The sequence below is a fragment of the Salarias fasciatus genome, chromosome 19, assembly GCF_902148845.1.
Source record: "Salarias fasciatus chromosome 19, fSalaFa1.1, whole genome shotgun sequence".
NCBI lineage: Eukaryota > Metazoa > Chordata > Actinopteri > Blenniiformes > Blenniidae > Salarias > Salarias fasciatus.
In genome coordinates, this window is record NC_043763.1 from 5936891 (window position 1) to 6000877 (window position 63987).

The 63987-nt window shown below is 44.0% G+C and overlaps 3 protein-coding genes across 3 annotated transcripts; 2 read left to right on the top strand and 1 right to left on the bottom strand.

The window, feature by feature from the left end:
• The first annotated feature begins 15826 nt into the window (after nucleotides 1-15826).
• gchfr (GTP cyclohydrolase I feedback regulator) lies at nucleotides 15827-18308 on the top strand. The gene is made up of 3 exons (XM_030117029.1): nucleotides 15827-15992; nucleotides 16477-16571; nucleotides 17225-18308. The coding sequence occupies exons 1-3, from the start codon at nucleotides 15957-15959 to the stop codon at nucleotides 17352-17354; spliced, it is 261 nt and encodes an 86-aa protein (XP_029972889.1). The 5' UTR covers nucleotides 15827-15956; the 3' UTR covers nucleotides 17355-18308.
• Nucleotides 18309-25377: 7069 nt separating this feature from the next.
• On the bottom strand, nucleotides 25378-59496 carry dnajc17 (DnaJ (Hsp40) homolog, subfamily C, member 17). Its single transcript, XM_030117280.1, has 11 exons — nucleotides 59323-59496; nucleotides 51533-51602; nucleotides 49639-49697; nucleotides 49229-49316; nucleotides 48038-48114; nucleotides 47392-47509; nucleotides 46657-46706; nucleotides 44515-44592; nucleotides 42396-42476; nucleotides 41707-41826; nucleotides 25378-25605 (listed from the first exon to the last, which is right to left on the bottom strand). The coding sequence occupies exons 1-11, from the start codon at nucleotides 59401-59403 to the stop codon at nucleotides 25480-25482; spliced, it is 948 nt and encodes a 315-aa protein (XP_029973140.1). The 5' UTR covers nucleotides 59404-59496; the 3' UTR covers nucleotides 25378-25479.
• On the top strand, nucleotides 32327-38329 carry LOC115406978 (cdc42 effector protein 3). Its single transcript, XM_030117281.1, has 3 exons — nucleotides 32327-32766; nucleotides 32884-33025; nucleotides 34316-38329. The coding sequence occupies exon 3, from the start codon at nucleotides 34429-34431 to the stop codon at nucleotides 35041-35043; it is 615 nt and encodes a 204-aa protein (XP_029973141.1). The 5' UTR covers nucleotides 32327-32766; nucleotides 32884-33025; nucleotides 34316-34428; the 3' UTR covers nucleotides 35044-38329.
• Nucleotides 59497-63987: the final 4491 nt, after the last annotated feature.

The window sequence follows — 63987 nt, forward strand, 5'->3', positions numbered from 1 at the left end:
ACCGTTGTGGAGAGTTTTGCGTTTTCACTTGAAAATGTTTTTGGTGTAAACGGGGTCTGAAACCGACGTGAGGCCGGAGTTCCAGTCAGGGGTGACTGGATTCTAGACTCATCCAGCAGGTATTTACTGACTGACCAGCCGATGGATTTCTTTGATTTTATTCTATTTATTTTCAATAAAACAGACGTGTGTCTTCATAGTGGAGAATGTGGATCTTGATCAGCTGATCGGTGGTTCCTTCAGGTCTGGGGTCAGAACCGGGACTCCACTGGATCAGAAGAACCGTCACAGCTGTAGACTGAATTGGTTTTTAATCCACTCCAAGTTCCCCAGCTCTTCTCCAATTAGTAAAAATCCTCTCATTATGGACTTTGTGCGAATTTACTTGTGACAGCCAGAGGCTGAGCACCTGAACACACCGCCATATCTCACAACAGTCAGGCCAGCCCACCCCGCCCCCCGCCCACACAGTCAGTGGATCACCTTGGAAGCACAGACGAGTGAAACTACAAACCAGTGTGCCACTGGAAGAAAATCTGCAGGCTTGTTAATTAAGGTGGAGTCTTATCTAAAAATCCTCAAATCCCACGGAGCGCATGTAGAAAAAAAATCTCATTTTCTCCTGCTTCCCCTACCCAACACCTCGAGTGAGAAACTGCCGTCCTCCGTAGTGAACAGTACTGCACCTAAAGGTAAAAAAGTTGAGGCGAGGCTGTCGATTGGATGCTATGAAATGCCGATAGGAAAGTGCCGTTTAGATATTCCTTAAAGGAAAAACAGAAACAGATCGAGCCTGACAGAAACTACAGCTGCTCCCAGAAGTCCGCCAATCCACCAGCAGGTCGACGGAATCGGCGTTTTAAAGGCTGAGGTGTGTTTTTGGGGAGAAGTGGAAGGAGTTGGACAAAACACATTCAGGAGTGTATTTGGGGCTCCTCATCCTTGCTGGGGTCTGTCGGTCGAAGGATGAATCGACATCCAGTCTGTGGGGTGCAGAGACAGGCAGGGCCAGATTTTGAGCCACAATGTCTCTGGAGACTTTCCACATTTTCTCCAGGGTAATTTTCGATTTGATAATCCAAAGACAAGGGCTGGTAGACAGGAGAGACAACCTGGGAGCTCTGAGGACAGTGTGGGACAAGTGGGTAGAACCACCTCCACTTCTCTATAACCCAGACCCTCATATCACAGAGGAGGAAAGGCTGGAGGCATTCAGAGGTCACAGCCCATTTAGGCAATACATGCCTTCCAAAACAGCTAAATATGGGATAAAAAACTGGGCAGCATGTGATGCAAACACCATTGAACATGCAGGTTTATACTGGAAATCCAGCTGAAGGAGCCCCAGAGAAGAATCAGGGAAAAATTTAAATGTTATGTTTCAATGTCATCTAAAACTATTGTTTATTTGTTGGTCTTTCGAAAGCAGTGAAGTGGTGAAACAATTAAAAAAAGGTTTGAATATGTACTTTTTCAGAAAAAAACGAGTGAATTATCCTAATTGAACCACTACCTGTGAAAGGTAAAGAACACCACTGCACTAAATATTGAGAGAATAGTTAGTAATTGAGTTAATAATGACAGACTATCAATGATTTTTAGGATTTTTTTGGTTTTGGACATCTTTTGGATAGATAAACATGCACCGGGTCAAATTGACTGTTCTTTTCTTTTTTTAATGATTTTTTGGAAGCCCCCTTTATTGACAAATCATATTTATTTTTAGATTTAAAATTAATTAGTTTATGTTATGAAGTCCAGGATGAAACTAATACTTCAGAAAACATGGAGGAATTGAAACGTGTGCTCCGTATCTATGAGGCTTACTGAAGGTTTACTCTGTTTCGCAACTGAATCCATGCTGATCTCCCTCCATGAATTCATGGTGCTGGGAAATTCACTTTGGTAAAACAAGAAATATGAGTCAATATGTTGACCCTTCAACTTTAACTCTGGAGGAACTCAGGCCTTGGCGCTTTAGAGTAATAAAAATATAATACCAGGAATAATAATCGAAGAGGGGACTGTGACACACTCACAAATTCATCTGTAATTGAACGTAGCAGTTCATGCAGTAATCCTGGGCATAAATCATGACTAACTCAGAAATGATCGAGAATAATTCTCACCATGACTTCAGCTAAAGTCTATTTATAACGCTGTTCTAAACCTCCAAATCCAAGAGAGGCCTCTTTCTCAAAATGATGACCAGCATGCCTAAATCTAGAAAATGCTTATTGTAGTTTTATAGGACATTTAATGATTAGAAGGACTTAAAAAGAACAAAAAAACACATAAATGTTATTATAGGTTGTGGGGATTTGCTGTCAGTGAAGCGCTGGCCTTGCTTCAACTCCCATTGCTTCAGCCTTTGAATGATCTTAACAACCAGGACAAACCTACAATTAGTTCAGCATCATGTCTTTCAGCGTCTACACATTTTCTATAAAAACATCTTAAAGCGCTTTGATATGTGACAGCTTCCGCCCGGCCGGCACGAACCGCAAAGCCCCTCGGTCCTGACGGAGACGCGCGCACGAGGAGCTGACATCTGTCTTTGTGCTTGCGGTGGGTCACTGATATTCGGACGGACCGGCTTGAATGTGCCGAAGCGTGAATGTTCGCTGACGTAATGGATACATCTGCATTTTCGGTCCGGGACCGGCTGAGAAAACACTCGTCGCTACACACTCCGCGACAAGAAAAAAAAAAAAAAAAACACACATCCCTCGCTGTCTTCCCATGGCAGCCGTTTGGTCCGGCTCAGAGCTAATATCACACCTACAGCTCGGTTCATAATATATTGCTGTGTGTTCTGGGAACAGTGGAACACGCAGTGCATCGTGGGATGATTTATGAAAAGTCAGGAGAGAACAAAATGCACTGATTGCACTAGAATGTAACGATAAGCAGACATTAAACTCAGGTGTTTGTATGAATGTGAAAGGAGTCATTTGCAGTGTGTTACTTTTCCAGTCCCTCTCAGCGTCACACACTCATTCTTTCTCCTCGGTAGTTTAGTCTCGTTGCGATCGTCGGGCCTCCTATTTCAGAGGATTGTATATATAAAGCCACTGGGGAATGTACAGGAGTGAAATAGTGCTCGCTAAAACCTACGCTCCTCCGCGTGAGCGCCTGGTGGGATTAAATGAAAACTCCAGAGCTCTCATTTAAAGTTACTGCCAGGATTAAAGCTCTTAAGCCGGTCAAATTTATCTACGTGATCAATGTTATTTCACCTGCAGAACAAACAAAACACATAAAATTTATGTATTTTAAAGTGTGTGTAAAGCTGCACTGTCACTTTGAACAAATCTACTCTAAATACACTGAATCACATCTGGATTTGGAGATCTAGCTGGCTTTATTTTTACATTTAGAGATATGGCGGAGATCAACACTAATTAAAAGGCATGATCGATATTAGTTGAAGGCTTTTCATTAAAAAATAGATTGATTCTTCATCCACCCTGCAGTCCTCATCTGCTGTACTTTTTCACTTTAAATTTTTTTTTCCTTTTTTTTCACAAGTCACAATATCCATGAAACAGAATCTCCAGATTGAAACAAAGCCTCAATTTTATTCCCCTCTAATATAATAATAACATTGCAGTGAAGCTTAAGAGAGCTGCCGCTGTAAATAAGTGAAGAAAAGAAGTCCCCTGCTCTCCTGCAGCTCTGGATTGTGGTGACTTGCGGACGACCAGGCCTCCACTCATAAAGCCTGTGTGGTCAAAAAGCGGTTCAAATAGCACGACAGTGATGCTGATCATTATACAGTGGCCTTATTAAAACCAGCCTTTATTTTGATGGCGATTTAACTTTTATGAAACACTCTATCATCTCTCAAGGTTTAGCATGTAAAGGCTAATTAATAACAAAGATGAGTCATTCACTTCCAGATTTGAGGAGAACTAAAAAAAAAAGAGGTGGCGCAATTATGAGGAACTGAGGATTCATTGAGATGGTGGTCGGAGTGGGAGCGTTCCCCTGTGGAGGTGGGAGGTTTGGGAGAACTCACAGAGATACGTCTGTGATCACTCAAAGTCAAAAATAAGTATGTATAAGAATCTTATTCTTAATTTGGCTTGTACTAATAGACATAAATTAGCATACTCCCCGCACCTGTTTTAGACAATGCAATTGTAAAACAAATAATGAATCACAGAATCTTAATTTTTACATTTTGGTAGGATTCTTGAAAATTAAAGGCGACTATAGTTAAAGGCTTTCATATCTATGCTAGTCTGTGTAACCAGCTCACCTGAAACTTGCTGCTTCTTATTCTATCTCCACTTTTCAGGACATCTCTCCTATCCTGCCTTCATCACAAATGGCTCTCGGGCTTCATCCGTTAAGTCTTTCGCGAGTTTTGCTTGTTTTCTCAAGAACCGCAGATAAACAGAGTCTTCGGCAATGCAAAACAAATTAAAAGATAGAACTGAGAGACGCTTTGAAAAGGGAGCCAGCAGCATCCTGAGCACATTGGGTTTTTCGGGGAAGTGCACGCTTTCATGCTGTGACTGGAAATAAAGCAGACATTTGTTTAGCACAAGGAGTGTTAATTTGTCAGAGTGATAATTGGATGTAAGCAGACCTTGTTGTAAAGTGCGCCAACTACAACACACACGAGGAACTGTACACTCAGCATGAATCGATGGAGCGCCGCCGGGGCCAAGGACATCCATCACCGGACGGCTAAACACAGCAGCTTGATGCCAGCGCGGAAATCTGCACAGCTGTTTGAGTAGCAGGAAGCAATGGAGCAGGATCAGGACGCTCCTCGCTGGAGAGGGCGAACAATCAAATATACTTCATTTTTGTAATAAAAACTAAAGATTTCATTTCCATTTTCTCTGCATTTGGATTGAAATGAAACGAGCCGCTCACTCCGGGCCATGCAATGTGGGGAAAACGCTCACAGTGGAAATGTGCATGTGATTATCCAACATTATTGTTCTAAAAGGGAAACTTCCATCCATCTTCTTTCCCGCTTCATGTAATTCAGATTAGCAGCGCTCTGGAGCCGATCCCAACCCAAAATAAACAAACAGAGACAGGAAATCACTTTCACACCTCAAAAAAACGAGAAAATGCACGCGTGCATAGAACATGCAAACTCTGCACAGAAAGGGAAACTTGGACAAAACAAAGCAGAACCGAGCCGAGGCTATCTGACTGTGAGTGATGTGGGAAGGAAAGCAGCGGCTCTCAGCCGGTCTCTCTGGACGCCTTTGTGACATGTCTTCCAGATAAGTGTGAGGAGGAAACTGATAAAGCTTTCCATGTGGCAGGCTTCCTTTTCTGGCTCCTTCTTTTTTTTTTTTTGCCCGATTGCCAGCGACCTCTGTTTAATGGAGTGGTACGAAGAGGACAAGGGGGAGGGAAGGGTGAAACTGTGCAGGAGGGGACGGGGGGAGGGGGGAGAACACTGAACACGCATGAAGGGAAAATAGTCCTCCCGAACGGCCGCGATGGCCGGGGGACAGAATGTGTGGTGATCTGGGCAAGCGGCCAAGCCAAACAGCCCCAAGGGGGCAAAGGGGAGGCTGTGGCTGGGAGGAGGAGGAGGGGGGGGGGGGGGGGGGGGGGGGGGGGGGGGGTCATACAAAGTATATAGAGGGGACAAATGCCATCGCAGTGTTTAAATGAAAATCTGAGAAGTCAGGAGGAAGCATTGGTAGTTGTAGGACTGTTTCCTCTGAGGAGGGCAGGGGGGGTGGGGTGGGGGGGGTGCGTCTGGATATGGAGCCACCTGTTTAATGGTGCTTAACATGCAGGAGGGGGGTGAAACAAAAAAAAAAAAAAAAGCACTTTGAAAACAATCACCCTCATGTGAAAACATGGAGCGCGCTGCAGAGCGCACACGGTGTCTGCGGTGCTGCCTTCTCTTATGTAGACACACACTGGATAACCTCTGGGGTGCTGTTCTCCGTGCGGCGGTTTGTACTGCCAAGTCACACAGCCTGAGCAGCAGGGAGGTCCGGAGACCCGGAGGGAGATGGTACGTGACAGAGAGCAGACTGCGCTCGTGTGTGTGTGTGTGTGTGCGTCAGGTTGTGGATATTCCGTGCACGCTCTTGTGAAAAAGCCCGTCGAGCTTGCGTGAAGGTATACATGCGCGCAGTGAGTGGCAGCTTGTTTCGACAATTAAACATGTGAATGAGTTTGTTTTTGTGGAGAGGAAACGACAGAGAAGACGGCCGAGCGAGACAAAGGGCACCACATCTGATTTCCATATGTTCATTTAGCTAAAAAAAACCATTTTAATCAAGTTTGTGGCTTCGCGGAGCCGAAGTAGCTGCCTGTAAAATCGAGGAGGCAAGACGCGCACAGCCTCGGCACACAAACTGCGCCCGACTCCACCGCGGAGCCAGGAGACGCGAAGGTGAAGGGCGTGCCGGAGCATCGATCGATGACTTTCTCACCGGGAAGTGATTCGTTAGGGCCGTGGCCCAGTTGGGATGACTCTGAATCAGAAACAGCTCCTCACCCCGGGCTGGCGACGGAGGGGAAGATGGGAAGCAAGCAATGAAAGAGGGAGGGCAGGAGACAGAGGGACACGGGGGTGGGGGTGAAGCAGGGGGGTTTCTGTGGCTTCGAGTCAAGGCTGCAACAGCTCCCAGACAAGCTCGTCTTTCCTGGAAGAACACAGCGCAACTCAGCACGAAGGAGAGTAACGCGATGTACTAATTCCTCTCAGGTCATCTTGAACACATCTCTGTCGACTGTCGGAGCTTCCTGTCTGAGCGCCGCCGCAACAGAGCTGAGCTCCAGCCTCCTTTAAAGAGGAAAGGGAAGCACAGGTGTGCATTTTGCTTTACTTCAAGGGGTTTCCAGCTCGATTCGGCCAATCAGCAGCAGGGATGACATGTGGAAACAAAACTCCGCCGTGCAGAGTCTGGACGCCACATTACAATCCGTTAACAGGGAGTTCGATGTTCAGATTTTTGACCTCTTTCCCTCTGTGATCCCTCGTGTTAGGGCGGACCAGAAACACCCATGTGATGCTACGCAGCTGCGCTCGCTAACAAAGTTAGCGTCTGAGTTTGATGGATAACCCACTGACAATTCTGGACATATTTTATAAAAATTATTATTATACCATAAATCTACCAAACCGATACAGTTTAAGGGTTTGATGCAACCGCTTGCAATCGAATGTACAACCTGCCAGTAACTCCCCCTAATGTATTGTCACACACAGTTTCTGCCTTGTTTGCTTTATCACTATTCCACAAACACAAACTTGTTCTGCTATATCTGATATATCCCACCTGCCAGCCAGAGATGGAAAGAGTATCTTGTTTGACTGTTTTCAGGGCGACTTTTTGACTTTCACTCCCTACATTTGAAGAAAAGCGAGGGAAAGCCGGCCTTGAGGAGAAAGGCGCCGGGTTCAGCGAGCGTTCAGTTTGACTTACAGAGAAAAACTGCAGCAGTGACATGAACCAACTTCCTGTGTCCCACCGATATGAGAAGACACAGAGGGGAAATTTCGAGGTGTTTAACCTTTTATCGGACGGCGGACCATATTTGGCGACTCCCACGCTTCTTGTTTCTTTGCGAAGCCACAGTGATGAGTTCATGACACTTCCAGGATACGGGAGGGAGCGACGCTTCACACTGACGTGGCAGCTCATGGGAAATTTCTTGAACAATCAACACCCGAGACGCAAATGTTGAATATCGAAGCGTGTCCTATGAGGGGTTAATGCAGGGCGTCTGAAGATGTGGGAGCATGAGCTCACGTCACACCCAGCCTCTCCTGCAGCATGTTTTCTCTCACACCAAGTGGTAATTTATGGTCGAATGCAGGATTTCCTAATATTTTCACATGATAAGATGATATTGTTAACGGCTGTTGGGACCCAGAGGCAATAAACACCAAACGCTTCTCATGCTGGTTGGAGGTTTTACTGTAAATCTAGCGAGTCTTCATTCATAGTCTGCAACTGAGGCTTAATTAAAGGGATTGCTTCTCAAGAATGATAATGAGAAGGCATTCTGGGAAAAATTGAATGGTCATCACAATCATTTCTTCTTTCTTCAAAACAACAGAAAAGGTTTTCGATCTCTTGGTTGAAAATAAATCAGATTTTTGTCAGTTAGCTTGAAGGTTAAAATTCAAAACTTTGCTGTGTAAACACAAAAACCTTCTTAAATGAAAAAGCACATATGTCTGTTATGTTGGCACTGATTTTTGAATAACTCACAACACACAGACATTTCTGTGAATTTTAATGTGATATCAAACAAATATTTGCACCAGGACTCAATCATGTGGACGTCCCAGCGTCCTGAAGTGACCCTGCCGGCTTGAATACTGCGATGAGATAAGGAAAATGAGATTTAGGTGGAATGCGGTGAGGTTTAAACAGAACGGAGGAGTGCCGAAGACAAACCAGACTTTGTCCTTGAAGCAGTTAGAGGTGGGTTGACGCAGTGAGAGTGTGCACGAAGAAAAAAAAAACCCACCAAAGATAAGAGAAGTCTGGATTATATGTTAAGCCTCATTACTCAACCTCCCACTCAGTTTAATCAAGTGAGAGATGGACACACACACACACACACACACACACACACACACAATGAGAAATAAAGGGCATATAGGAGTGTGTGTGATCATGTGTGTGTTTATGTGCGGCGGTGTGGGTGTCCATGCCTCCACCGTGACCTTCTGCCTCAGATGAAACTTGTAATAAAGCAGCAAATTAGGAATTAGATGAGTGTGAGTGAGCGACTGGTCTGGGAACACAGCAATCATCTCGACCGCACTGCAGTGAAGAATGTGACTCTCTGCCCTCGGCTTCATCTATCATCTTGTAAAACTACAACAGCCTCTGTGTGCGAGTGCGCACGTATATGTGCACGTCCAAGAATTTCCGCTGAGTTCCTCACGATAGCCGCCTGGGTTTTATGCACCCCAAAAACCCAGAGATCGTGTTAAATGGTCGGATTCCGGACGCTTCCTCTTGACGGACTCAGACCCGGGATGGTAATTTTCTTGTTATCTGTCACAACAAGACAATAAAATCAAACTGCCAGATTTTAATTTGTTCCCATCCAGCTCTGTATTATGCAATCGTTGTGTTGATAGCTTGTTTTTTGCATTATTTTAATGATATGACAAGCCCTTGTTTTGAAATACCTGTACGCCCCATTGCTGACGATCCAAGGTACTGGGTGGAAAAATTGCATGAATTCCTTGATTTGTTAGTAGCATGCCATATGCAGGATCTTAGTAAATCAGCTGACAGTGGTAAGACGAGTAGTAGTCATCAGTAAAGCTGGAAACCTGACCCCAGTGACATTCTGTGTCGAAGCACCTGCTTCCAAATGTTTCATTCAGGTGTTAGAAGTCATTTCAGTCTACAGTGGAGAGCTTCCTGTGCAGTGATGAGCAGCCGCCAGGACGGCCATTGCACCGTGTTCTTCTTCTTGTTTTTGTTGTTCTGGATTAAACCAAGTCAAGCTGTCCCTCCACTCCTGCCAGGCTTATTGTCATCACTGTTTTTCTAAGAGAAACCATCTCCTGTGCGGCAGGCAGCGCCGCAGCGATACACTGAGCAGATTATCTCTGCCGGACTCATTCATAAACAACAACCACATGCTTCCACGTATAATAAAAAACATGACAATAACCGCAGGCCTGAAGAGAATCACGATTTGACTCAGTCTTGGCGGTATGCGTCCATGCTGTCACTTCCTTCTGTTCACTTTCCCCTCTTCTTTGACTTTTGATTCCGATTGTCCAAACCTGCTACTTTCCCCAGAAAACATGGTGGACAACATCGCTTTTAGCAATAACCCCCGAGTAACTGAATCCCAAGTTTAAACTATTTAAAACAACACAGTATTCTAGTTTTGTGTCTCACTCACTTCTTGTATTAGTTTTTAGTTTTACAAAATGCTGTGACATGAAAACATCCACCAAAATAAGTTCACTGCTATTCCAAGACAAGCAGTTCAGCCCCGATGAAAAAACACAGTCGGTAAAGTAATCCAACTAGTTCCAGAAAGAAAGAATTGACTCAGTGGACCTCGGATCAGCACGTCAGGAACCGAGGCTGTGCTTTCAAAAAGTTCAAAACAAGATTTAAATAATTACGTTGTTGGGAAATTAAATGATGCATGGCCATTTGCTAATAAATTCCAAAGGATTTGGGTTTCAAACAGCTGTTCCTGGAACTCTCTGGATAAACTGAGATCTGCACAACTCACATTCAACAGAATGAATAATTGATCTTTCTTTTTAGAGTTGACAGGCTGTGTGATGAAGACTTGATAATTAGTCCGAATGATGCTGCTTGCTGCAGTCAAACTATTGAAACAGACTAAACGTTTAATCATTCCCCTGTAATGTGCAAGGGTCACGGCGGCACACTGCACACACATGGCCTCATCTCCACTCCGCTCCCGGTGGGGTCATGCTGGGTCAATGGCAGCATGACAAATGCAGGTTTTAAATACTTATTGCAAAAGTGCTTTCTGATTTCTTCAGCGTTGAGCAGGCGTGTTTCTAGACTCTCACCTTCATGACGGGCCTGACGATGACGCTGTTTTGTGAGCAGTAATGTAGCTTTCTTCCTCTGCTGCTTTGTTGATCTCTGTGGCATGAGTCTTATTACCGTTTGCCCTTTAGTTTTTGGTCTGTGTTGCATTATGGCCTCAACTCGTGCTTATTTTTGAACCGCTAATGCGTTGCAACTACTGCGGATACAGGCTAGCTGCAGGCCATGACTGCTTGAAGCGAAAGTTTGCTCATGCGGACAATCATATTTCTGTGATTTATGAATTTACTGTTGAAAAAAGCATGTTGGGTTAAACGTTTGCACCCCCACCGCAGGGTTCTGCCCCCGCTGGCACAAAGTCAGGGTTTAAATAGATGCGACGAGAGAAAAGACACAGTGTGTAAGGAAACGCCATCCCAGATATCTGACGACATTACTCTTAATCACCGAGAGAAAGTCTCCCTAAACAAAGCTCCGCTCCAGCAGGCTGAACCGCCGAAACCACATCCTGGAGTTTCTCAACCCAACGTTAACCTGGTGACAGCGCTCCAAATGTTTCACAGCGGTAGGAACACGGCTCCGACGCCGTTGTGTAATTCCCGAAGCCGGCGGAATCATCCATCAGCGACAACGTGGGACGCAAGGTGAGGTGAGGTGAAACGGGAGGCGGCGGGGGGGGAGCGAGCAGAGGGCCGCGCCGAGGCTGCAGTATCTCTGCGGTGAGGAGACGCTTTATATGAGCCGCAGGGTGTAATCTGGAAACCGGCGGAGGGAAGGAGGTCAGTGATGTATCTCCTCGCCGATGAGACTGCACAGGCGAGCGCCGGACACAGACAAGCATAAACTCACAAGTACGAGAGTCTGACGGAGGAATACGCCGCTTCACAAAACAGCGATTCGTCACAATTAAGCGCATGTAAACCTATATGGTGTGTAACCCCAACACCCCATCCATCACGGAGCTGCCAGTTGCCTGCACTCTCCCACAGTTTAAATCTCTCCGCTGAATAATGGAAGATCACTCCAGCATACACCTACAGTAAATCACGGGGAAACGCGCCGCGCCGGCTGTACAGGTCATTTCCATGCGTTTCCCACTCGGTGATTTAGAGCGATAGCTTTAGCAGCGCAGCCGCTCGCTCCCACGCATATTCGCAGCAACTAAATCTGCCATTCATCACAGGGAGCCTGCGATTGCGTGTGGGATGTCCGGCACACCTGGAAACAGACGTATTTAAGGATGGTTGTCTGGAGAGCAGATAGCACATGTTGAATAGGCAAAAACTTGAATGGATTTTTTTTTTTTTTTGGGGGGGTGGGGGTTTCTTTTGTTCTCTCTTGAGTGTTCTGTGCGTGTTAGTGTGACCATCACCAGCCCTCCCTGGATACTAGTCTGTCAAATTTTATGAGGTGATGTCTCCCATTGTCAGCCGGAGAGGGAAGTGCTGCACCGCAGCGGCTGGAAGCGACAGACGGGGCTCGGAAAGAAGAGACGGGGGAAGCAGGAACGAGCAGTTTCATGTCGACTGAATGGTCATGTAGTAATGAAGACCAACCTGTGTTCATTCATCCACCTTCTGGAGCCAAACTAGAGGAGATGTTCACACACACACACAGTCGCACAGTCCGACTTCACGGAGCTCAACTCACGCTCTGATTTACTGTGCGTGATGAATTGCACGCTCACGCAATTTGACTGTGCTTCCAGCTGCTTGCACGGACCTTGGAGGTGATCAATGAAGGAGAGTGACTTCATGTGCAAGCAGGAGTATTTGACTGAGGGTTTTGCGTGCATTACACCCTGTTTACACAAAAAAACAATCTGCTGGAACCGGTGTTGTTTGTTGTTGGAGTTCTCCATGGAGGGACTGGAGGGAGCGCGGAGCTCCCACAAGCACAACATGAAATGTGATATCGTGGATGTTGGAAGTGTTGGCGAGCAAATAAATGTGAATTTTGGGAAAGGAAAAAAAAAAAAACCACAATACGGGAGATGGTGTGTCAAAAAATCCAAGCTGTGGAGAAAATAAGAGCAGCAGTGTGTGTGTGTCGTGTGTGTCAGTGCAATAAGGTTTTTTATGCTCAGATCCTCAGTAGATCAGGCCTGCAGTGGGCTAAAACCTCACTAATTAGTTTCTCTGAAATTGAAATCCATTAATTCATGCATTCATCTCCTAGACATATTTTCATTTCAGGGGCCACATGAGTATGTCTGACCAGTAAAATCGGGCCATGATAGCCTTTAGATTTAAATGTAAAAGTTTTTTCTGTTGTGGCACAGGGTGTATGTGTTGAAGATGTCTATATTTTCCCGAAACCAAACAATTACTAATTGAAATGTCCACAATATAAACAGAAAGCCAATTTTATCGACACTTTCTGATGCAAAATGCAGTGAAATATATACATAAAAAAAAACCTGATACAACTGCTGCATTATGCATGTTTTTACAAACTACAAACTCCCCCTGACAGCACGTCTAGTTTGATCGCAGTGAAGTAGCATTTCCAATATCATCTGTGTTGAGTTGTGTTTGCTACTCTTAAGAAATTCCGTCCTGTGGGCCTTATGTTTGACACCCCTGCTCTATACTGAGTACAAACTGCTCAAAGGAACGATAGAGAGACAAATTTTTGGATGATTTTATTCACCAATCAACCTCAAATGCATGTTTTGCACTGTGCTGGGAACCATGGGACTTTTAGAACAGCTGTCAACATTAAACACTGGATTCTGCTCAGATGAACCTTAATAAAGCATTAGCACTGCATTGTATTTTTCAGGCTATTATTATTTCTGACTTTGAATTTATTTCTTTTTAATGTTGTGAATGCTTCTGCTCAGTGTTTCTCCAACAAGCAGTCGCACGTCTGCTGCTGGGGTGAAATCCAGAGCCTCATCAAAGGCCCGGCCTCTTCCTGCGGACCCGCCGGGGATGCGCCGGCTGTCACCACAGGTCACGGGAGAGGTGACCTCAGACTGCGGTAACCAGCAGCAGATGAGCCGGCGCGGGACGACACACCGGGTGGATGTGGTAGGACCACACCGGCAGAGCCGAGTCTTTATTTTTAAAAGCAGGGGGGTCCGCGCTTTGTTTTTTGAGGCCTCGATGACAGCCCCGCCGCCTTCCTGTTTGCTTTAAGTCCCGGGTTTACAAGGACAGATAAAACATGAGTGAAGACACATTCCAGAAGAGGACCTGGGCCTTTCTTCTCTCCACTAATCATTTGGATCAGTGGTTGTCAAAGGCTGCGGCGGGATTTCCCTGTGGTGGGGAGCGGTAAAAAAAAAAAAAAAAGCATTTTATTGTTTTGAAGTGAATTGCTTGTTGTTTGGGTCATGTGATGCTTTAACCTGAGCGGTTTGAAATGAAAGGCCTTTTCTTTACAACCCGGAGCAGTGACCGACTGGCAGCCGGATCGGAGCCATTGACTCTGTGATGACAAGCTTCAGCCCCTCTTGTAAATAATATACAGACAAATTAAGACTCTAAAATCTGTTTCAGAGCAAAAGCTGTAACGTGTAAAGACTTTTTATTGCCCATTGCAACGGGGTATCTCATAATTAAACTGGCATAACTGGAGCCACTCATCTGAGTACTGAAGCCAAGAGTACACGCTATTCAAAGTCTTATTGTGTAATTTCACATCAGGTAGCAAACATGTAGGATTAAAGTTTGTGAAGAGAAGTAGAGGCTGTGCTGTATTCAGGCAGGCAACACAGAGAAAATGATAGTGATCCCTCAAACCGCTGTAGGTGACAATCATCTGAGAAAAGCTCACCAACCTGTGCTCCTCTGGATGATTACAGGCTGTGAGTAACGTCACCAGCACAAACAACACCGTCATGGCAGTAAAAAACACTGAAATCTCCAGATTTATCATGATGAAAAGAAAAATATAGAAAGATAAAGGAAAAAAAAAAGAGATTTTATTTCAAACATTTAATTCTTATTGGTATTATTTTCAGCTCAACAGTGATTGAAAGCAGTTGGACTCATGTCTGCCGAATGTGACAGGTGAATACTGATAAAGCTTGAAATGTGTTTTTCCACTGAGCAGCACAAAGACGAACTGAATGTCCGGCGGACACCTCTGGCATCCACAGGACATTACAACCATATTGCCGATTTTATCAATATCCTCACCATTGTGGTTCGCCTTCAGCCTGTCTTTCATTTCCCCTTCTGCCACAAGACTGATCCGAAATCGTTATTACTGCACCGGGGAGGAAATGACTGTATCTCTGGGAGAGGCAAAGCTCCAGACGCTGCAGCTTTAATATATGCACTGCTCCTCTATTAGACATATGAATCAATTCAAATACGTGCAAAGCTTCATATGTGCAGGGTGAGAATTGTTGGGGGAATTAAAGCTCCGAGAGAAAAAAAACACAATCCTGACCAAATGTCTTCTGAAATACAAGTAAATCAGGATCACCACCTCTCATTTAGAGGCTGCCTGGCAGGGCTGTGGCTCAGTAGACTCAGTGTGAGTGGCCCAATTGCATTTCTCTCTTTATGTCAAAGTGTGACATGATTGGCGACCATCAATGTTGCTACATGAATAAGTTAATCCCCTTCTTGTACTTACTTCTGTTCAAAAGTACATTAATAGCAACCCAAAGTGCTCCTCTTATTTCCTTTTTTGGAATATACTGTACACCAAATTAGTCTTGAAACCCACTTGAGCTGCTTAAACACTTTTTCATTAATCATATTACATTATTAGCTTCTGTTTTGATCTAAAAAGAGCAAAAATAATTGTATTTAGCCTGAAATTTTACAAGTAAAAGTCAGAGACATCTTTAAATAAGGCTTTTGCAGCTAATTAACCTGATTTGAACAAGAGCTTAGAAATATGTATAAATCTAAAATTGCTGTGATGCTGTGATGCACTTCCACCACATGGAGAGAAGGTTGTGGGTTTAAGTCCAGGTTACTCTATTTTAGTGTGAACTTTGTTGGGTTTTACTTATGGCCCAAAAACATTCATGTGCAGTTATTTGTGACCCCAGATTCCCCTTAGATGTGCCCTCTGATGACCTGGTGAGTGTCCAGTGTGTGTTCTGCCTTCACCACTTCACTCAGAAGGATGCAATTTTACAATTTCATAAAAAGTCATGAAAAAAAAACGCAGTGTTGCTTAAATAGATGATTAATCGCGCCTATAAAGTCAATAAAATAATTCCCTCTCGTCCACGCACGTGGACCTTTATTTATCATGTAAACAAAGATGCGGTCGATGCCGGGCACGCGGCGGACAGATGCTGCGGGGCGCGCTGTGATTGGCTCGCCTCGGTGGGTGTTTCCGCATTCCGCGCCGAGCCGCCAGCACGGAGCGCAACTTTGGAGACGAGGACGCGCCGCCAGCACGCCGGAGAGACGGAGACACCTCTTCGGTCCTCCCGGGGGGATCACGGACCCGAGCCCAGGCGCAGGGATGCCTTACATGCTGATCAGCACGCAGATCCGACTGGTGTGTATCCGGGGGAGGCGCGCGCTCCGGCCGCGCGCTCACGCGAGGGGGGTTTATTTATATAGGCGCACCACATTAAGCATATAACTAATCAATCAGGGTTGTCTCTAGAAAATTATAACTGTGCAGTGACCTGTAATGTTCTGCATGCTGGATAGAATAACAAACAGGATCGGAGCGAGCGGCGTGTGTGTTTTTTTTTCCCCTCCCCTACTTTTTCTCTGTCACTAAATGAAAAACACATGTTGCCCAGTTTTCAGCCCCCTTGTTGCGCATGTTCATTCTCTGCAGCCTAATTCTATAACCCCTGAGTATTGGATCATCTATTTTTAGTCCGTGCAGATATGAGAGACTATGATCCGCACCTGCCAGGCGGCTGCAGGTGCAGCAGGAGATCTGCAGCCGGAGCCTCCAACAAACAGCAGGGAGGAGGGGAAATCATTTCTCACTAACTGTACTGTTAATGTGCATTGCTGTCTTTCAGGAAAATGGCCCAACAAATGTGGGGGATGAATTCTCTGATCCAGCAGTCATGAATTACCTGGGAGCGAGGAAAACAACCATGCTGGGAAACAATTTGTAAGTACTGGACCCATAGATGGACTTGCTGACATGAAGGAAGTGTTGCAGAAAGCAGCTTCAGGGACTGCATGTAAATTATAGTTTAGTTTGCATGCATAAACTGCATCATTAATTAAAGCTTTCAGTTGAGTAGTTTCGGTGTCAGTACCTTTTTCCGTCTTGTGAAGGACATATAACTACAGAGGTAGACGTTCTCCTCCATCATCTGGCAAACAGAGGATTCCTGAATTGTACTTGTAAATGTAGTTGTACGTGTGCGGGATCTGCTCCCAGGTGTACCGTAAATATGCTGACGCCGAGGCCACATCTCCATATTTTGGTACTTAGCACCGGTGTTTCTTTCATTCTGGCAGTTAACGTGTGCATATTGATGACAGAGCCGGGACGGAGTCACGTGTAGAGGAAGGGGAGGCTGCTGCTCTGCAGATTTAGAATAAACCGTTCAAAGTGATGGAATACAGATCAGGGGAGTGTTGTCATTGGCAATCTGATTCAAATGCTGCTGGGAAATGAACCAAGGTGTGGAAGGAAGTGAACAAGCACCAGAACAATTAACAGCGTTCTCCTCTGCGAGCGAAGTTTACCGAAAAGGGAGAGATCCCACATCTGTGCAAAACAAAAAAATCACTTTGTGTTTATGCTCATTTCAGCTCCGAGTACCATGTGGACGACCCGCCCCGCCTGGTCCTGGACAAGCTGGAGAAGCTGGGCTTCCGCGTGCTGTCGATGACGGGCGTGGGTCAGACGCTGGTGTGGTGCCTCCACAAGGAAACCGAGTGACGGCGCACAAAACGGACTGCTGGCCGTGTTACAAGACGCGACAAGTTTGAATGAATGAAGCCGAATACCTCCGTCGCCCATTTAAACATATTTTTGATTCACATTTCCCTGATATACATTCCACTACAAATCAGTCGTTTTGTCAAGTTTAAATATTCAGATTATCCCTCACACGAGGCTTCAGATTACCACACCACATTCCTGAGAGAGTAAAAAGATATTCCTGGTTTTTAGAAACCCCCTCACCAATAATCCTGTATTTTACTTCTGGTAGCTGGACGTCTCTCTGTATCAGCAGATAAACAGTCAGGTCAATTAATATTTTGAGATTGACGCAGTTGTCATTATCTCGACTCTGTCTTATGGATTTGTAACAAAACAATCAAACACGGGGATTAAGTGCAGATTTTCAGCTTTAACTGGGACGTAAGCCTGTTACTGTCTTCTCCTCCTGCTTGCTTTCAGACATGAGTTTGAGTCCTTTAAGAGGTGATGGACCTGCTGACCTCATGCATGTGTTGAATTTACACCCACGAACGAGTTAAACTGGAGACTAAAACTTCCTCTGTGTGTGTGTGCATGTGTGTGTGATAGACTGCCAGCCTGTACGCTGCTTTTACATACTCAACCTTGAACGCAGTATAGAAGAAGGATGCATGTAATTCTTACACCCTTCACCTGTTTATGTGTCAGTACCGTTATTTTGCTTCAAACAAACGCATAATTTCATTATACAGAGTCGAAATGCTGAACACTGTGCCAGTGCCTGAATATTTATGGCCATGACTGAATTAAATACGGTCTGTGACAGTCTCAGCCACATCTTTTGTCAGTACAAATCCTGCCATAAATTTTTGTACTTTCATATTGTGTAGAGATTTTTTTTTTTTGTGGAGAGTTGAATGATGTAATCTTATTGTGTCATTGTCAATAAAACAAACCAGATAAAACTGATCACACGCACACAGCCATCTGTTGAAAAGCCCCCCCCCCCCTCCAAAACATGAGATTTACAGCGTAATAAACAAGGCTGCGGTGGAGCGTCCTCGGAGCCGGACGGCACCTTTCGGGGATGCTGCACGCTCCGGGATGACGCACTCGCGCTGCGGGAGCGCCAGGAAGCGCTGGGTGGTTTTCGGGATAGCCTCGGGTCCGCCAGCGCACGTCTGGGGCCAGCCCGGATCACTGACCCGCAAACTGGAAACTCACAACCAGACTCTCCCCGGGCCTGCTGCCTCACTCAGGACCGTGATCCCACATGAAGATCAGACGGGTTTTCCGTGTTTTCACACACACCTGCGTGACAGTTTCCGTCCAGTGTGAGGAGAACAAGGTGGAAGAAGAGTCCGCTCATGAGAGGGTGCACACGAGAGTTCATCCTCCCATCACGGTTCGCATGCAGCACAAGCCGCTGTGGGCTCAGGGCAGGGTTGGTGGTGAATGTGTTTCCTGTAATTGTATTTCCTCTGTTGTCATTTGGACTGAGTTTGTGTGTTTCTGGGCTTTTTTAGTTTTTTTTTTTTTTTTTTTTTCAACATTACTGGGATATTGAAAAAAGACTACACATAAACAAAACCATGTGACGGGGGGATTTTGCAGGAGGAGAGGAGCAGATGTCTCCCGCCACACCGCTCTGCTCCACAGCTGGACATTGAGTAACCCAGCCTCACGGCCAGGCGCTGCAGAAGTGGCAGGGAGATGGATGAGCGGCCTGGATGCTGCGGAGCCGCCATGCGGGGGAAAAACACGATGCACGGATGTTCCAACGGGCTGAGGAGCTCGTGGCAAAACTCACGGTGACCGCAGCAGTCTGGCGCTCAGAGATTCGAGTTAATGTGGGTCACAGAGCGGCAGCGTGTCACTTCAGAGAACATCAACAAGCAACACAGAGTCAACAGAATCTTCCAGATAGCGGTTACATAAGACTGTTGTGAAACAGCTTAGAACAACAACAGCTTAAAAACTCCTGAGGTAAGCTTCAGGAGATAGAAGACAGATTTGCAAAGTGGCGTGTTCTTCGCTTCATGTTTTGGGACATGCACTGCAGGAGCAACAGCAAACAACGTTTTCTGCAACTGCTTTTGCTTGCTGGAATAATAAATGTATGCTAACAGACAAGTTTCCATTTCTATAATTTGGATATTATGGTGGGAAAAAAAAGGAGTGTAGAGAAACAGGATGAGTAAATGAAGAAAAGGGATTTTATCCAGAGGGTTTTAAGAAGTATAATTAGTTTAATATTTCTAAACTAGATCTTAACAACCATCTAGATTACACACAGCAAAATAGGACACACAGACCAGAAAGCTGTGTATACATACCCCCATTCTCCCTCTGCAACTTGCATCCTGTTAACATAGATCAGGGGTGCCAAACATAAGACCCGTGAGCCAAAACCGGCCGACGAAACCACCAAATACATAGTTAGAATTAAGAAAAGAACGAAAGAAAGAAGCACTGGCACTCAAGCTGAGACATTGGTGTTGCTGACATAAAGCAATAGAACTCGCACTGGCTTCAGCTTGTAAAAGCATTTGTAATGCAACAGCTATAGGAGAAGTTTTTGAAAAATTTCTCTGTATTTAAAAGGTATTATTGTGTGAATGCTGAGGCACTCACACCCTTAGATTCCTTTTCTTTATTTTTCTGCCTTCTTCCCTCATTTTAGTCACGCTTCTCCTCCTACGAATTTAGTCCAATTTGAACAGTTTGAATATTAAAATGTGCAGCTTTTTAAGGACTTTCCTATGTTTTAGCTTTTTAATATATATATATTTTTAACTTTTTCGAAATATTTCAACTTTTGTGCAACGTTTTGCTCCATGTTAATGGATGGAGAAACTTCAAGACTAATTTGGGCTGTTCTATGTTTACTTGTTCTCATTATATTTACCAAATTAATTTTGACCTTAAACACTAAACATAAATTTGACCTTCCTGTCATTAATGATATAACAGATTTATTCTGAAAATGTCAAGCTGAGGACATGCAGTGGCGTCCTGTAACCTGCCCCAGATGTTCTCTGCATTCAGCTGATAAATGACGTTTAGCTAATATTTTCATAGTGTGTTAAAGTTGTTAGATTATGTTAAAGAAGATATTTATTTCATGAAACATCAAACGTGAGAGGATGCTTAACTGGCTAAACCAGTTTAAAAGTTATCAAAGGTTGAGCACAGTAAACTCTGCGCCAAAAAAGTTACAACTTACTGCCGACCAAGCCTGAAAAAGAAACTGTGGCAGTTTCTCTGTCTAAATATTGAGTTATGAAAGACTTTGTTTACAACCTCATTCTTCAGTAGTTTGAATTATTGTTGAACTCCTCTTTAAAGGTTTGGCTTCACGGTTCACAACAGAGTGAATTCCTGGTATATGGAGTTATTTCTGGTGGTCTCCCTTTCAGCTTTCTTCTGCCCGGCAGTTCTGGACCAGCTGGTGGAGGTTGGAGGACTGTTGGTTTGGTCCTCAATGTCTGGTTTGACCCTCGTTTTTTGTTTCTGACAGTTCTCCTTCTCTCCTGCATCTATCTGCTCCTCGCTCTCTCCCTGATAAGATAAGATATACAGTACTTTCACTGTCCCTATTGAGACATTTTTTTTTGGACTCCATTCAGCTGCAGTTTACAGGTATGGAAACAGTAGAAGAAGAAGACGAACCTGCTCTCCTCTTCAGCATCCCAGGACCGTTTGCGAATCTCATGACTCCTCACTACACTCTTGATTCTCCCTGATAAGATATTCTTTCATCTTTTTTTCTGGACTCCGTCCAGCTGCAGTTTACAGGTATGGAAACAGTAGAAGAAGACGAACCTGATCTTCTCTTTCTGCTGTTCATCCAGAGCTTTACATGTTCTGTGCAACTCAGCCTCCTTCAGTGTTTTTATCGATGTCTCTGCCTTTGACTTTCCGTCTTCCTTTTGCTCATTTAGAGTTTTATTCAGGCTGCCGATGGTCACCACTGACTGCTGGCTTTGGCGGAGGGCCTTGTTCTCAGCTTTGAAACCTTTCACACCCGCTGATCGGAGTCTGCCAACATTTTTTCTGCAGGAACTTCATGTGGCTGACCTTCTTGGTACATTTTGCCTGAAGGTCTTTACACTCAGCTTCTCTGAGGCTGCTGAGCTCCTCCTCATTCTGCTGGAGCTTGGAGGCCATAAGGTCTTTTTCAGCCTCCACAGCTCTCAGCTGACTCTCCTTTTCTTGCTCTTTCCTGAAGCTATTGGAGCGCTGCTCCAGGTCACAGTATTCAGCGTTCTGCTGCAGGCAGAGGTTGCGGTAATAACTGAGAGCTTTCCTCAGGGAGACAATCCAGGAGGAGTCACTCTCAGAGAAGTGCACTAGTGTGGGCTGAATGAATTGATGACACTGGTTAACGTGTTGCTCCAACAAGCGCTCATTTAATTCTGACAATCACACCATTTAACATGATCAAAACAGTGCAATCAAATTTCGTATTTGCATTAATATCAAAACAGATCAGCACAAGTATAACATACTCATAACCAAACTCAACAACGTGGCACGGCTACACGCTGTTAGTTAACGGAAGCCACAAAATGCTCATTGACAATGAACCTGAAGATAAACATTCTACCAGTTACCTGGGACTGTTATCCAACATCACCATCTGCTATGATACATTTAAAACAATGTAAAGGAAGTAACTTAACAAACTTAACCTTTAAAATGGCAGATAACACATGTAAAGCTGACTTCCGTGAGCTTTAAACATATTTGAAAGTCATCACAGCTTTACCAACTGATTCCCAAAGATCTTACACTCTCACAAAACAAAGCTGGTGACGGATAATGTCAATGTTACCTGTGGACTGAAGTACAGTTTGAACAGTTTTTACGTTGTTTACAGAATGAAATACAACATTATACTTACCCAGAAAGCTTTTCTGATCCAAACTGTGCTTCGGCAGAAATTTAGATCCAAAATCAAGCGGTGCACATCCGAATGCGTCTAGCGGACGGGGCATCGGTAACGCCTCTCCTAAAACAGCTTTAATCGTCCAAAAACTCATTAGTTTCCAATATTTCATCATGGTCCGCTCACGCCTCTCCTCCACGGCAGACCGGTGTCGAGATTGTCAGATATGGTTAGATATATGTTCAATTTGAATGTCCTACTTGGCGCAGTTAAGAAGTGAACGCGTATCTAGACACCTACATCTCGATATCTATATCTATATGTCTAGGCGGTAGTGTGACGTAAGCGGGAGCTACAGAAGCCACAGTGTTGTTGTGTGTGTTTTTTCAAAAATTTTCATAATAGATCATGTGACTTTATGGCTTGGATCATGGCTATGAACCTCCATCCATCCATCTTCTACCGCTTATCTGGGACCGGGTCGCAGGGGCTGCAGGGGCTGCAGTCTAAGTACAGAAGACCACTCTTCCCTGTCCCCAGACACTTCCTCCAGCTCTTTCAGTAGAATCCTGAGGCGTTCCCAGGCCAGCTGAGAGACATAGTCTCTCCAGCGTGTCCCCGGGGTCTCCTCCCGGTGCGACATGCCCGGAACGCCTCCCCAGGGAGGCGTCCAGGAGGCATCCTAAACAGATGCCCGAGCCACCTCAGCTGGCTCCTCTCGATGTGGAGGAGAAGCGGCTCTACCCTGGTGACTGAGCTCCTCACCCTATCTCTACGGAGGAAGCTCATTTCAGTCGCTTGTATCCAGGATCTTGTCCTTTCGGTCATGACCCCAAAGCTCATGACCATAGGTGAGGGTGGAGACGTAGACTGATCGGTAAATCGAGAGCTTCGCTTTTCGGCTCAGCTCCTTCTTCACCACAACGGACCGATACAACGACCGCATCACTGCGGCCACTGCACCGATCCATCTGTCAATCTCACGCTCCATCCGTCCCTCACTTGTGAACAAGACCCCAAGATACTTAAACTCCTCCCCCTGGGCCAGAGTCTCTCCACTGACCTGGAGGGGGCAGACTACCTTTTTATGGTCGAGGACCATGGCCTTGGATTTGAAGGTTCTGATTCTCATCCCTGCCGCTTCACACTCGGCTGCAAACTGCCCCAGTGCATGCTGTAGGTCCAGGTTCGATGGAGCCAACATGACAACATCATGAAGTCCTGTGGTCCCCGAACCGGACCCCCTCCGGCCCCAGTCTGCACCTACAAATTCTGCCCATAAAGATTATGAACAGAACCGGTGACAAAGGGCAGCCCTGCCGGAGTCCAACATGCACCGGGAACAAGTCTGACTGTTCACACGCCAGTCGACTGGCTCCTCTGGGAGCGGTCTGAGGTTGAGTGTCTTGCTCAAACACACTTCGACATGGGGCCAGATGGGAGGATTGAACTTCCAACCTTCCGAAGAACGCCTGATCCACAGTTGTGAAGATCTCAGTGACAGCTGCAGGTGTGATCTGCTCCTGTTGACCCTCTGTGGTTTGTACAGTTCAGAGTCAATGCAGACATCAAACTAGAGACCTTTGAAGTCTTCATGCTTCTGTGTGCTCAACAGCTTCGGGTCAGGGAGATGTTTATTTCCTTTTCCAGCTGGAACCACAGCCATCCCATTTAAATGTAACCCTATCTTAACATCAGGTCAAATCACTTGATGAATACCAACAAATATTTATCCCAAATGTACTATCAGGAAAAAAATAAAAATATATCAGTGACATTCAGTGAGTAGCCAACAAATACACCTCAGTCTGAAGAAAAGCTTTGCATATATGTATTCAAAACAGAGAGAACAATCATCTGAACCAGCAAATCTGTGATGGAGGGTCTCCAGAGTACGTTCACTTTTCATCACATGAGGCCACAGGAATGTTCATGCAGATCTACCTAGTGGTCCGATGGCGGACTGATTATTGGCTCAGCATGAGGAGAGAAATGATTTCCATGTCGTCTCATCACAGAGCCTGCGGTTTGGATCACTGCGGGCTCTCCACTCCTTTCCCACAGTTCCTCATGGTTTTCACAGCACACTTGTTTGGCTACCATGAGGTAATGCGCTGTCAGATATAACCAGATCGTTTGACTGATGCAAATTGCATTATTACACTACTATAACGACTCACTGTGGTGTTTCAGGACCAGTGCCTCGTTTTCAGCGAATCTGGACTGAATGTTGAGAAAATTTGGAAATGCCTTGTGATTATTTCCCTGGAACCGTACCAGAGACCAAACACAAACATTGCTGTAAATAAACAGTATATTTAGGTACTTTCATGAGAATTGTGAAGGTCTTTGTAGATTGTCCACTTTTCTCGTCTGTTTTCACATACTGTTTGTTGGAGTTGAAGGACATGAGTGAGTCTCTCTAAAACTCAATCTCCTGCCAGTTCCTCTTCTGATGGACTTTTTCTTCTTCTTTTAAGCTGCCAGTAAAATCTTGATGGGTTGTTGGTCTTTGTCTTGGATGTTTTCTGAAGCTACATCTCTTAAATACAGTAAAGGTTTTCGATAAATTAGTCCAACATCTTCATCTCTTTCCACATATCAGCCCAGTGTTCTGCGATTAGGGCCAGAAAAACATGTGCAGGGTTATTGAACAGGTGATCTGTTACACCCCATATCTGCACAATATGAAAAAAAAAACTGCTGTATTTGGGAACAAATATTTTGTACGTGTCTGTGTGATACCTTCAGTTTTAAAAATATTTTGACATTTGAGAAACAAACTGGATGGTGTTTAAGGTTTTTCTTTTCACTGTTGCTTTCCTCATGAGAAATTGTTGGATTTCTCAAACTCCTCTGGGGAATTAGGAGCCAAATAAAGGAAATGTATCTGTTGTTATATCATATTGGAACTGACAGGGTTGTGTGAAACCAATTTGTATAAACAGAAACCCAAAATACAACAAAAGTTTTGTATTTTCACTTTAAGAGGCTGTAAATGGAACCTGATACGCTCATCACAGTTAACACCTTATTGCATGAATAAAATTGGTGCAAAAAAGATGATGTACAATCTCAATTTTCAGTGAAGGAAATAACGTCATGGTTTCATTATTAAAAATGTTTATTGTGCTGGCATGTCACGCACAAAAAAAAAAAACAAAACAAAAAAAAAGAACAACAAAAAACACGTGGACTTTATGAAACTAAAGCCAGGAGTATTTTTCAGCGGCGGGGAGTCGAGCTGCGCTACGAGCCGTCGGCTTCCTCCTCGTCTTCTCTCTGCATCTGCTGGATGAGTTTCTGACGCTCGGCGGCCTGCCTCATCTTCATCATCACGATGCTCTCGTAGTCCCGCTCGGTGGAGAGGGAGCCCTGCAGGGGGGACAGGTACAGAATGCCGAGTCACATTTACACAATACATATTAAAAAAAGAACCAATTGATGTAGCGGCTGGTATTTCGCGGAGCATTATTGTAGAAAATATCTTCTAATCAGCAAATCTTCTGTTTCTGACAGTGGGAGCAAACTGGTGACATTTTCTCGTTTTAAAAACTTTGCTCCAGACCGGGGTGCCGCACTGCGAACAGCGCCTTGGTTTTTTCTGCAGAACCCAAGTAGATGCCGGTGTAATATTTCCCAAAAGTAAAACACATCATGGTGTGGAACCCTGCTGCGGTGGTCTTGTTCTCTCAGTGTTTAGCGAGGACGTCAACTGATCCATAACACTGGCAGAATCACACAAAGGCCAAACTTCCCTGCGTTCCATGACACGCCAAAAGCAACTCATGGCAGACACAGCAAAAATAACCACTGTCAATGTCCAATGTCTGTTTGCTTTCACAACCGGGCCTGTGGGAGCGGAGCGGAGCGCAGCGGGCCGTTCACACAGAGGCTAACATTAGCATGTATATGACTGCAGCCCACAGAGAAGCTGTGACGGGGTAATTCCACCGCCTGAGGTCATTGCGTCCCCAAAATGTGTCCTGGAACGAGGCCTGGTCTCCGCTGACGGAGCTCTGGCTTGGACGACGAGGGCTCTGAGGGGGACAGGAGAGGGCAGCCAATGGCTAATCAGGCAGCGCAACACGTATTCCCCACCGTTAGGACGGGACGAAGATGAGGTACAGAACAAGCAAAGATCAGGATGACAACACGAAACACTGTCGACTCCGGGAGGAACAGGCAGCAACAAGCCAAGCAAACCAGAGACATGTGCTTCTGTGAGCTTCACATTGTTCTGGCGAGCCCTGGAGAGCCTCCTGACAGACTCTCCAGCTGAACCCTGGGAGCAGGAGCGACCCTCGGCAGGTGTTCAGGGCGGCATCACGAACAGACGGCCTCCAATCACAGAATCCACTCTGACCCGCAGGACTTCACAGGATCCTGAACACTCTGGACGTCTCCCGTTCTCGAAGCAGGACATATCGACCTTTTAAAACCTCGACAAAAGTTATTCTTTTTAACAGCCTCTATCGAACTTTTGTCATTGGACAGCGAGAAAGACGCTCATGATACTGAGAAAGAGTTTGTGCTCATGTTCTGCTGTTTTCTTCATGATTATTTCATTCGTGCAGCCTTAAATTTAAAAAAAAATGGATTTAATATATTCAAATGCTATTGAATGGCACAGCATACCTGACACAAACACTGAGCGCTCACACCTTCTTTGGGGAAAGGAAGAGCCTTCGGGCCCCAGAGCAAACTATTGTTTTAAAGGATTACATTGCGGAAGTCCACTAGGCCAAGGAAGTGTCTCTTTAACAGGACAGTAAGCTGCAGGAGAGAGCCAGAGTGTGCCTTCAGCACCGAGAGCGGGCGGGCGAGCGAGCGAGAGCAATCTGAGGAGGAGAGGGAGGTTTTTCTCAATGCGCTCGCTGAGCTGAGGCATCTGGAAAACATCACGGGGACTCCAGCATCCATGTGTTGAGAGAAAGAGGGTGAAGCATGGAGGAAGAGGAGAGGAGAGGGTCTGTGAGGGGAAGTTACCCCGCACTCCCCCTTCCTCCTCCTCCTCCTCCTCCTCCTCACCCCTGGATTGAGGAAAGCTGCTATTATCATTCCAATAATGTGAGCTCAGGCCCTCGTCTGACACGTAACTATGAAATATCACGCGAACACCATTAGGTAAATAAACAACTCTTGCATCTTCAAATCGAACGAAACACAAGCCAGTATAAAAGCAATGGTACAAACAGTGAAATAAACCCCCCCTCTCTGACGCCCTCTACTGGCCGCTGCCCTGAAGTTCACCCGAGAGGCCTGGAGTCGGAGATGGAGTGACCTCCGCCCTGGCCGCGGCGGTCACGGGCAGACGGCACCATGCTAATGATCCGGGGGAATTCTGAGCATTAGCAGGTGCTTTATGGTCAGTGTGACGCATTTCTTCTCAGGATGAGGGATGTTTCCTTGCCCGGGGTGTTAACTTACAATGTACATGTTTAGCCAGTGCATCACTCTGTAACTAAACACTTGGCGTGAGCACATGTATGCCTGTGTGTGTGTGTGTTTGGTACCGTAACACTGGGGCCCAGGGTGAGCAGGAAAACCACAGAACACAAACAATGGGCCCCTGCACAAAGCCGAGGGAGGAGGGCACAGGGCCACCGCAGAGGTGGGATGGTAGTAAAACACACACACACACACACACACACACACACACACACACACACACACATGCATGCATGCATACAAACAAGCTGAGGATTAGTGTGTGACATCAGCACATGGCTGGGCCTGCGAACAGCACACCCCAGCTTGACCCCGGGCCAGGAATGACATCAGGAATACCACCGGCGCCGTGAGTCAGGCCGTTTAGCGCGCTCGACACACACACACACACACTCCCGCACTCCTTCCCACACGCAGCAGGAGGCACGGAGGAGCGCAGGTGGCCGCCGCGCTCCCCGAGCACGAGTTGTCGGATCAGCTGCGCATTACGCCATCCCTTCAACTGCGAGCGTGAGCAGAGCGAGAGAGAGCGAGAGGGACGGTCTGAGTCTGTAAACGCAGCGAAGGCAGACAAATCTCAGGCTTGAGGGAAATGAGAATCAACGACAGCTCAGTGAAAATTACTGTTTTTCCACTAACATATTTACATTCCACACTTTTAGGATCCTCAACTGTGCAGCACAACAGGTTACCTAATTTGTAACAATGGATTAGTCATTAGCACCATCAGCCGTTCTGTATCTCTAACTAGATCCTCACTGTGCCAAGAGTCGACTTTATAGACTCGCAGGAGAAGAATGGGCTCCTCTTAACAAGCCCGCTCTGTGGTCCGGGTGAACATTTCTGCCTCTAATGCACTGTGGTGAAGTTAATCAAGGAGCTATTTATCTGGAGTGTGTGTGGTAGCAGAATGTGTGCTTTTCTGCGTGTGTGTCACCGAGCCGCGGAGCGCGTGATTTATGATAGGCAAATACTTATTTCGAGATCGTGTGTGTGTGTGTGTGTGTGTGTGTGTGTGTGTGTGTGGAGGTGCCCGAGCGCCGCCGCTGCTAACTCAAACAAACAGGCCGGGGTTCTGCACACGCAACGCCGGAGCCAAGGTCGAAACTCCGGCGCAGACAAAACGTAAAGCTTTGCAAATGGGAGAAGACTAATCATCGTTCATTACTCCAGCAGACACAAAAACCCCAAAGATTTGGTTTATTACGCTGTTTTTGTTAGTGAAGAACAAACACTTCATAGAGATTACCGGCCAAATCCACTTCCTGCCTTTAACCCTTTGCATGCACACGTCTTATAAGAAGACTTTTGAGAATAATTCTGACATCTAGAAAATTATGATGATAGAACTATTCAAGATTCAGCAACATTGAAGACGTAGATAGGCCATAAAATAAAAAGCTGCATGAGTATGGAATGCAACCACCACACATACAGAAGGGAATTACTGATAATAGACTTGGGATTTGAAGTTACTGAAGAGACACAAAAGAGATACAAATATGTAATGTTTTCCTAATTTTTCAGATATTGACGACTCCAGGAAAACGATAAAGTTGGTTTGAAAAGTAGATTTGGGGGGTGGCATTCCGTGTGTGTACGTGTGGTTGTGTAAGCATGTGGTCATAGGTAGTCACGGTATTCGGCAGAATAGGAGCCTTTCGGGTGGAGACTCGCGGGGCCGTTGGAATCTGCAAAACTAAAGGAAATAAACAGTGAAAAGAGAAATGGCAGCGAAGGCCTGAACTCCCGGTGCCCTGGCATTTCTCTTTATGATGGATGAGCTCAGGGAACCTCCAGTAAGGAAATGTGGGAGTTTGGCCGCTTTTAATATCCAACAATACATCGTTGTAAAAGCAAAATTATGTCTTTCACGTCCCAGCCTTCAGGGAAAAGCCCTCTGATTGCAACCGATTTACCATTAAAACAAAAGAGGCCATGGAACTGGTTAAGAATACAGTCTGAACCTCGGAGATGTCAAAAAAAGAGACCTGTAGTTTTACAAAGGGAGGGGGGAAAAAAAATGAAACAAGTCCAGGTTCCGACATCAAAAATGTGAAATTTCAGGTCACTTCATTTGTCTGAATGTGTTCTCATCTTGAAGTGGTTCCTTATCTTCGGTGTTTAATGTGGAGAACAAACAAATCCAGTGAGATGAATCTCGCTATGTGTTGTTTATATCAACTCCACGGTCTGCACAGCAATCTAAATATCGGAGCTATGATTTAATAATTACTTTGGAGTCTGTGCCAAGAGACTAAACATTCCCCAGCCTTCACTGACCGCCCACATACACCGAGGAGAAAAAAAAAAAGCACCACTGACACATATGTGCATTAAACTTTTTAAAGTCAATTCTGCAAAACTGAGATGAAAAATACAGCAAACGACATTATAAATGCAGGAATAAATTGTATAAATCACATTAAAACTACTTTCTACAAGAAATTTCACTCATCAAGCTGAAAATAATACTATTAAACTTTACCAATTCTTTTGAATGGTGAGACTGAGCCAGAAGGCAAAAAGACACACACCTAATATGCAAATGGTGAGGCTTTTTCCAACTGTTACAGCAAAATGCGGAAGTTTCCAGCACCAGAGTGAGAACCTCGCCTTTAATAATGAGTGAGGAGTTATGCCCTCTGGGTTAGGAACTCAAAGTGAAACTGCGACTCCTCCACATTGAGCCCGGTGAGGTGGTTTTGATTCAGATTTCTCCTGGATAAACTCTATCATAGTTACATATTGCGTGCGTTCAGTCTGTCACGGACGAAAAATGAGAAATCATGACCGTTTCTTCTACTTCAGCAGGAAATATTATAATGAATCACGTGACGCTCGCGCTACGCCCAACTGATAGTTTGCAGATTTTCATGAAGGTCAAACACTGGACCGCGTCTCACATCTCCTCTTCTACTGCTTCGCTTCATTTATTTACCTCTTCAAGGTTAACGCAGCATACCGGGATGACTGCAGTGTTTGATTCACCGTTTGACATTGTGCAGTTTGTCACACATGTTGTAGCCTGCAGCACAAATCAGCACACGGTGAAGAAATCTCGCACTCAAAAGGCTGCAAACTGATTGGCTGGAGGGATTTAAGCCGACGGGTCTCTGTTGTTACCTAATATAGCCATCGTCGTGCTACGTCCGACGTGTCGTCACAGTCTTGTGTTCGACACTATAGCGTAACACCTGCATCTCGGTGTCATGTCTTTGTCATGCTGGAGTCATGCGAGCGGGCATCATTTACCCTCAGTAGTCAGAATCAGGCTGCCAAGTTTCTGTTGGAACGCCTTCAAAAAGCTCCTGAGTCACGACTTCAAGAGAAACGGCGTCAACGGAGGGAAAGACGATGTTAGAGGTTCTCAAAACCACTGATTAGAGGAGAGCTCTCAGTAACTCTTCAGACAGACAACTTTAATTCCTCTCTGGTCCTGAGTCTTCGCTAATACAGGTAATTTGTGAATATACAACCAGTTCAAATTTGATTAAAAGTCTTATGTTTTCTAAATACTCTGCCATTCAAGGAACGTGATGCAGCGGGAGCTGGAAAAGGCACAAGAAAGAGCCAAAGGAATATCCAGCAAAGCCTCAGTTTGGGCTTCTAGTGCCAGTCAAAGCAATATCTGGAAACACTTTTTATCCTGCGACAACGAAAACACACCGAAATGCAGCATCCCAGATCTTAAACCACACTGCCCGCTATGGTCAGGTCTCAGACAAGAGGCTTTCACTGAAATCCAGCTCGGTTTAAACGCATCAGCCCAGCGGCTACATAGCATGAGAGCAGAGCTAGCGGAGTAATCCCGGCCTCGGTCAGACGGCAGGTCCTGTGAGGTCAAACCCAAATACCGCAGATATCTCGAAACTCCTCACTCTGATGTTCTTTCAGCATGAAACCAGCTCTGTGCCGATAGGTGGGAGAAGCAGGAGAGGGGAAGGAGGTGGTTTCTCAGAAGAGAAATGCTCTGCAAAGTAGTTTCATTCTTTGGTAATTGTGCTTCTAATTTCATTTGCGTGAGTAATGGTGTCTGGTCGTGCAGAGTGTTCTGGCGCTGCAGTCCAGAGAGGATGAGGACGCACGCCGACTGTTTATTTGATCAATGTGAAGCAGAAGCAGACTGAAAATTACAAATTGTCTTTTACAACCTGAAATGTTAACTTTCACATTCATATTTTTTTTTGCATGTTAGCTTAAAACTCTTTCACAAAACAAATTAAATTCTTCAGAAAAACACCAGTGACTGACAGAATTTCCAGTTCCTTTTTTTTCCCCCCTTGTTGCATTCCAGGGCAAAGACAACACGCTGGAGGCGTGAGAAATGAAAATGCAACAAGTTATCTCCGTTGTGAAACCCGCGGTGCCTGCTCATACACGTCTGAGAGCGATACTGTGCGTTGATGACACAGATAAGCTATAGGCCTCCAGTCAGGCAGAAGAGCCCGTGAAGTGGGCCTGGCTGCAGGGCTTTACACAAGCCAACAGCAGAACGGGAAGCAGGAAACGGCTACAGCGGAGAGACAATGACATGGAGATTAGAGATCAGTTAACCCCCCCTCCGATGAGTGGCTGACCTGTTTGCTCATTGACTATGACTTCCTTCTTTTTTTTTTTTACCCTGCCAAACACAACCTGTTACACTCTTGCCAACCAAGTCAAACTCTCCCAGCCGTCGGCTCTCTCAAACACACTCACGCACCATTTAGCTGCTGAAATAAGTTTGTTGTTTTGGCCCTTCTTCCTCAGTTACAGGCTTTAGGTCGGGCACTCCTGCTCCGCTCCCACAGGTGAAGGCTACAGCAGCCTATCATATAGCGGCGGTTCACTGTCCCACCTACGACTGGCTATCAGGCCGACTGACTCCGACTGTGGATATGAACTGAGAGGAGCTCGATAAAGACAGAAGAAAAGCCTCGGTGTCGTAACACTTTTTCCACTGCTTATCGCCAAGGACAGGAAGACTTTCACCAGCAATCAAACTTGCTTTGCCATGCAAGTGGGAACTTAAGCCAGACAAGGACAAGCAGAAACAAACAGGAACTGAGGACTGAAAACACAGAGACGACAGTGCAGATGCAGGTAAGCATCGGTATCTCAGAAATCTGTATTTATACAGTATTTGAAATAAAATTCAATGTTAAACTTGATGTAGTTTTGTGACTGCAGAAGACACACTGACTGTTTTTCTGTCTCAAGGCTGTGCAGTGAGGTCCTCTGTAACTCTGACAAGCCCCGTCATGTCGCAGAAGAGCTCATCAGGCTGTGCAGGTACACACAGCTTAGTTTCCTGACAGAGACGGGTGTGTGTGCGTGGGATTCAATTGTCTCGGGTCAACAGGTAAGAAATCATTCATCAATCTCCATTTTATTGTTAAAAAAAACCCAACAGGACTGCCTGCATGTAAAGAAAAAGCTTTGCAGATGCTTTTGGTTAAAATATCTGCTGGATTTCTTATCAGCCACCGAGATTTACTGTTAATAGGAAGAAAGAAAGATAATTTAAAGCGTGTTTCGTGGCCAATCTGTTTTAATGGGCTTCTTTAGTTTTTACTTGGCCATGAAGTGTTTCCTCAACATGATACTCATGGCTCAAATCCTAAAGACCCCTCCTTGGCCAAACTGACATGTTTGGAAAGGAATGCTGTTATGTCCACGCTTTCCAATCTCCCGCTGCTACTAAAGTGCCGATAAAAACCTTTACGGGCCAACAAAACCTGTTTGCTGAAGTGGCTTACAAATTTACAGAGTGAGTGTTTCAAGTCACGAACACTGATCTGATGTGGGCAAAGCTGTTGGGAGAGTGTTAAAAAAAAAAAAAAATCACAGACGCAGAGTGGATTATCTAATCAGCGTGCCTGCGCTGATGAACCGAGGTCTGCTCTGCTCAATAAAACGATTACAGGTCACGAAATGCAAAAGCCAATGTGTTCTCACTCAAGTTTTTTTTTTTTCCTGAAGAAAATTAGATTCCAATTTTATTTATTCAATCAAACTCCTTTACATATTTAATCATTTCTAGAGTGTGACATTGTCAAAGAAATTACAGCATTCAATGTTACTTACAAATTGAATTGATATAAAATGGGCCACATGATGTTTATTCATAGAAATCCGAAACACGTGGTTGAAAGTGAATTGATTATCATAATTTCTGACAGACGTTGAGACAGACTGGAATTTGGAACGATACACTGAATCCAGGTTAACAATTACGAGGGATTTGCATTTTTGTTGCTTTTCTTCCTGGAAGTCTTAAGTAGGCTAACAGACTTCCGTCTGAGGATATGCATCAGACCACACCTGCATTTACGGGTAAAGGGGGATAGGAAAAGCAAATGTTTGTAAATGAAAGCTTCAAAGCATTATTGAAACATCATTCTGCTGCCAAATAAAGCTGAACTTCATCACTATAAGGCCAGGCAGAGCAGGTGCAATCTGTAAACAAAGGCTGCTGAGCTGCACATGTAGTCCAGTCCCTCCATCTGGCAGTAAATGACATGACAAGCACAGACATGCACCGGATTTCATCCAGATGAAGGCAAAACCATGATATTAGAGCGGGATAAAAAGAACCGACGCAAGAAACTTCAGGATTCATCTGTTAAAATGTCATTTCTTTTTCTTCTAGATGGCATTGGGCTTCCAAGGATAAACCACTGGACAAAGGAGGAGAGCAGAACAAAGACAAACCCACTGGAATATAGCAAAAAAATAGAACTTATAATTACAAGATCTGTCAAGATGCCACTCAGAGCATCGATGCACAGAAAGCCGTCCTCGAGCCGTTGGTCCAGCCGCCACTCGAAGCGGAAAGAGGTGCTGTCGGTCAACATGATCAGCCTGCCGCTGGCGGACTTCCGCCACATCTCTCACATTGGGAGCAACGCCCACAACGACAGTTTCGGAGACCTGTCCTTTCTGAAGATGGGACACAATCTGCTCCTTCAAAGTTCCCAGAGTGAGCAGAACATCTTCCTGGCCTGCTCGCCGCCCCCGAAGCCCCCTCGCCTGAACCTGGAGGACGCAGAGGTCAGAGAGGGCTCCGGCCGGTCCGAGGACGGCCACAGTAAATCCTCCCAGAAGAGGAAGAAATGCAGCTCCATGCCACTGCTCGACAGCGACGGCGGGGATGAGGAAATGATAGACGGGTACCGAAGAGGGAATATCGTTGCTTCCGGTCAAGTTAGCTGCTCTGGACGAGGCAGCGTGAGCTCAGACAGGGATGGAGACTTTACAGAGACCCCTGACAAAAAGGCAGGGCAGAAAAAGGACGAGGACAGTGGCTTTTCGTTCAGCCTGGACTTGGGCCCTTCCATTCTGGACGACGTCCTCCAGGTCATGGACAAACACAATTAGGTGCAGCGGTGGCCAAATGACTTTCCTGAAGGTTTGGTACATGGAGAAAGCTCCAAGTCATCACTCCTCGTGTGAATACGCTCCGAATCCTGCTGAAAAACTGACAAACCAGTCTGGGAAGTTTTCTGTGATCCAAGTCTGCATGCAGGGAGATGTTTTCGTTACACATTGTGGGACAGAGCACAGGCTCACTGATCAAGTTAATGTTTTCCTCTTGTTCACCTCTTGTAAAGATTGAAAGAATGTTATAGTTAATATTTGACCTCTGTTCTTAGACTCCAAGAAAGTTTAACCGTCTTTTACATTTCTTTTTTTTTTTTGCTATTGCTTTCCCTCAAACCGCACAGCACAGCACTGAAGAGGGCTGTTAGGACTTAAGAGTGTTGTGTTTAAGAAAAAGAAAAGCCACAGCTGGAATCCAAGGTCCTCGAGCTGTGATGTCTTGGCATGCTTGCCAATCTATTGTGTGCAGAGGGCAATTTTTACTCCGCACGCATCCCAGAGGCCCCACTCAAAGGTAGACCGAGGTACCCCCCATCTCTCATTTCCAACAATGCAGTGAAAACAAACACTTAGCTCTGCTTCCAATAAAAGACAGCCAGCGGTGGCAGATTGGGCTGCAGACCAAGCTGGGCCACAGGTCCAAGACCTCCGAAAGAAGAAGAAGAAGAAAAAAAAAATTCCCAGAGCAGGCTGTTTTCTTAGCTGCAAATCAGAGTCCGATGCTCTGGTGAGTGGCGCACGAGAAGGAGAGTGGTAAAGGGTAATATGATACTTCCATATACGCGGGGGGTGTCGAGGGAGGAGGACCAGAGACATCCATTACTTCAGCAAAAGTCCTGATGAGGGTTTAATCACAACCTTCTGACCAAACAGACCCCTCACACGTGAAACATTTATGCAGCATCTCACATACGCTGGCACATGAGAAAAGAAAAAAAATAAGGAACATGAACGTAGCACACAAGGCCAAACTGAGGTCTATTTTCCACCAGGAGTCGGGACAGAGCCTCGGTCTGTGCTCTCGCATGCTCCAGGCAAAACCCGGCCCCAGGCAGATTCCTAAACGCCCCGCGGGTCAACGCTGAAAAACACACAAACCACAAGTGTCCCGCTTCAAGCAGAGGATTTAGAAAATCTATGGATGTCAAACACAGGCGGCGATGTTTGTGGGTACATCTGCACTACGGAGCTGTTTTGAAAATCACTCATTTTGAACTGGATATCACTGCTGCTGTTTATTGTATATGTACTCTGGGTTCAGTAAAATACATATATGTGTGTCATTGAAATTCAAAGACTGGTGGTTTTGTGGACAGAAGCGTTCGTGTCAATATTTTACAAGAACAAGTCGAAAGCTGTTTACACATCTGGACGTGCTGGCATTTTGCTGGCTGTCTGTCAAACTGCAACATGGAGGCACACTTCTTTTTGTTTTTAAGAAATTGCAGCCTTGAACTATCAGACGTAATAAACAGCATAATTATATTCAAGGTAGGAAGTCAAGAAACTGAATTAGACGTGCATGCCAGGCAAGAAGTTGTGTACTGTCATTAGTCCAACTATAGAACGCCAAAGTGGACTGAAGCATTTGCTGGATGAACAGGTTTGTGTCCTGCAAAAGTTTTGTTGGGTTTGAGGGTCTATTTATACAAAAAACGGTGCTCGCTGCCACTGATATTGCAACTCATTAAAAATAATCAAACTCCATCTTTATGAAAATGGAGGAAAACGCAACTTTTTTTTGGTAAAACCTTTCAACTGCACATGTGCACCACAGCTGCAGTAAATAGTTCTTCAGCAAATGCATAAGAGGTTGGACAACAACGGCGGCCTCCAAAGCGCCATGACTCCCAGCTGATATTGGTAATTTTATAGTTGAGAGTCACCCATAATAGCAACTCCACTCCATCATTAGTTTATTTGAATGTCTGTGTACATTGTTGATAGCATAGTGTTATTTGCATGTATGAACAGCACCTACTAGTGCCCCTACATGAAACTACCCTTTTCCAAGTAAACGAGACATCCTTTTCAAAATATTTTTGTCAAAGTTTTCTAAAACGGAAAAGCAAAAGTGATGCATTTTCACTTCAGAATGGAACCTGAACAGGTAACCAAGGTGAGTTGGCAAATTGCTAGATTAGCAGAGGAATAAGCGATTCAGTCATACAGACTTCACCGTATCAATGAGAGCCCTAAAGCACAGTTGGTAGAGTGGCCCATCTTCCGATCTCAAGGTTGGCAGGTTGATTCTCTGTCTCACCCTGTGCATGTGTCGAAGGAAGGGGAACTAAATCCCACGTTTCTTCCAATGGAGTGCAGGAGCCTTGCATAGCAGCTGTCACACACGGTATGTGATAGTGTGAATGATTGTGTGTGGAAAAGGGTTAACAACATGATGGATCATGTGAGGCTGCAGAGGTGGTAAAAATGCACTTTGGAAGTAGATGTACCATTTAGAACCAATCCAGCCGTCTACTGTCAAAAATTTCCTGAAATCCCATCCATCGTTAAAATCTCCAAATTAGGTTTCGCTACCTGCTTTTCCTTGAAAAACTCTTCCTGCAGACAAGAATCCTTGACCTCCGCGACTGACTCGTCTGCACAAAACCTCCCGGTGAAGACTCAAATAAACTGAGGCTCAACAACTGCTCGGCCACATGAGTGATGCGAGAAGAAAGAGCCTGTAATTGAAGACAAATTATCTTGTCTGCACTGTGAAAACTGGCCGAACCGTGAGGCATCGCAGTCACATCTGGTATCACTTCACCGCCGACAAAAAAAATCCAAAACTTGCTGTCATACAGAATAAGAAAAAAATCGTGTCATCTCACTGAAGAGAAGTGTGTGTGCCATTCGTCGTCACTTGATAATTGAAACACAATAAATATTTCTTTGGCTGGAAGAAAAGCAGCGTCCTACTGTGAAAACTGTGTCTCACAGTGAAGAAACAACCCGCCTGGTTCTACATAGATTTTCACACAAAAGGGGAATTTTGGGAAACTGACATTGTTTATGCTGTCCGTATCACACATATGTATCATGTCATAATATATTATCAAGCTGTAAATGTTTATGCTGGAGCAAATCCACAACAGAGATCCCTTCTCATGATATGCATGATGACTTGGGTGTATTTGAGAATAAAACAATAAATTTGAAATTATGACCACACCATAATCATAGCAGGCAAATCTCCCTGTGCCTAAAGGGAAAAAGCAAACACGTCTATGTATTTCAGACTTCTGTAAACAAGAGTATCTGTTAAGATAAACTATGCGCCCTTCTAATCCTTTCTTCCCCGATATTGACAGACCTGTCCTCTACTGCTACTCCAACTTCATGAGTCTCCACCAACTTTCTATTTCTCCATGTCCATCCCAGCCTGGAACATAATAATCAGATATTGCTGGGCTTGTAATAGTAAAAACGCACGCTTCCCATTCAGGTTTGGGCCACATACAGAAGCATCTCTTCCAAACGCGAGGGCTATTTTAGGTGAGAGCGCACTCTTCCAGCAGGCTGGAAAAACAATCCCGGAGTGGCTGATCTGCCGCATGTGGTTTCTGTCGTGACAACCGCCTTCAGTGACTCTCCAGCTTCAGATGGAAGTGGCCGGCATAAAGAGCTCAAATTCAGATCCTTTACAATAACTTCACCTCAGAAATATGGTATGCTAAAATGTCCAATAAACCATGAAAGAAGACTTGGTGATTAATGGACGCATCGCATGTCCAAAGGGACAAACATGACATCTGGCAGGGACGCGGCCTTGCAGACGGCGCTTCCATATCCGAGACGTCGGTAAATTCAGATGAGTTACTAGCCAGACCTTGTGGAGTTTGTGTCGTTGAAAGCTTCTTTCTTGACGCAGCAGCCAGTCAAAGCCGTCAGGAGAGACTGGAGCTGACATGTGCGATATCTGCGCGGTCCATTCCCACGCAGGCCCCAGTTATAACAAAACAACTGTTTATGACTTTACACAAAAACAGGCGGTCATTTTCTAAAGATTCACCGAGATTTGGGAATGTGTGCAGCACAGTGTTTGCACTCGTGAGAAAAGCTTAAAAGCTTCTGTCGTAAGTCTTAAAATTCCCCGAGTCTTTCACCGTGAGAGCTTGTTGTGCTTACAGGTGAAGACACAACAAGCAACAATATGGAGACGGGATTAAAACATTTCTCAGAAATGGCGTCTGAACCATCCAAAAGTAAAATATACAGCTGTGGCTTTAAAAAAAAAAAAAAAACAGGTAAATGCAGTAGAGCGGATAATAAACTAAAGCGCGTTTCATTTCTGCGCAGCCAGAACAAAAACAGAGCTAGGAGTTCAGCAGTTCTCTCTGAGTGAATAATAATTAAAATCTAGAACGCACCACACAACATTTAGTCATGTTGAAATTCTCTGAACCCTGGAGGGGGGTCTTCCTCCCCACTCTATTAACTCGCTGTCATTTGCCCCAGATTCATTTATTCAGCCCAGAGGAGCAGGAAGTGGAGCCGAGGTTGAAGTCATCCGTGTCCCTGAGCTCCCTGCAGCCAGACCCTGACACCGAGGGCCGTGTTTGGACTGATGGGGTGAAAGAAGCAGCTCCCCACTCAGCCAGCTCCTCTGTGATTGCAGCTGGTCGAGGCGCAGGAGAGGTCGGATTATTAGATTCCACGTGGAGAGGGAGGCCGGCTCCCTCCCCGTGGCTCCGGCCTCTCATTACCTCCATCTCCCTCTGTCAGAAATAACCCTCATGTCCAGCGACCCCGGGCCATCTGTGGATTAACACAGTTAATATCTCCACTGGTTCACTTATTATGTCATGTGAGGCCTCTTTAGCAAGAAGTATTCTCACTGAGGGCTAATTCGAAAATTACCTGGCTGTGGTAATGTTTTCTTTCTCAGCTGCAAAACTAAAAAAAAGAAGGGCTGAAGCAATCAGCCCTGGACATCTGCAATGCAAACTGGGTTATCATAATAACATTAAAAAGGATTAGTGCGACAAGTCCCAGTGTGCAGGTCGCAGATGCTAGCCCCGAGTAGGGGGTCTGGGACCCCACACCAGCGCGAGGGGTGAAGCCCAGTTCAGCTTCGGAAACGAGGAGAAACTCCACTGGTGACATTCTGACAGGACAGGTAAAAAGGCAAAACGCAGATGGAAAAACAAAAACCAAAAAACACACGTTTTGGGAAAAGGATTAAATGATATTATCTTTGGAAAGGAAAGGAGAGTTTATGGGCTTTTGGGGTCTTCAGGCATGCGATACCATTTTCAAGATGGAAAGATTACAAAACTGACTACTGTGATTTCAAAAATCACAGGAAGCAACTCACCAGAAGAAAAATACATTAAAATAGAGGGACTGTTTCCAATACTGGCCTACAGAGAGTGAAAGGGGGAAAAACACAACATTAAAAAACGGTCAAAATGTACAAGGATTCAAAATAATTAGAGGGAGAGAAGAAAATGATGTTCGGATTAGCTGTGTTGAAATGTTACTGAGGAATTAAAAAAGAAGAACCAGAAAAAGTGCATATTTAAGACAAACTCAATGAAATTGTAATATAGGCTGTCGTGCTGCCATACAGAATAAGAGCAATATATAGTTGTATAGAGATCTAATCACTCAATATTGTTCCTTAACTGTAATTACAATCATAGTAACTAGTTAGTAAGATGCTTTTCTCTAAAATGTTTTGGTGCCGGTGACTTCCTGCCTGCCTTCTACTCTCAGCAGCCGCCTTGTCTCTCCTGAAGAACAGCATCCCCACCGCATGATGCTGCCACCACCACACTTCACAGTGGGGATGGTGCGTTCTCAACTAGTTTTCCATCACACATTGTATACTGTATTTAGTCCAAGAAGTTCAGTTCTGCTCTCATCTAACCAGAGTAACTTTGTCCGTCCATTTGCAGTCTCTCTCCACCACGGCTTGTGGCAAACTGCAAACGAGCCTTCCTCAGGCTTTGTTTCAAAATGGCTTTACTTCAGACGTTTGTTCACAACTCTTTCTAATGAATGCCTGAGGCCTTCACAGAGCAGCTGTTTGTACACAGGTGGACTCTCTTCACCAATGGGGTGACTTCTGGAAACATTGGGACTGAAATCAGGGATCAGAGGAAAAGGGGGCAGAATACTTCTTCCACTTGGCATTGCACTGGTTTATCACATAAATCCAATTAAAATAAATTTGCATCCACGGTTGTAATGTAAAAAATGTGGAAAACATCAAGGGGTTTGAATTCTTGTCCTCGGATTCGGATTGTTTCATGATGAATGAGGGAATTTAAAATCCCCTGAATGAAAAAAAATAAATATCTTGAAAAGATAGAAATCTGTGGTCTCCCAGGTTGTTTCTATTAATGAGCGGCCAACCAGTGACTTCGATAGGCCAGTGGCTCAACCCTCCAAAACAAATAAATTGAGGTCCATTTAACCAAACACACGATTCTAGACCAGATGAAGAGAGTGTGAGCTCCGGGGTTGTATTTGCTCCAGTGATACAAAAAGAAAGCTGAGCGCGGTTACATACCTCTTTCTGAGGGGTGTGTTTGGGCAGGAGTATTTGTGTTGGAGGCATCGTAAATGTTAAAACTTTAGTAACGCAGAGCTGTCATGTTCTATGAAAGACGGCGGGGGAATTGCAGCAATGCGCTTTATGGTATACGGTACCTGTGTCGGCACGAACGGGCCGGACTGAGATGCCGCGGGGAAAACCTCCGGCTGTCCTTCCAGCCACGAAATCCTCAAGGGGTTCCCACTCAGGCCGCTCTCATTCTTCACAGCCAGCTCCTAAACAGACAGAGCAATCGGTGTGGAGACCATTTATTTCTTTAAGGACAAACAAACGTTCCTCTGGTCCTGAATCCCGTTGAGTTTGGTATTTGTGCAGTCAGTTAAAAAAAAAAAAAAAAAAAAAAAAAAAGGATGAAAAACTTGAGACGGGTATAGAGAGACCGCACAACCTGTGCCCAAAGCCCCGCAGACTGGCAGACATGTCTTCTGGATGGAAAACCACATGTCGTGAAAAGGAAACCGCAATAAAAAAAAAAAAGTCGAGCATCATGACAAAGAGCCCGAGGAGCCAGACAGTGGAGAACAATGAGGCAGCTCGAGTCCTTCCGTCCAGTGGTTCTCATCAAAAACAGGACACGACGCCTGAACCGGAGACTGTCCGGAGGCTTGACGTCTCTGACAGGTGTCACTTTCTGTAGTGATCAAACTAAGCAGGTGATAAAAAAGAAACTGAGGTGACGGAGTAGCAAACAAATGTGGTTTTACGGAAATGCATCATTTTGAGAAAAATGTCAATATTGGACAGACATGATGGGGACAGTGGCTGGGGACGTTTAGGGACTTACAGCTGCTCTCACAGTTGCGAATTCAACCACAGCGCTTCCTTTCTTCTTACTCGATACGATCACATTCAAAATATCTCCGTACTGGAAGAGAGAGACAGAGAGAAACAGAGAAAAAGAGAGAGAGAGGAGAATGACAAAAAAAAAAGAAGAAGAAAAAGTCAAGTGGAAGAAGAGGGGAGATGCAGAACATTTGAATTAGGATTTCCTTACACAGCATAACCAATAACCATGAAAACAAAAAACATATGCAGACTGAAACGTTTAAAACAATGGTGAAAGAGGCAGACTGCTGCAGCTCCAGTCAGGACTCAGTCTGCGTTTGGTTACCCGACCTGATGATGGGATTCGTGTGTTTGAGTCTCGACCGGCTAAATTTCAAAGAATATCTGAGCAGGGCTGCATGGTGGAGGAGCTGTCAGCACTCAGGCCCGGGTCTGGCTTCGGCGCTTCAGGAGGGAGTTTGCATGTTCTCCCTGTGCACGCACTGACAGCTGGTGACTCTGAATTTCCTGGCGGTGGGAAAGCGACAGCGTTTGACCGTTTGTCCTGTGATGGACGGTTGGCCCGTCCGTCCAGAGCTGATCAGGACTTTGCCAACAGCCTGCTGGAATGGCCTCCAACCCTCAGTTGGATGGCGCGGTGGAGAAAAATGGATGACGGCAGTTTAAGTAATGCAAAAATGAAGTGAGGCTACATTTAATAACCGCCACTATTAGCATGAAGAGCAAAACGACAGGTCTGTCATAACTGCCGCTCTGCAGAAAATCCAAAGTGACCGGAAAGGTCATACCTTTTAGAGAAACCATGGTGAGAAGAGAAAGACTATAAATACACATTAGCAGGGGAGTGAAAACCTGATCCCTATTGTTGGCAGCAATAAGAGGTGCAGGGGGATTTTTTTTTTTTTTTTTAATTCCCTCAAGTGTTTCGATCACGACGGGAGTTTCCTGTCTTTAACCTCGTTCCTGCTGAGGCTGGGTCGGAAGGACACGGCCTTTGAGAATCTCATTCTGGAAAAATGCAGCTCGCTGGGAATAGGAAAGTCCAAGAATTCTAATGCTTACTAAGGACACGACGGAGCAAGCCAACAGTGACAAAGGAGAGTCTCAAAAGGCTTCTGTTTCATCATGTAAAAATATCTTAGCATATTTTTTTTTTTGCCCTCAAACAAGATGTATTATTTTGAGCGGCCAAAGTACACAGCTCCACACACGTACGCATGCCCGTACACACACACAGCCACGGTCCTTTTCCCACACAGCTATTTCTACTTGGCCAAACCATTATCTGTCACTCAGATGAGCTTGCCATCTCAAACAGCCTGTTTTTTCCTGAAATGCACTCCTTTTTTTTTCTGCTCAACAATTTCAAAAACAACAACGCCACTTTCCAGTTCTTCCTCCCACACCGCCTTGGACCGTGGTGATTCCATGCGTGCATGGGAGAAGCACGGACGCCTCTTTTTCCGACCGACGCTCGCCCTGTTCTCATTTCACCCCAACCTCTGCCCCCGTCTGAAAGCGCCTCGGCGGCACAAGGTGGGACCGGGTTGCATGAGAAGAGCACATTTCCTAATGCCTCCCTTGGCACTGCTTCATCACCTGGTGAGAGGGGCACAAACGATGGCGTGCACGGCTTTAAAAGGGCACTACAACATTGCCCTCAGCACTTTCACTGCAACAAAACTTAATGGGCCTTGTTTAAGGGGAGGAATAAAACAATCTACTGCACTGATGTCATGCTGGTCTCTGCAGGCCGGTTTGTTACCATGGAGCGCTGCCTGCCGTCTGCTGGGACAAAGACACCATCTCTCTTTACAGATGTGATTTTTATCTTGTTATGATAATATATATGTGGCGGCATATATAGCTAATATCCTGGGACATTAATGTAGGAACCTTTTTTTTTTTTTTTAATAATGTAATTGAATAAATAGATCGTACATGAAAAGTATTTCATCACACCAGTTCGAAATCCTAAGAATCTTTTTCCTCAACTAACAACAGTGCACACATAGGTGAAATAAACAGAAATATTAACCCTTGAATTACAGGAATTTGAAGTTTTTTCAGTAAGTTTAAAGATCATTATGGCTGTATTTATGTGTTCCTTTGCCCACCTTTTGAAGAAGTTTAAAAATAGTGTCTTGAGAGTAGCCTCCATTCGTCTCGTCCTCTTTCTTAGACTTCCACTTCAACTGAAGACAAAAGACATGGAGAGAAAGAAAAAGGCAATATTAGGCATGAGAGAAGTGCATGATAATCTGTAATCATTACAGCACTATTGATTAAATTCAGCTGACGAGGAGGCAGAGCAGAGCATGCCAGGCTGGATCGGCTCTGATGAGCAACAGATTGGTGAGAGACCGTCGGGGCAGGCTGGAGCTGCACGAGGAAGACGTTCGTTAAGCTTTTGGAACTTCACCGTGGCGCCACCTGCAAGACCTGCAGTCAATTTCCATCCGTGCCCGGGGTGCCGGACAAGCGGGCGAGGCTCCGCACATGGACCTCCTGACCGTAGAATACACAGTGACTCACCCACCCAGACTGAAGAGCGTTCGTTAGAGTAATTATGAAGTTATTCCAGGCTGGTCGATGCCTTGTGGTGCTCCGTCATGGGCCAAAAATCTGAGGTAGCCTTTGTCTCCTGTTGTGTCTTTGAACTGCAGCTTAGCTTATTAGTTTGTGCAACAATGTTTATGTGTGTCTTTCGTACAGGCCTGATCCTCACCCTGACCCGGCGTTACCGAAATTACGGCACATCTATTTTCTGCACAACAGCAACTTTGACAAAACATCATTTATTACCTTTTTTTTTTTTATTCCAACTTGCCGTGCCGTGTGTTCCAGTGTTCTCATATTGTGTAACTTCTCATATCCATGTACAAAGAACAGAAGGCGTGCCAACATCACCACACACACTTTAAAGTAGTAGTACAAATGGCAAGCACAAAGCGTTGACCCAGATCCAGCATTCTGTTCACTGTCAAAGAAAACAGCATTTCTGAGAAAGTCCTAATAGCATCTCTTACCAACAATTACGCTGGATAATGTGGCGTCTGCTTCCAAGAACAGGCTCCTCCACCTACTGATAACCTCCCCGCTCATTCATCCTGGGATACGGTGTTAAAACCATTTGCATGATGTGATGTCTGTGGTTTCGGCCCACAGTACTGACACATTGCTGTTTGATCATTGTCTGAATAAGTAAAGGCCGGAAAGGCATTATTGAAACCAAATGGCTTCTTTGTGCATTCAGTGTTTAGAGGCGCGGCGAAAATGAAGGAGCTGTCATAATCAGAAGAGCACTTACGACTCCGCTTGAAAAAACAAACCTTAGAACTATTAGAGAGAAAACACTGAGCCTGATTAAGATGCTTACTGAACCATATAAAGGTAATACTAACAGGAAATTGATCTTTAAGTTTTATTTGTTAACATTTATGGAGAGGATTTCGAAATGCCAGAAATCTCAAAGGAACAGTACTGATTCATGTTTAGTGAGTGATGTGTCTGACAACCATTATTACAGTTTTTCGGGAATGTCTTAATCAATTAGAATTGAATACAGCATCAGTTCAAAAGGACAGATCTTCATTGTAAGCACTACTAGTCCGTCGTAAAAAAACCCAATATTTACAAAAAAGACAGAGGAAATAATCTCCAGTAATCCATGTACAGACAGCAAGACTTAAAGACGTTTGTCCTGGAACAATTCATTTCTTTTATGCGATTGCTTAGCAAAATGATAAACTGAAACAACATTGTATGAATTCAAGTGGACAATACAAAAATGGATATTTTCATCATCACTGTGCATGTCAGACATCACTATTCACCCTAGGTTTCTTCTAAGTTCTCCGATTGTTAAAATAACATCTTTCAAAAATCTTTCAAGGCCTGAATCGCATCAGTAAAAGACATTAAACTGCAGGCGAGGCTATTAATTCCTCAGCCGCACTGTAGGGGGCAGTATTGAGTTTACAGCTGCAATTAAAATGCACGAAAATGCTGCCATCTAAACTCTTCTGGATTCTAAGTGTCTAAAATGTAACAAAATAATCGTTCTCACACGCATGATTGAGACTTTTTTGACTCCGCCAGTCTGCGGTTTGCTTTTCTAACTGAGCAAATTAGCATCAGGGAATAACTCTGTACAAGATGGCAATCAAATTTTAAAAGCAGATTTAAAGTCCAAACGCATTAGCCATCATCCCCGGTGTCTCTTAATAGGAAAAAAACATAACATTTGAGAAGCTTACCTTCAATTTGGGGGTTACACTGCTTTTGGAACATGTCCTCACTCCTGAGACTGACAAAAACAGAAGGAAAAAATCGTTGGGAGGAGAGGAGACAGAGGTGGACAGACAAAGACGCAACTGTTTTGTTGAAATATGCTTCTCGAGACGGCAGTCAGGGGACTATGCGGAGATGGACAGCAAATGTTAAAATGGCTGTCACATGTTGAATATATGGCGCTCGCTTGCAGACAGCGGGCTGATCCGGGGGAGGATTGCGTGCGTGCAAATGGAAGATGTGCTGACTATGCATGAGTAATTGTCCGGCCACAAAAAGGAGTGTATGCTCAGGCCAAGACTCGGTGCTTCTCTTAAAAATACACACTTCCATCCTGCTCAATGCAAAAATAGTATCAAGGGGGGGGTAAAGGCTTGTTAGACAACTCGGTGTGTGTGTGAGTGTGTGTGCTTGGCATTCCTCTGCTATATTGCCAAGATATTTTTTACTGCCAAGGAGTTAAAATAGACCTCTTCAAATATAAGTTCAGTTTCTGTTAATATCTATTATGTGAATAATACTTGGTGAACCACAGGGTGCCTGGTGGCTGCTGCGGTCGGCTTGGCAGCGTGATGGCGGGGGAATCATGGGGATTCACTCAGCCGAGGTTTAAAAAAAAAAAAAAAAAAGTGAATTTATTGAGTTGTGCAGTCATGGACGGACACAGATTGGTCTGGCCGAGCGCTTGGACGCAGACGTACTTCTCTGACTGTAGGTTCCCGTTTGTTGCTGCTCTTCTCGTTCCCTCTGGATCTGCTCTCTGATGAGCCTCTGCTCCTCTTCAAGCTGTCTGGATCCTTCCTCCCTCAGGCGTGCGATCTTGCAGAGGCGGGCAGTGAGGGTGAAATGCACTGATTAGCAAGCGGGTTTTGAGTAACACCAAAAAAAATGCATCTGATGCCCTTAATAACAGAAGAGAATGGAGCAGCGCCACCTATCGGTCATCATCGCTCCGACTTTACATGCATTAGGCATACGGAGCAGAGACAGAGACTCAGCTCAGAGGTATGTGCGGCGCTTTTATTTATCACTGGCGCGCCGATCAAAGTTCGTCAGGTCATACAACATCACCTAATGGGGCTTACTGATAATTAGGACATGTCTGCAAAAGCAGGTTGTCCCGGACAGAGCCTTTGTTCTTGGCCCAAGTCTATAGATGGTTTCAATTCAATCAGGAGGGAGAATTTGACGAAAAACAGAAGAGAAGCACCTGGGTGCTCTGGAATACCGCGTTCCCAACACACAGCTGCCGTACAGAGGAATTAATAACCTGAATCTTCTGTGCTTTCCACTGGCGAGGTGCGGAAGTGTATCATTTGTCATGTGGGTTCTATAAAATCGTCCTACCTCTTCTTCGAGTGTTCTGGTGATTTGCACCTCCTCCTGGCTCTGTGCTTCTGCCTGTCGCTCTCTGGCCTCCAAGTCTGTGACGGTAACACACACGTAGACACACACATCGCCAATATACTTACACCAAGCCTCTTTTCAACAAAGGATTACAATGTAGTGGTATTTTTAACAGCCTCTTATTTCATTTCAAAGTGACAGTTCATGGAGATTTTCGAGCACATTTTAAATATTTTGGGAGTTTTTTTCTACTTTTTTGAAAAAAAGAATTAAAATCATTTCCGTCTCAAAATTCTACACATATTAACCACGAAAAAGCACTTAAAAGCAGATGAGATCCAACCTGCAGATGACCAGAAAGCAACTGAACATCCATCAGATCATGAGAAACAAAACTTTGCGGTTTGATAAAACAAAGACGGACTCTCTGACCTCCGTGCCAAGCATCATGTCTGGAGGAAATCAGGAAGCACTCATCACCTGTTCCACAACATACTTATATTAAAGCATGACGGCGACAGCATCGTGAGAACAGGGATGAATATTGGCAGCACAAACTGAGAGGCGAGTCGAGGTCGAGGGGGAAAAAAAAAAAAAAAAAGACGACTGCAACAATGTACCGAGACGTTATTGATGACGACCTGTTCTAGAACGCTCTGGACCTCACAGAAGGATGAGTGTTCTTCTTCCAGCAGGACAACAGCACCCAACACACGGCCAATAAACTGTGAATGTGTCTGAGTGGCCCAGCCCGGGTCAGGACTTCAACATCGCTGAACAGATCTGAAAACGTCTGTGCACTCACGCTCCCAGTCCAAACTGATGGAGCTGAAGAGCTTCTGCACAGAGAAAGAACCTAAAAACAAGTAACTTTATACTCAATAGCAGCTCAAGGCTGTAATTACAGACAGTGCTTTAAAAAAAAAAAAAAAGAAGTAATTGTGGGGTACTGAGTGTAGACTTTTAAGTGAGGGAAATTAATCTAATTCATTTTGAAATCAGGCTGCATCGTGACAAAATGTGGAAAAAGTGAAGTGCTGAATACTTTCCAGATGCTGAGTCTCTTTGTCCTGGTTTGGATGTGCGATTATAAGACATCAGTTTTTAGTAATGCAGGTGCAAAGATTGCAGGAAAGGAATCATGGTCGCTGCCGGCTTAGAAATAATAATGAAAAATAAATACAGGCTCACCAAGCTTGATTTTCTTCCTTTTGTCGTCAAGCTTCCTGTTTCTTTCCTCTGCTTGTTTCTTGGCAGCGCGGACTTTGTCATAGGCAGCCTAAAAACAGAATCTCATCACATCAGACTGCAGGGAAAAGTGCGCTTTCGCTCATTTTCAAAGTGCGACCAAGTTGCAGGGAAAATGTGAGGGTTCAGGGGAATCCCTTTTCCCAACATGCTTCCTTTTCCCTTAAACTTTTGAGAATAAATCATTACAATACAAAACAAGTGCAAAATAAGATAAATTTCTTGTGTCATTGAGACTAATTTAAGAGTTTGTTTTAAAATAAAGGGCGCAGAGCAAAATGGTTCGTTCTCCTCCCACAGTTTGAAAAGCTCTCGTATATTTATGACATGTTGAAAAGAATCAGTGTTCTTACCTTAGCAGCAGCATCTGTGAGCACCTCGAGAGCCTGAGACAACTGGTGGAAAAGCTCCGCTAGGAGAAAGAAATGAAATGAGGATGAAGATTCAGTAACTGAGCACACAGACATCAAGGTTTATGGAACTATCGTTTGCATGGGAGTTAAGATCTTCAACCATAAATTTGTACTAAAAAAATAAACGAATAAATAAACAGAAACAGCTTGCTCTGAAGTATAAAAAAAAAGTGATGTTGACATGAGGAGATAGAGAAGAACATCTACTGGCTAATTGGGCCAACGGGGCATTACGTGCATGAACTCTTCAAGCGACCGCTGGGACTCGGGGGCTTCAGACATTTCATGCTTTAACTTTTGCCACGGGTCTCACGAAACCTGTTTCCTCCAATGACACAGCCTCCCCCGACATCCATCTTCCATTTAAAAGCCACGGCCACAATCATCACTACCCCGGTTGTCATCCAACACACACGGACAAATGCACACTGGGAGACCACAATCCCCTCCAGCTCCAGCTCCTCCTCCTCCGAACGGCACACTGCTGCACTATACTCGCCAGGCTTAATCATTCACTTATGGGAGGCCTAGCAGAGCGATTGTGTTACTCCCTGTGGGGACTGGCAGTGCACACTCGCAGAAGGCTCTGGAGATCGCGCTGCCAGCAGAGGTGCTCAGGTTACCTACACGCAAATAATAGGCTGGAATGAAATCCAACATGGGGGGAGACCTGCCATGCCCACTAGGCAGCTCCGGGTGTCACAACACAGAAAATGAGGGACAGTAGGGGGGGGGGGGGGGGGTGTCCTCAGTCAGTGAAGAAATGTGACCCCGGAGTCACCTCTTACATGCATACAAACCTTCCCCTACGGGGTGAGCGAGTCCCAATACTTGCTGGGCTCTCGTGCGATAGAGACCGAGTCTGTCTGTGCGCGGGTTCAAGTGTTGAGGCCCTCCAAACCACTTCTTTTCCATTTCTGGGAAACCGACCCCCTGCTTTTGTATTATCCCTCTCAACCTCCCAGCCCTACCAATTTCCCAGTTTTTTTCTTCTTCTTCTTCTTCTTTTTTTCTTCCTTCCTGACATAATCAAGAATTGTCTGAACCATCCAGCAACCACATAAACCTCACTTGAAAAACATACCTCGTGGCCAGTCTTTTGTCCAAGGTGCTTTTTTCTCCTTATTGACAAAAAGCTACATTGAGATTTCCTGGTCCTAATTGTTGACATGCTGGTTGGCAGCAGACTGCGGAGGGACTCGTGAACTTATGGAGGATGGAGTGTGGAAACGCTGGTGGTGTTAGTGGTGCGTGGGGATGTTTGGCTGCTCTTGTCTGGTTATGAAAACTCTTGTGAGAGTGGACTGTGGCTTGGCTGTCTGGGACATTTTACCCCATGCAGAGCGTCTCTGAAGTATTCGGTTTTGAAGCCGAAGCCTGATCATCATAGTTCTGCGGTTCTCAAGCAGTTTACATTGCATAACACCTGAGAAAATATTAAGGTCTCCAAGTACCACAACTATGAGCAACCTGAACATCCAGTAGCGGGAAATTCACCCAATTAGCTGCAGACAGTTCACAAAGGAGACAGCTTTACTCCTAATATGAGGAATTCTGAGCCTTTTTGCCAACCTCAGCCACACCGCACAAAGCAGTAGCAGTAAAGCAAACATTTAAATTCACATTCTCAAGCTGCAGCATGTCTTCATCTCTCAAGTATGTGGGTACCATCAGAGGAAGTTGGCAAACTGGTGTGCTTGTACCACAGCTTGAGAATCAATGTCATAGTTGACTGAAAGAATTCTCCAGAAACCAAAGTCTCGAGGTTTCTGGCTCCGACTGCAGACAACATGCAGACAAAAACATGATTGATCACAATAACTGGCTGGCTTACCTGCTCTCGGGTTGTCTGGGTTCTTGTCTGGATGGCATGTCAAAGCTTTCTGCCGATAAGCTTTCTTGATCTGGAGCAAAAAGCAGAAAAACATCTTTTTTTTTCCCACAAAGAATTGGAAAATGGTGATGAGGAAAAAGAGACAACTAATCAAGCACTTGAGGACAGCATTTGGCATATATGTAAAAGCATAATTCTTGCTTTCAATATCAATTACCTTTATCCCGCCATCTCTGGACTGAAGAACTTAGCCTGAATACAAACTGATGTTGCTGAACATACGATAAAAAGTGGAACATTGGAGGTGGCATGTGGGCTGCGTCTGAATCACAGTTTGGGATTGTTTTGTTTGGATCAAATCAGCACCTGAGCCGACGCTCTGCTTCGTGTCAATCTGACGGGTTTGTAATAGTGTCCAACCACTGTGGCACACAGGCCACGGGGAATTGTTCAAACAAGGATCCAAAACTATTTCAGGCAGGATGCCAGCCAGCGAGAGGAGTGCGGCCTACGCTACAGCTCAGGGTTTTTCCAAGGGTGTCAAACAAAGTGCCTAGGGGCCAAAACTGGAATACCAGGTTGTCTACTGAAGATTTTGTAAAGAAGACTTCATTGATTGTCAACTTTTTTTTTTTTTTTTTGGATTTGTACATCTTTGTACTAACACCAAGGAAAAACTTGGAGTTGTCAAGATTTATACATGTTTATTTATACAAGCACATAAAAAATAAATTGATACTCTATCCTCATTCTGGACGGGTCCCATTGAGATCAACCTCAGCTGCATGGCCCACCAAACCAAAATGAGTGAACTGCAATGGTTACATCTTTTACTGAATGTTGGAATAGATTAAACAAAATATTCCAGACACATACAAGCCTGACAAACAGAGGAGGACAAACTAAACAATGCTCTGGAGTGCCATAATGTCAAATCATTCTTTTAGTTATAGCTGATTTCTTCACCGTGGGTCACTGCGTGGAATGTCAACCGTTCGTTGGTCCTTCTCGGGACAAGTTAATGACAAGGTGGTTTTCATTAGGCGTCTGCTTCTTTGGCAAAAGAGAGGAAGCACGAAAACTTTCCATGGAGACCAGAGGGGGCTGTAGAGTGCAGCGCTCAGGCCTTTTGCACACAACCTCAAAAACACATGCTTGCACAGTATACACATTGCATGCTAAGAATTTGGCACATACATCCTCTCATACATCCGAGCCAAAACACAGCCAGTGACATGCGCTTTCTCACCCATCTCAATCAGCAATGCCAGCGTTCTGCATGTTTTCATCCACTGCAACCCCCCCCCCCAGCCCCCCCTCGGTGCAAATCAGCCTCTTGCCCGTGTGTTATACGGGCCACAAAAAAGCTGGGAGCTCCTATTCCCCGTGTCTGGGAAACGTTTGCATTGGACGCGCTTGTCTCCTGGCATGTGCAGTGTTTCCCCCGTAAGTTGTTTTGCACAATTTTATCTTTAGAATGCACGCCAAAGCATACAGGGCCGACTTTTTAAAAGCTCAACCCTGAGTGAACGGAGCAGAATAGTGTAATCCATCAGCGTCCTGCCATTTTTACCAGCTACTCCAATGAGTCTCCATGACGGTCAACTTGGACACATTAGGCCCGGCGCCCACTGTCCAAGGTACGAGAGCTCAGTCTCCACATGACTGTATGAATCCAACAGGCCTCCTGTGCACCTCCCGGAGATTACTGTGGATCAGGCAGCTCCTAAATGTCACAAGTCCTTTCTTCTGTCTGGACTGGATTTTTATTTCATTAGGGTTAAAGGAGTAAATGAGAACTTGGTTCACTGAGAGGGCTTCGAGAGACTAGACATCATTACGGGATATTTAGTCTTGCAGCTTGGCACACGGAGCCTTCCTAGAGATTGAGACTGACACGCAGGGCTGTGGACCGGCGCCAAACACATATGCTCACTATTGGGCCAAAAAAACCTACATCCCCTTTTCAGCCTCTCTCTGTTTAGTTTGTCCTTCTCTTTTATTTTCCCTGTGATTCCCCATCATAACTTCTTTCAAAATCGCTCTAAATTGTTGCTAATTTAAAAGGAAGTGAAGACTCAAGGTTAGGATCAGGTTTATTATCATCTACATACAGTTTGAAACAGGTCCAAGTGGGGAAACTCTCACACACTCATGTTAGAAATAAAGAAAGTGTTCAAGTTTAAGTGTGACAAAGATTTTCCTGTGAAAGTAAATATGACTTTTATATGACGAAGCCTTTATTTATCTTGACTGCTGTATTGTGTATCTCCATTGTGATGGTTTAAAGAGCTAAAAAGCTGAAAACTGTCACAATTTGGTTCAATTTTGCTAAGTTTAGACTTTCAGCTTTAATTAGTGGGTATTTTCTTTGAAATCAGATAGCGTGTTGGAGTTACAGCGGTCCACACTCTGGAGCTCACATTTATGATCACGTCAATGCAGTCAACAGTGTGCGATGTTGAGCGAATGCAGGGGTCGGGCTGAGCTTGCAGGGGGCGAGAAGCTTTAACTTTTGTAAGAAATGAGGCACAGATATAAAAGCATACATATTGAGAGGTGATTTCCCCAGAATTCAAATGCAAATACAACACTAGAAATAAATTTCAGACCTCTTGTGTTCTGAGGAAATAATACACACTCGGTCATGGTATGCCTGATCAGCACATTGTCCAATTTTTGAGAGGCATTTGTTTTTAAAAAGGTGATCGACACATGCAAGATATCTGTACACTGTAGAAGAGTCATTTATGGACCCGACTGTAACTCTCACAGGTCAGTGTTGTCCCTCAAGGTTCTGCATCATTGCAACAATCAGGCAAAATACAGCAACAGCTTTATAGACGTTAGGATATGAAGTCTCTTGGTAAAACTTGAGTATACCTTTAGAAAAAGTCTATGTTTTTGCAAAATCTTTCACAATTACTACCAAAAACTATTCCAATGTGAACATAAAGTCTCTGTATAACAAAATGAAGAATTCTTTACCAGTGGAACTGAAACTGGATCCTGATTGAGATCATTTAAACTCACATTAAAACTGATTTGCAACAGGTATCTGTCATGGAGTCTTTAAAAAACCTGGTGGTGCAAATCATGTTTTGCCGTTTGTCTCCAGTGTTGTGTATTGCTTTTTGAAGACAAATCCCAGTCAGGGACAATCATTGCAGATTGGCATACACTATATTATGTTATACAGCACTCTATATAGAAAGATACTTAAACAGAAGAAGTACAATCCCTGAAGATGAACCAGTATTGGATGGAGGGTCACTGTTGCCTTATCAATGTTTTGAAAGGGACATTTGTTCTCTGTCCTCAGCTGTATATACTTGGAGACTTAAAAATGTTGTCTGCTTTTGCTCAGCCTCTGAAATCCTGGACTGGCTTTTCTATTATGACTGGAAGACAAATAATCCTCAGGAACTGGAAGAAATCTGAATAACCGCCTTCTACGACATGATTGACTGAGTTGGGCAGAGTTGCCGCTCATGAAGGATTTCTTAATCAAACGTGTTTTTATCTCCTACACAGATTTTCTAAGCTCCACACTCTAATGTCACAAGGAAACCTGGAAGCTGTCATCCCTGCATTTCTTCCATCCTGTTTGGATTACTGCATCATTTATATTCCTGTTTGTCCGGATCGAACATAAGCAAACTCGTGAATACGAAATGCTTATGCCAGACTGTCCACTGTTAGTAAAAAGGAAGAACACTTCATCCCAGTTTTCGATTTCCTGCCTTGGATAGAATATCACACATTAGAATCAAGTTCAAGATTTTAGTTCTTCCTTGTGGGGCGAGGATGTGATCAGAGCCTCAGTACGTGACTAAACGTTTAATTCCATCACGTAAAACGTGGCCTGAGGTCCTGTGGAAGGTCTCCGTTAATGATGCCGGGACAAGATTAAAAACCAAGTCTGTAAGAACCTCATTGCTTGGAACGACAGCAGAAAATCAGGCTTCAGCTTCATCGTTTGTCCTCTTTAAGCTACTTTTTTATAAATGTATAAACAATATTCTGTCTTAAGCTGAAGTTTCATTTGCCATTTATTTTTTAATTGTATGGTTTTGAATCTACTTTTTTGATGTGAAGCACTTAAATAGTGCTATACCAATGAATTTATGATCACTATTGCTGGACAGAACATGGACTTATCAGTTGAAATGGGGCAGACACAAGGATAAAACACATATTTGTACTCATTGTAATTGTTGAGATATGGTGCATGTGTGTTCTTTCTTACTAGTGAAAAAACTGCAAAGCATCTATGCAATAAAATCTTGTGAACAACTCGATATGCTACAGCATTTTTTCCTAAGTTCTTCCAAACAGCATGTATGGTTTTCATAATCACAGCAGGTGAAATCCACAAAACTCGCTGATAATCCTTGAGGACATCCCACAATAATCCAGTCTGCTTCTTGTGTCCTCTATCACTTGCGAGCAACTGACAAGATTAACGTGTCTTCACATCAACAGATGTTTATGGTCATGAGGACAAAGGTTTTCCAGTTGGGCCGTCTGACAAGAACAACCTGTCGTCATCGAGATTGTTCTGGTGAGCAGCGATATTGGATTTCATCATGTCTCATTGGGTTAACTTTACGGCCCAGTTCGCACACGCTTCTCTCATCCTGCTTCTAATTCTCCCTTTCTTCTCATCTTTTCCTTTCCCCTTCACTCCCTCCAGCATCCTTCGCATTGTCTTATCTCCACTGTGCCTTCAGTGCTGCTCGGCTGAATAATGCATGATTGCTCTCATCAATGCCGTAACACGCAAAGCCATAATTGATGCTGGAAGAGCCTACAGCGTGTTGATCCTAGAAACCAGGAGCCAAAACAACCAAAGCTTTGAAGAGGGGAAGAGCTCTCAGACAGAGTGGCATCTTTTTACAGAACTAATCCATTCAATTACTGGAGCAATTGGCTTTGTGCAGTTTACCGTGACCCTTAAGGACTGGCTCTTGAATCAGTTATGAATTGGGGGAGGATATAAAAACTTTGTCCCTAAAATGAATTTATAAAGAACCAATGATTAATAATTTGATTCTTCTCATCTTTGTGTCTGAAAATTCAAATATACTAAACTGTTACATGCCATTCACTTCAATTGAAAACACAAAAGTAGGAAATCCAAACTATATCCAACATGTTTGTCAAAGAATCATTGTAAATCACAGGAAAACTACAGTCTTGCAGCAGCAGGCCAACAGTAGCCTAATGGTTAGTGCCTGGTGAAAAACAGACTGTGTGCTACCAGGATCCCTGCTTGCCCACAGTCTTTAACTACATGCCCACATCTTGTCTTCATTACAGCAGTCTTCGGTGCCAATTATAGTTGACAAACTGGTCCTGGTGTAGCCGCAGCGCAGCTCCGGTAGGGCCCCTAGCCTGCGCTGCTGATTAACTGCCTGATCTGCCATGGGCCCATCCTGCTTAATTACAACGCAGGGCCATTTACAGGACGTTATCAGCTGGAGGACGAAATTAACAGGAGAGGAGGTGGATGTGAACATAGAGAGAACAAGAGGTCGTAGCCAAAGGAGAGGGGGAAAAAAAGACGAGTGTGATGAGGAAAATTAGTGAAACACACTGATTGACCTTCTGTGTCTGTACATGTCTGGCAGACTAAGAAAAGCCAACAAGCTGGACAATAAAGCTTCTTAAATTCACTAGTAACAAAGGTTTCACCAAGATATAGTGATAAATTTGTAAAATTAATTCACTGAGATGCTTTAAAGTGCAGTGTTACTCAATCCAGCCAGGAAAAATAAGTTAGATTCTCATTTCCTTAAAACTACTGTAGCTCAGGAATAAGTCCTAAATCCCCAGCTCGTCCAGATTGGAGCAGCTTGGCCTCCTGTTGGTTTTAACAAACAAAATTACATAATTCTCTGGATTGTGTGATTTGAACTTATTAAGCTGATTTTACTTTACACTGTGAGTTCAGTATTTTCCATTTCATACTCTGTTCTTAAGTTATTTGCTCTGTTTATTCCTGTTTTTTTTCCTTTATTCTATGATTACGGTACACTAAGCTCGTCTGATTTTCATTATTGCTGGTTTCGTATTGCTGCTGTTCTTTTGGTAACTAAATAAACACTATCTTTCAAGGTACTGTGTAAGTATTATGAGAACACCTTAATAATATCCCTGAGCTATATTTCTCTAATCAGCCAAACGCTGAAGGAAAACGCACCTCATTGGTTTGAAATGAACTCTTACGATGTATTACATTCCCCCATCCTTTTAATCTCTGACAGAAAGTAAATCATCAAGGCATGTAGTTACTGCATACACTACAACACTTTGGGTAATAGGCGCATTAAAATTTAAAGAGCTGAATAAACCGCAAGAAATTCTGTGTGGTCTTGGCTGCAGACATTGTTTCACCAAGCAATCTGTGGTAGGTACAGCTCTTTAACTGGTGGCCAGCCCCTCTGTAAATGTCTCCCTTCGCATTACAAACAAGGCGAAGCTCCGGCATGCTTGTTTACCCGGCATTTATTTGCCACCCAAGCACAGGGGCAGGTAGGCAGCAGTGATAATAAAGAGAGATGCTAAATCGAGCCGGGAGAATATGAAGAATGCACATTTTTCTACATCCTGGCAGTGGTTTACAAGCAGTGGCAGAGCACACATAAACAAGCTTTGGGAAGAGCATCTTCCCCTTTCTCTGTGATAAACAACAGGCCCAATACTGGTGATGGAATAAGTAGCCCGTTTGATGACATCTGTCTTTACAAACTTGATTCATTTCAGGGTCTTTCACCACCCACACTTGATGCGCTTACACAGAAAACCACCTATCTCTCTCGACCATCAACAGACCTCACAGAACCAGCCTCGCTCCATTTTGAAGCCTTGATTCCGCCCAAGCCACAACCACTAACTTCCTCCAGGATAATCCTCTGGGCAGGACAAAAACTTTGAAATCCAATTAAGAAATTAACTTGTTCCCTCATTTTGGCAGCGACCGTGATTTCCCGTCGGGCCTGTGGATTGTGGACAGTGGAAAACTGCACGGAGAAATGGTTCCAGAGAACAGGCTGAATTCGAGATGAACTGCTCAGAGCTGGGAAAGACTGAATTCTTTTTGGAGATGATTGAAAGTCCATGTTCAGACTAACATCTGTAAACACAAAAGCTGTCTTTGGCATACAGAAGTCAATAAACCTGATGTAGCATTTAACAGAAATTGTTCAAACGTCACACATTGCAATAGTATTACTGCATTCTCTAACTATTCGTGATTTACTTCTGATATAATCATGACATTTACACCTTGTCAGATACTTTGGCTTCATCTTACATGAACAAATGTGCATTTATCTGACAACATGCCACAGACTCAGTTACAAGCTGTTAGTTTGTTGATGCAGTCTGTTAACCCGAAGTGATACAATGTCTCCACCCAGTGGCTATTTGTGTGTATGACAGCTGAGGAATTCAACAATTCGACACTTATTTGTCTTAATGTCAATGATACTACTCGTAGAACCTAAATATATCAAAGGAAATTGCTCGTATATATTTGGAAAACACATTTGCTGTGCGCAATGTGTCACTTTACGCACAAACAAAGCAGAACTAAATTAAGGCGACACATTTCAGCTTCAGTTTTTGTAATTAACGCCCATCATTGCAAGTCATTCACCATTTAACATGACGAATTCACAACCACAGTGCACTTATAGCTGTAAACAAACACAATTAACTTTCTTAGCTTTGTTTACTCCAAATGATGTGCAGCTAGCTTTAGCGGCTAACCACTCCACACACACCTCTTTCGTTGTAGCGGTGCTTTCGATGCCGAGCAGACCGTAAAGGTCCATCTGCAGGATTTCCTTCGCCTTTCCGGACATTTCGGTTGGAGAGACACTGGAGTGTAACCAGAGAAAAATAAATTAAACGACGTTTTCCGAAAGATTTTTCCTTATTAGCTTGCGTTTCCTGTAGAATACCGGAAGTGATATGCTTTGAACCCGGATGTACTTCCTGCCCTGGGAAATGTAGTTTTTATTGTAGACATACTGTCTATTGACCTAAAATAAATAAATCTACAAAAATCAAACATCTATGGTTTTACTTGTCTATTTTTCTTTATACAATGGGGAATATATTTTTTAATTTAGGCTTTTATTTAAACGTTATTTATTTTCTTTAAAGAAAAATGATCAAATATATAATAATAAAGTATTTCTGATTCTGTTTTTTGAGATTTGCAAATAATAACATAAACATACATAGAATTCATGGCAATGAAATACAAATTAATGGCTGCGATATGCTCAATTGTTGCAATGAAGTGCTTTTTTTGTGTGAATGAATTAATCTGTGGCCACAAAACATAGTAATAACTTGTGGTTGTGAAATACTTAAGAGGACACGCACAATGTTGAAGCAGCTGATTTTCACTCTAAAGATCAATTTGTTTTTCACCATGGGCGCTCATTCAAATGCAAAAAAAAGAGGATGTGATCCAGAAAATTGAAGGAAAATTGAGCCACTGTTGTCCTTGTGAGTGAGTCTATATCTGTTGTATAATACTAATACTGAGTGGAAGCAAGTATATTTAACGCAAAGTGTGATCTCACAGGAATAGACAGACCCAATACATACCGTAAATGATATAATTCTGACCTGCATTCGGCATTTTTAACACATTTTCGGACATCGAGCCACAGAATTAATGCACACTCCAAGTAATGACATTCACCAAACCTTGAAACAGTAGAAAGAACTGTACATTGACAATGATAATCATATTTGAAAAAGTCCCCTTATTTGAGATGTTTCTCTGTAGAATAAAATAAGAAGTCACAAACCACATGAGCCACTTCTATAGGGCAAGTTTTCTTCATTTATTCTTTTTTAATAAAAATTATCACACCTAATCAAATTTAAAATCATTTGATTTTAATCAACAAGCATCAAAATAGTTTATTTACCTTGAGATAAATGTCATACAAGTTTAATGCTTAGCATTTTCAACTAATTCAACAGACATATTTTTCAGATGTGCTTAAAATGAACATCTTCCTGCTACTACCTGTGAAAATAAGAACAATTTATATTTGGAAACGGTTTTGTGAGCTGCAGAGTTTGTGGATGGGGATGACTCACATGTACCACAGGCTCCATGTCATGACGGCTGTTCTGAACTTGTTTCAGTTGTTACGGTTCTGACACAGAGCCAGAAGAAGCCTGCCAGAGAAACTGTTTGCAACCATCGTCCTCTGTTGTATATACTTTGGGCATCCTGACTCCGCCTTTGTTGACATGTCAAGCCCACTTCAGTCCTCAAATAAGCTTGAGCCACTTTGTGTCAGTGCTCCACCAAAAATAGAAGAATGGATACTTTTGTTTTTTTACAGACATTTTAATGTTATTCCATTTCTGCTGCATTTTGTGGTAGTAATGCTTTTTGCACATCTTGATTATTGCAACTATCAACTACTTTCTGGCGATTTGGGAAGATATTTCATCTCTAATAACTTGGAGAAGAATATTTTGATACTTACATTTGGTCTCAGCAATTTTTTAGGATGATGGGTTATAGAATCTGTAGGAATCGTGATAAACTGGAATGAAAGACCGTTTTTTTTTCCCCACATATTTTCTGCAGCCTGAAGATAATGTTTCCTTTCTTTCCTTTTTACCAGCTAACTTGTTTCTGCAGCATTTCCTGTTGGCAAGTGTGTGTGTGTGTGTGTGTGTGTGTGTGTGTGTGTGTGTGTGTGTGTGTGTGTGTGTGTGTGTGTGTGTGTGTGTTTGGCGGGGGTGGGCTTCCTATTGGAGCAGCATCAGGATTGTGTCCGGACACGTCCAAGAAAAGCTCCATTGCTGAAACTCTGAATCCACATCAGGAGTGTCAAACATATCAGGAGTGTCAAACATAAGGTCTGTGGGCCAAAACCAGCCCGCAAAAGGTTCCAATTCAATCAAGGCAACCACTATGCAAATTGTAAAAATAAAAGAATAAAAGAACAATTTTTTTCTAAAATATTTCATAGGAGTAGTGAACAGAACACTGAGATCTGAGCTGTGAGACGTCAGCGATGCTGCCATGACAGCTATAAAACTAGTATTAGTTTCAAATCAATGCTGTCAGGGGTTTTTTTATATATAAAACATTTGCATAATGCATCAACTATAAGAAGCATTTTTTGGACATGCATTTTGCACCAGAAGGTTTTATTAAAAGTGGTTTATGTTGCGATTGTCGACATTTCCGGTCATAACTTGTTGGCTTTGAAAGCATATATACATTTCCATCACATACACTCTGTACCACAACAAAGAAAAACGTACAAGCACATATCTAAAGGTTATTATGGCTCTATTTTAGCTCTCTGGCCCACTCAAGATGAGACTGGTTTGTATTGCTCCTGTACTAAAATGTGATTGACACCCAAATAGAAGGCAAGCTGTGCCGTCACTTCTCTTTCTGCTCTGGTGATAAAAACTGAATCTTAAGGAAAGTGTGATGCTTTCCCAGCTTTAGTGGGACAGCAACGCTTTGAGATAAAAGTCACAATGTCACGTTGAGATGGTGGATTTATTGGACAGATATTGTTCAAGATAGACCTGAAGAAGAAGAACAGGGAGGAGATAATAATAATAATAATAATAATAATAATAATAATAATAATAATAATAATAATAATAATAATAATGATGATGATGACAACAATTTCACTCAATCATGATTAATCTGGAGAACAATGTGTGTACAGTTGTTCAATAGTAATACAGATGCGTTAATGATACGGTACTCAGTGTGGATGTGTTGTTGTGCTGTGAATGACATGCTTTATGTGTAGATGACAATGATTATGTTCCAGTGATGATTCGCGTTTTATATTACAATCTATTGTGCTCTAAATCCTTTTGATTCTGCGCTGTGTTTTGGATTTTTGAATTGCACTCTATTGTGTTTCTTCTTCACTGAAAGAGTACCACACCTTTGATTTTGATTATACTTGCTACGTTGACAACCAAGACAATCCCGCTTCGGCTGATTCAGATGTACAGATCGGTTTGTAAATTGCTCGAAACGAGTGTATGAGTATGTCAGCATTATGTTTATTCATGTCTATTGCACAGAATATCCTCTTTGTTGCACGTCTTATATAATGTCTTTGTATTGTTATATTCATCCAGTTATATCTGACCATGAAGGCAGGATACGCCTCGTAATACCAGATTATAAAAATCAACCAAGGTTTAAATGAGAGCGAACACTAAAACTAAATCTTTTGATTGTAAAACTCGATCATCTGAAAGTGAAGGAGGTCTGCATCCACACTTTGTGTTAACTGTAAAATCAAGGCTGGCAGCTGTCGCTGTGCAAACACATAAAGAGCAATAAATGAAAACCTGGCAACCGTATTGAATTTTGCAATGAAGATAACACATTTTATTACAGCCAGCGTGTTTCATGATCCTGTTTAACAAGCTCAACTGGTGGACAGCTATATATATGTTTGCTTTGTGTGGCTCAGTCCAAACACAACATTGTTCCATGTAGCCATAATTTTCTGGGTGGCAGGCGGGGAGCACAGCCGCCCGGCATCCTTTCTTCCATGCTGTAATGTGAGTGCTCTCTGGTAGAGGCTCTGCAGACTGGGTGTAGACAAGACGCTGATCGGGCAGCAAAGATCACAAACTGCAGGTCCGACTAGTCTGAATCATCCAGGAGGGTACGGAGAGAGAGAGAGGACAGAAAGAAGAGACACTACAAAGGAGACATTTAATGTTTCTATCGAGAAGAAAAGCTCACTGAATTTAAGAAGGAGTCACAGCCCGCTGGCTAAACCTGTAGGAGAACGAGCATTATCAAAATGAAAAGTTTGAACACTGGTGTTGCCTAAAGCACTCCCTCCCCTTCTCCTGTAGAAACTCGAGGAACCGCTTCAAAATTCTGAATTGTATTCTAGATTTTAGATAAGCATTGTGGCATTTTTGCATTTTAAAAAGAGTAAACCAGTCTTTAAAAACCACAGTGAGCTGAGCTCAGAATCAGTGCTTTGATGGAGATTTGCCGTCACTATGTGAAGAAGTTGTGAAAGAAATATTACTTTTGATTCTCCAGATCTAATCTCAGTGCAGTGAAATGCAGAGATGTGTGTTAGAAAAGTCTTTTGAGTGAATCAGAGCACAGGTGGAAGTCACAGGAAACCCTCGCCAAATGAAGTGTGATGATTAATGGAAGCTTTGTGGCACTCTTAACATATGTCTGGCATCCTTCACATTTTTATCAGTTAAATGTTTCTGTTATTCTGCCTCTCCTGCTCTCTGATTGGGTCCCTTTGTGTCTCGTGTGACCAGAGAGTCGCAGGTATTTCCTCCCTCCGGCTGAGGTCAGGTCCTGCTGATGGGATGGGGGAGTGGGAGGAGGAGGAGGAGGAGGTGAAGCAGCAGGAGGAGGAGGAGCAGGAGGAGGG

Coding starts and splice junctions, on each gene's coding strand:
- gchfr (XM_030117029.1), top strand. CDS start 15,957: ATGCCTTACATGCTGATCAGCACGCAGATCCGACTG. Junction 15,993..16,476: donor TCAGCACGCAGATCCGACTG/GTGTGTATCCGG, acceptor GCTGTCTTTCAG/GAAAATGGCCCAACAAATGT. Junction 16,572..17,224: donor ACCATGCTGGGAAACAATTT/GTAAGTACTGGA, acceptor TGCTCATTTCAG/CTCCGAGTACCATGTGGACG.
- LOC115406978 (XM_030117281.1), top strand. CDS start 34,429: ATGCCACTCAGAGCATCGATGCACAGAAAGCCGTCCTCGAGCCGTTGG.
- dnajc17 (XM_030117280.1), bottom strand. CDS start 59,403: ATGTCCGGAAAGGCGAAGGAAATCCTGCAGATGGACCTTTACGGTCTG. Junction 51,603..59,322: donor GCACCGCTACAACGAAAGAG/GTGTGTGTGGAG, acceptor TTTTTGCTCCAG/ATCAAGAAAGCTTATCGGCA. Junction 42,477..44,514: donor TTTTTAAACTTCTTCAAAAG/GTGGGCAAAGGA, acceptor TCTCTCTTCCAG/TACGGAGATATTTTGAATGT.